General features: G+C 36.3%; 4 protein-coding genes and 1 pseudogene across 4 annotated transcripts; 2 read left to right on the top strand and 3 right to left on the bottom strand.

Moving 5' to 3' along the window:
* Positions 1-780: 780 nt before the first annotated feature.
* LOC104900325 (uncharacterized) lies at positions 781-1,628 on the top strand. The gene is made up of 2 exons (XM_048642232.1): positions 781-889; positions 1,030-1,628. Exons 1-2 carry the CDS (start codon positions 781-783, stop codon positions 1,626-1,628), a joined length of 708 nt encoding a protein of 235 aa, XP_048498189.1.
* A 6,121-nt stretch (positions 1,629-7,749) lies between these two features.
* LOC125496405 (serine/threonine-protein phosphatase 7 long form homolog) lies at positions 7,750-28,352 on the bottom strand. The gene is made up of 6 exons (XM_048641856.2): positions 27,953-28,352; positions 27,321-27,856; positions 26,823-27,200; positions 26,371-26,746; positions 26,003-26,086; positions 7,750-7,865 (listed from the first exon to the last, which is right to left on the bottom strand). The coding sequence occupies exons 1-6, from the start codon at positions 28,059-28,061 to the stop codon at positions 7,750-7,752; spliced, it is 1,599 nt and encodes a 532-aa protein (XP_048497813.2). The 5' UTR covers positions 28,062-28,352.
* Positions 28,353-37,901: 9,549 nt separating this feature from the next.
* On the top strand, positions 37,902-40,889 carry LOC104907573 (uncharacterized). The gene has a single exon (XM_010696515.3). The coding sequence runs from the start codon at positions 37,902-37,904 to the stop codon at positions 40,767-40,769; it is 2,868 nt and encodes a 955-aa protein (XP_010694817.2). The 3' UTR covers positions 40,770-40,889.
* Positions 38,521-38,620, bottom strand: LOC125497148 (small nucleolar RNA R71; annotated as a pseudogene).
* A 27,352-nt stretch (positions 40,890-68,241) lies between the features above and the next one.
* On the bottom strand, positions 68,242-68,817 carry LOC125496699 (uncharacterized). Its single transcript, XM_048642228.1, has one exon. It carries the CDS (start codon positions 68,815-68,817, stop codon positions 68,242-68,244), a length of 576 nt encoding a protein of 191 aa, XP_048498185.1.
* Positions 68,818-72,089: the final 3,272 nt, after the last annotated feature.

Genomic DNA, 72,089 nt, shown 5'->3' with positions numbered 1-72,089 from the left:
GTAAGTTTTGCTTACAATTGATACCATATGTTGAAGCATTGGTTGATAACTTCATTCATGCTCAAAGAGATACTACTACATCGTAATAAACTAGCGACTAGTATTGACAGCTTCTAAGAATTTTTTCTCAACCCAAGTCGTGACTCCCAAACTCCCTCTAATCCTAGATTTCCTTGCTTCCCCTGCGGCGGCGCCATATGCAGCTCTGTCTTCCGGCATGCGTCGCCGCGGGGTCAACCTGCCTTTCACTCCTTCCATAGTTTTTTGATAGTTTCACCTCTTTCTCTCACTTCCCTAGTTTTCTCTTTATATGATATCCAATAACCCTCTCTTTGTTCGCTCTCTTGGATTATGGGTTGTTCTTGCGTACCTACTTCATCTAGAAATAAGTCCTCTGTACGGCAGTGGCGGTTCTCGATTTCAACCTCGAGTTTGCAAACGTCTAGTCGAATTGTGAAGCTTAGTGCTGGATCTGGAATTGTGTTTATTCTGACTCAAGTCAAACCAGATTTCATTGGCGTCCAAGTGAGTTTGTCGTCTGAAATTTGAATATGAGAATTCAAATCAAAGGTAAAGCTTTTCAATTTAAGTTGAGTAATGGTTTTCTAAAAGTTAGTGAATTCTATAACAATCGAAATCTGTGGATCAATTTTCCAGTTAAGTTGATTGAATGGATTTCCAGTGTTCTTAAAGATTGTTCAAAGTTGATTGAAATTAATGTAGAATCCTCTCTACCATGGCGATTGTGAATGGTTAGGGTTTCTGCCATCCTTGAACGCCATGGCTAGGAAAAAGAAAGCTAGTGCTTCTGCATCCAGAGAAATGACTTCATCATCGATAAACACTCATGAACCAGTGATTAATAATGATATCACACCACAACATGTGGGTCAGATATCTACGAAAGAGCATTCTACCATTAATACTCTAGTTTAAGAAGCGGCACCTTTGGAAATAATGGAGAGAATGAAACTCACAAATCTTCTGATAATCCTTGGAATACCTTGTTTACGGATAATAGATTTGCAGCTAAAGGTACATCTTTGAAATTTATAGCACCTACTGTTAAGAACGGAGGTTCTATTGCTAGTCTTGATAAAAATGAAACTGACAAACTTTCTGAAATATGGGCTACTTCTTTGGTGATATATATTGTTGGTGTTACTCCTTCAATAGGTGCTCTAACTCGATTCATTGAAAAAGAATGGAACACTGTTGCTAAACCAACAATATATTTACATGACGATGGTTTTTTTGTTGTTAAATTTGGTAGTGTTGATGATAGAAATGAAATCTTATATGTTGGTCCTCATAGCTATAACAACAGACCCATTATAGTTAAGCCATGGACAGCTAACTTCAACTTCAATGAGGAAGTTCTAAAAGTGATTCCTTTATGGATAAAACTACCTAACTTACCTTTGAATTGCTGGAGTGCTGATTCTCTCAGTAGAATTGGTAGTTTGCTGGGTGTTCCTCTATATGCAAATGAATGTACATCTAAACAATTAAGAATTTCATTTGCTAGAATTCTTGTTGAAATAGATGTCACAAAAGATATTCAGTATCAAGTGCACTTTGAGGATGCAAATGGTGTTGTTATTAAGCAACAGGTGAAGTATGACTGACTTCCTCCTTTCTGTAAAATCTGCCAAAAGGTTGGGCATGACTGTGGCAATAGGAAGCAACCAGTGCCACATAAATCTAAAGTGGTTCAGAAATGGGTTCCTAAAGTGACAAAACAGGTTACACCAACAGAGATTGCAACATAAGTTATCCATAATGTTCCTGAGGTTGTCCCAGAAGCTGCAGCTACTATGCAAGTTCCCTCTAATCCTTATAGTGCTGTCAATACTCCTTTACAGCCTATTGTGCATCAATGAAAAATGATTACTAGGAAGAGAGGGAGCAAGAGAATCATTGTTCCTTGTGAAGAAGAGAATGTAGAATTTAGTCTTGAAGAGGCTGATGAAGAAAATGTTGATCTAGAGATGGATGCTGGGATCAAGGATCCAGGTGGGTCTAATCCATATTTATCATGATTTATACTTGCACTTGGAATGTCAGGGGTCTTAATGATCCTTGTAAAATAAAGGAAGTCAAGTCTTTTATTAATAGTAATAACTTTACTATGGTTGTGTTGACTGAAACAAGAGTAAAGGTGAATAATAAAGATAAGGTGCAAAGGAAATTTGGGAGAGGTTGGACTTGGTATGATCATTATTCTCATCATCCTAGGGTAAGGATATGGCTTGCTTGGAATGCAATCATGGTTCATGTGGATGTTTTGTCTTCTTCTGACCAATTTATTCATAGTGTTGTTACAGACAAACATACTCAGCAGCAATATAATTTCACTGCAGTATATGGGCTTCACACTGTTGATACAAGAAGACCATTATGGACTGCTCTGCATCATCTTAGTAGTGTGGTTAATAAGGAATGGTTAATTATGGGTGACTTCAACTCTCTGCTTGAAAGCTCAGACAGAATTAATGGTGCTCCTATTACCAATATTGAAACTCAAGACTTTAGAGAGCTGCTTGATCAGACTGATTTAATTGAGGTTAGAGGTATGGGAGAGTTTTTTACCTGGTCTAACAAGAGACAAGGTAATGATCGCATTTATAGCAAGATTGATAGATGTCTATGCAATGCTAAATGGTTTGATCAACATACTACTGCTACAGTTAAGATCAAGAACCAATCTATCTCTGATCACAACCCTTTGATGAGTTACTTGAATCACACTGCTCAAGGGGGGAGGCAGACCATTTCATTTCTTTAATCATTTGATTACTCATCCTGACTTCCAGGAGAAGGTGACTGCTGCATGGAAACAAAGGGGTTTGCCTAAAAATTTATATGATATATGGAGCAACCTGAAAAATGTGAAGATGGTTCTTAAACAGTTGCAAATTAATGAGTTCTCTCACATCACTAACCATATTAAGAATGCAAGAGAGGAGCTGGACCTAATTCAAACTCAAATTTAGTTTGATAGATTCAATATAGAGCTTCATAATCAAGAGCAGCAAACCATATCTTCTCTTAGGAAGTGGCTTACAATAGAAGAGAATGTGATGAGGTAGAAATCTAGACTTCAATGGTTAAAACTTGGAGATTCAAACACCAAGTTGTTTTATGCGGCTATGAAAGAAAGACAAGCCATGAACTGCATTGATGTTATATATAATGCTGATGGCAGGAAGCTCACAAAACCTGATGACATCCAAGAGGAGTTTAAGGTTTTCTACAGTAAGCTGATGGGAAGTTGTGCTGATCATCTATTAGGGGTTGACCTTTCAATTATTAGAAAGGGGCCTACTCTGAGTACATAAGCTAGAAGAGCTCTTATCACTCCCATTACTTTAAGGGAGATTGATTATGCCATGTCAAGTATTAATGGAGACAAAGCTCCTGGATTAGATGGATTCAATGCAACATTTTTCAAACACATGTGGCCTGTCATCAAATCAGATATTTATGTTGCTATCCAGGACTTCTTCCAAACAGGTAATCTCAGTTCTCAGATCAATATTGCCTCCATAACCTTGATTCCCAAAGTTGCTAATCCTACTTATGCTAGTGATTTTAGACCTATAGCTTGTTGCACTATAGTGTATAAAATCACAGCTAAGATTCTTACTCACAGAATGCAAGAAGTAATTGGGGAAGTTATTGATACTTCACAAGCTGGTTTTATTCCTAAAAGACACATAACTGACAACATATTATTAGCTACTGATCTTATTAAGGGGTATACCAGAAAAAACATTTCTCCTAGATGCACTATTAAAATAGACCTCAAAAAAGCCTATGATTCAATAGAATGACCTTTCCTTCAAACTGTTCTATCTGAATTAGGGTTCCCTGAAGTCTTTATATCATGGATTATGGCTTATGTGACTATAGTTTCTTACTCCTTGTTGATTAATGGGAAACCTTGTAAACCTTTTTTTGCTAAGAAAGGTCTTAGGCAAGGAGATCCTATATCTCCATTCTTATTTGCAATTGGAATGGAGTATCTCTCCAGATGCCTTGGTAATCTTCATGTGAATCCTAGCTTCAAATATCACCCTAGGTGTGCTAGATGTCAAATCACTCACATGATGTTTGCAGATGATCTTCTAATGTTCTATAAAGCTGATTTTACATCTGTTAAGCTGCTAATGGATGCCTTTCAATCCTTCTCTAAAGCCTCTGATTTGGAAGCTAACCTTCATAGAAGTAATCTTTACCTGGGAGGGGTTACTTCTCATATTAGCAATGACATTCACTTGACTACACAGATTCCCTTTGGAAAATTTCCATTCAGATACCTTGGTGTCCCTCTCTCGAAAAAAAACTATCTTATAATACTTGCAAGCCTCTTGTAGAGAAGATTATGGCTAGAATCAAGAGTTGGAATGCAAAACTTCTCTCATATGCAGGTAGAGCTCAATTGGTTAAAACTGTGCTTCTTAGTATGCAAGTTTTTTGGTGTCAGATTTTTACTCTGCCCAAGAAAATTATTGAGGAAATTCAAGGGCTTTGCAGAGCTTATCTATGGACCGATAATAATTTATCTTCTAGAAAAGCTCTTGTTATTTTTGTTTTCCTAAATCTGGAGGAGGACTGAATTTCATTAACCTAGAATACTGGAATAAAGCTGCAATTTCCAAGCATTTCTGGGCCATTGCAATGAAACAGGACAAACTTTGGATAAAATGGGTGCATTCCTATTATATCAAACAGGCCAACATCTGGACAATGTCTATACCACAGTCTATGGCATGGGCTTTGAAGAAGATTCTGAGTACCAAAGATATATTTGAGCAGGGGAATAGACTCCAAGAGTTCATTATGGGCGAGAAATTCTCTATCAGGAAGTGTTATAATCATTTGAATGGTGATGTAAATCCTGTAAGTTGGAAAAGGCTTATTTGTAATAACAAAGCTTCACCCAAGAGCATATTTATCACCTGGCTTGCTATTCTCAACAGGCTAGCAACTAAGGTTAGATTAATCTCTTGACAAATGCTCAATGATCCCAGCTGTCCTATTTGTCAACAGGAGAATGAAGATGTAACACACTTATTTTTCAAGTGTAATTATTCTGCAATAATCTGGCAAAAGTGTCTGCAGATTCTGAAATGTCCGCGGCCTATAGTTTCCTTCATGAGTGAAGTTAACATTGCAGCTGAGCAATGTAGAAGAAGACATAAGAAAAGTCAAGTCTATGGCATGATCTTCACTGAAGCTATTTATCAGCTATGAATGCAAAGGAATCAGAAGGTGTTTGAGAACAAATTGCTTAGTCCAGATCAAGTTGTTGATATTATCATTTTTAATGTTGCTTGTATATGTTCTGAGGATCTAAGAACTCTATTGTTTAGATATCTTAGGCTCTTTAACTTGCTATTTAGCACATTTGTTAGTGCAGTTAATTATGGCTATTTTGGTGTTATATTAGGAGAGCACATGAAGAGTCTATTTTTTCAACCCTTCCTAGAAGGTGGGTTAAAATAGATGCTGATGCTTATTTCCCTAATGTTAGTAGTTTGGGTGTTTGTATTGGTGTTTGTATTATTTTTTTTGGTCATCAATAATAATTTTGAATTTCCAAAAAAAAAGTTGATTGAATTTGAGCATTCTAGGCGATTTGGTTGTCTCTAATGAAAAATTTAATCTGGTTGTAATCGATGGGAGTGGTTTTTGAAGTTAAGTGTGAAGGTTGAAGAATTTCGATATTCAGTTTTTGTCCTTACATTAAGTAGTGTCAATCCTTGGAGGAGCTTTGTTCATACTTCTTTACATGTTGCTCAAGAGAAATCGAAGGTTGTTGCGTTTGATGGTGATTGTCATAATGTTTGTTTGGACTCTTTTTCTATTCATCAGCAAGGCAATTCGCCTCTTTATCATGATAGTGAGCTCAAGTTAGAAGTTGATGCTTTGCTTCACTTAGAAAATTTGCAGAGTGTCTAGTCTTCCTAGTTTAGAGAGCAAGGACCATCTTGTTGAGGAGCCTATTATGTTGAATAGTGACCTTCTCAAAACCGTTGGTGTTGTCAAGGAGAGGATGTCGGCAAACCCAGAGGGGTTATTAGGAACTGTTGGTTTGAGTGACAATGCAAGTGTTCTTTCATTTGCAAATGAGATGTGTATCAATGGAAGTTCAGCTTGTGTTGATGGAGATGAGGATTCTACTTGTGCTAAAGGAATCGGCTCAAAATCAGATTCAGATGGGTTTGGTAGTGAGGGTTCAGTTTTGTCGCCTAATTCAATTATGAGCAATGTTGAGCCAAGTTATGATTTTTGAAGGCTAGCAACGAAAAATCAATGTCAATTGCTTAATCATCTTGGTTTCAATCGTAACATGGAAAAGAAAAATGGGTTTCAAGTTTCAAAGAGACGTTGTAGTAAAGGTTATCCCAATGGTTAATATTGTGTCATTACTTCAAAATTGCCACAAGGAGTTCATGAGTTCCATTGTTGTTTGTTTGAAGTTGTCTGAGAATGCTGTTTTTTCAGTCAGTGAGCTTGGTGTTGCTTGGTTCTTTGATATAATTGTTGTGTTTGTTTCTAGTTCATTCTAGCGGTGTTCTGTTGAGGGGTTTTTGTTGTGTTCTGGAGAGGTTTGGTTTTTGCGTCTTTTGTATGTGTTTTTCTATTCAAGGTGATGTATGCCTTTAACTTTTTCAAGAGTTTTAATGAAATGAGCTAAATTATATATAAAAAAAAGGTCTAATTGACTAGTAAAGTTTAAGAAGTTTAAACAAGCTCATATAGATACGTTCAGATTACTTCATTTAGCAAAAATAAATTTTCACCCACTCACAAAATAAGATCTCTAATAAGTTTGGGTAAGGTGTTATAAAGACTAATAAAGTCTAATGAAGTCAGATAAGCAAAAATAACTTGAAAAGATAGGGTCATATATGTTTACTGATATTAATTATTTTTTCGTATTTTCAATACCCTAATATTCTTAGCTTTTTTTTAAGGTAAGGAGAAGGCGCTCTAATCGGACCGAAACCTCGCTCAGGTCAATCCGGCCCGGGTTTGCAGGCAAGTCCCCTTGGATGTAGGGGGGATATGGTAAGGGAAAATCCCCACCTCAAACGTGCCTCTAGTGGGGTTTAATCCCCAAACTCAAGGTTGTGAGACACAAACCAAACCACTAGACCAAGTAATACTTGGTCACTAAGATTTTTAGCTGAGTTGTTGTTTTTACTCCTTTTTTAATTTAAACACTTTCTATACAGTCCTCCTTTTTTAATTCTCTCTTTGTCTGAATTAATAGTATGTCTTCTCTCATATTGCAACTAATATAATACATAGGAAGTAATCCCTCCATTTCTAAACTATATTTACATTTCTCTTTTCATAATAAGCAATGTTTTATGGCAAAAGTTAGTGGGAGAAATGAAAAAGATTAGCAGGTTAAGAGGAGAGAAACAATTATCAATTAAGCATGTAAGTAATAAAAAAGAAGCTATTTAGTATGCCTTAGACCATCATATCCCAAAATAGAAAAAAGAAGGAAAAAATTATAAAATGTATCAAAAACAAAATTAAGTTAAAAAATTAACATCAATAATCTAATTATCCAACTATTCATTACCTTCTTATATAAATCCCAACTAATGTGTAACTCATAATAATCCCAACATTATGAGTTAATTCCTTTCTTAAAACACTTCTTAGTGACTTACAACCTTTATTATCAGTTAAGTTATGTGTTTCTAAAAAGAAACATATTTACGCCTACTTCTTTCTTTGACCATTGGAACCACCACCACCATCAATTCTCTGCCCATACTCCATACTACCACCAAATCTCCTACGAATTAACTTGACTGCAACAACTCCTATGCGCTTAACTGTCGCCAACACACCGATCAACATTAGTCGTACTCTTGCACTCCGCTACACATGTTTTTTCTAACCGACCCCTCATTGTTTTGGCTTTGAGACCATAAAATGATCACAAGTAGCCTTACCTTGAAAAAGGAAGTGAAGTGGAGTCGAAGTCACCAGTTAATTCAGACTTTACAGTTTAGATGCTCAAACAATACAAAGTTAGAAACCAAGATTGTAAGTCAAGAAGACCAGGGAAAGAGAAATAAGGAGAAAGAATGTGGGAAGTAGAAAAGAAAAAAAAATCCACCCCGACCCTTTTCACTCAAATATCTAAAAATCATACGAGAACAAAACCCAACACCACATCTCTTCTTAGTAATGATTTTCCCATTTTTCACTTCTGTTACTTTCAACTTATCTCCTCAAATTCTCAATTTTTTTTTACTTTATAGGGTTTTTTTTTCTTCAATTTCTTAAATTGAGAGAAATAAAATTGAATTAAAAAACAAAGACATATTTGAGATTTATCCAACTACATCATCAACATTAATAGCAACTTCATGAATCTCTAAATGTAATGGTGGCTCTCATGGATGAAATTGAAGGAAAGGATTTAATGATGTGGTTGACAACTGGGTGTCCCATCATATGGAAGGTGTTACTCTAGGAGAACACTACAAGAGGGAGATTGTAGTGGGACTTCTTATAAAAAATCTTCGACTATAATTGTAGACTTAAGAATTTTAATTTAAAAGCAATAGGAAGTTGAAGTGTCCAAGAGAGATTTAGCAGGAAACTCCTTATCTCAATTCAAGGAGAAAAACCTAGATCCAATAGGGATTTTCAATGCTTTCACTATAATACAGGAACACCTAGTTACACAATCTATCATAGACTCCTCAGATCAAGTTCCACTAGGAACTTAATTAACTACCCTACAATAATAACTCTATCACTATGCTACTCTCTCTCTCTCTCTCTCTCTCTCTCTCTCTCTCTCTCTCTTTGACTACACGACTTACTCAAAGTCTTACAAGAGTTCCAACAACTCTTTTCCCGAAATACAACTCTGATGAAAGAAGAACTCTAATATTTATTCCCTCCGTCCCATTATATAGTTCCCGTTTTATTTTAGGCACAGGAATCAAGGAAATAATTATTCTTATGTACTTGCATTGAGAGGAGTTGTCTTTTTTGGAATTATTGTCATAAAAAAATGAAAAAGAATTAGAACATTAAATGAGTGTGCATGTGAAAAGAGGAGAGAGAGGGAGGGAGAAAGAGAGTAAAAAATGCTTTTTGTTATACCCAACCAATGAGAGCTGAGTAACATTAAATGAGGGTGTCAAAAGCCCATATGAAAAGGTGAAGAGAGAGAGTACAAAGTGATGTAAAAAAATGAAAATAAGAGAAATGAGAACATTTTTGGACACCCAAAATGGAATAGAGGAACTATAAAATGGGACGGATGGAGTATAACTTTAAGTAAAGTACTAGTAACTTGAAACTCACTATGAAACTTATGGATTTTCTCAACATTTTAGCTCAAGAACGTTTTTTTTTTTTTTGGAAAATATCAGTTGTTATGTCTCAAAGTGGAATACTCCTCTCTATTTATAAAGGAGGTGAAATATCACAAATGAGCATTGTTCCAAGCCTTTCTCCACTAACTGACTTCGTGCCTTAATTTTAGGCAATAAGTTAGTTAGTCGAGTTTTGTTTGGGGAACACTCACCCACAATCCCTACTAAAGTCACTAAAAAATCTGTTAGATATTTTTAAGGGAACGTGTGATATTCTTGCTTAGCACATAACTAATTTTTCTATATAAAATATTTCTCTTTTTATTTGTTAAAACTAGATTTTTATTTCCATAAGTTTGTACGAGTTCCTTTTTTTCTTAATTATATTAACACTTATAAACGCTTATATGATTCTTAAATTTAACTATTAGGGTGCGTTTGGTTGGGGGCTTCAAGAAAGGGTAAGGGAATCAAAGCTCTTGATTCCATTTGTTGATGATTGTTTGGCCATTTTAATCATTCTCTTTATCCCCTTCTCCCAAAGTCCTCTACATTAATTGCCCACCCCCCTAGAGTTTCACTTACCCTTTCTCTTCTATACTTCATGATCACCTTAACCAATCATTGACCACCACACTACCACATGAACCCACCATCCTAGCAGCCAGAATCACCACATCACCACCTTAACTCACCACCCTCATCATTGGAACCACCACATCACCACCTAAACCACCACACTGCCACCTGTACCAACTAGAAAGCATTCCCCCCAACAATCTAACCGCCGAAATCTCCTCACCACCCACAACCACCACAAATTTCCACCTAAACCTGTAATGGAAAAGAACCACCCAACCTAAAAAAAACCCACTACCCTGTTATTAGCCACACCCACCCCCCTTGAAAACCATCTAACCCACTCGAAAAAACCTCATCCACCCCCACAACTGCCACGAAAGAGGGGAGGTAGGGAGAATGCCAGCATCGAACATGACAACAACCACTACACACCCAACTACAAAAACAACTCCATAATTGATTATGGCTTTAGATGGTCAGATTCGGCCATAAAAACTTCATTTCTAAAGTTTTTATGGTCAAATTTTGACCTTTAAAACCTCAAATATGGTCTTTAATGGTGGTCAAGAAAGAAGGGAGGACTGTGATGGGTGACAGTGAGATGGCGACGAGGTGGGGAGTGCTGCATGGTGTTGATTGGCGACGTAAGAGGAAGGCGTTGATCGGTGGGAAAGATGGCAACGATGAGGGGTGGGGGTGGTGGTGGTGGTATTTGGGAGAAAAAGAGGGGGTGGGGGGATGTGAGGAAAGTAGTGGGCGGAGGGAGATGAGTTTCAAACCAAACGACATTCTTTAACAAAGGGTTTTCTTTTCCTTTCTCCTTGTTTCTCTTTCTTAAACCCTTTTTCTTTTCCCTTCACGAATCAAATGCCCCCTTAATTTAGTCTCATGTCTTCACCTCTTGAAACTTCATCTATGATGCTTCTTACCAAGTTCCTGCTCAGGAACTATAGCTTTTCTTCAAGGAACTTTGACATAAATATACGATTGCTGATTCTTGAACATTCCTTGTATTCCATTTTGACTTTACTTCATATGTTAGACTATAATCAAGGCCCTTTGCTGCAAACTCCAGCTCAGGAACTCAGCTTCTCTCGACTCTTTTCCAACTCAAGAACTTATAGCAAACATACTAAAATGAACCCATTAGAGTATTTGTTATGTTGTCATCATCAAAATACCAAGGGGCAACAGAAGGGACTAGATTTCGATAATAGAAAAGGCAATGGAAAAACATGGTGGACTAGTGTAGTGTTTGGTGGCTGGGAAAGGAGGAGGCGGGTATAGCTAAGTTTGGGGAGGAAAGAGAGTAAAAAATAATGGAAAAAGGGGGAGCCAATAAGCAAATGACATATTGTCATTATTGCTTGTTTAACATGTTAATAATATTGTAACACTATTATGGGAATGGGTTATTAGTTAGTATTATTTTGAATTGAACGTTAATTGGAATTAATGTAAAAGGTTATAATAGTAGAAATTACTGTTGTTACTTTTCTTTTTTGTAAAACAGAAGTACTTCTCGTTTTTTTGACAATTTGGAGTAAAAAAACCTTGGTTTTCTCCGAATATGTCTGTCAACGTATAACTTTTATCATTAATATCTTACTTCCTTATAAGTAGAGCTGGCAATTAATCATGGGTAAGTGAAATATCAACCACCTAATCCAAATATACAGGTAAAAACCCACAATGAGATGGGTGAACACAGGTGGCGGGTGGAATGGGTGGCTGGGTCAAAGATTGATGAGATTATTATTGGTATTAAATCTTAATATGTATTTAGAATTGACAATTGCTATTTAATCGCTTTACTATTGATCAAAGGTTAAATTTTTCATATATATATTTTTAAAAATTGTAAAGTATACAAACTATTTTTTCTGGCATTATTCATTTCCCACTTCCCTTTTTGCAGTTGATGGATGGGGTGAATATGGATACAACTTTTGATGGGTGATGGATGGTGTGGATGAGGATTTGGTTCGTGGGTGATGGGGAGGTTAAGGTCCACCCAACCCATCTCCTACCCATTACCAACCCTACTTATAAATAAAAATTGTAATAAGTTGATATTATGAAAGTATATGTCGAAATGAATCTAAGAAGATCCCACATAACTTTTTTTATGTTAAACTCACAAGACATTGTCAAATGGGAGTTGGTTAAAATATGAAATTTAAATTAGTTTAAGTATTTTAAAAAGGAGGAAATATTATCTAAAATAAAATAAGGAAACGAGAGATGCTAAGGCAATTTTTTTTATAGGAATAAGGCAATTTTAAAAACTTGCTAACTACTGTTGTGTATAGAGTGCTCTGAAATTTTGGAGGGAAAAAAAATTCGTCCCTTGGTTGTATATTTAGTTCTGGTTATATATTTAGTTCTTGTTGTAACTGAAATTGAATAAAATATGTTCTGAAATTTTGGAGCGAAAAAGACTTCCAAGTTCCAGCAAAATTTCTGCTAGCTTTCAATGTGTGGGCCAACTCTCCTTTTTGATGCCTTATATTCCAACTTTTTCCCAAGTAACTAGTCCCCTGATTTTTCCCTTATTATTGGCTCTACACAGTGGGCCACCACCAATTTTTTTATCTTTGCAAAAAAGCAAATGTAACAACATGTTGCTACATTTTGACCATTGGCACTATCCATTTAGTAACTTTGACTATGGCTATGTTTAGTTCACCTGAAATTTTCTGATCTGAACTTATCTGATTTGATTTTAACTTATTTTTTCTGATCTGATCTGATCTGATCTGAACTGATTTATAAGATCTTATCTTTTATAAAATATATTATTACTATTATATTATTACTTTGTAATTCATTATTATACAATACATTATAAGATCTTATTTATAGTATTACTATTATTATCATTTTATTTCTATCACAACTTTTACACAACTTTTATTATTAATAATAATAATAATAATAATTATTATTATTATCATTATTATAATAACAACAATAATAATTATAATAATAATAATTATTATTACTAATAATAATTATATAACCCAAGTCATTAATTTATAAGAGCACTTATAAAATGTTTCACACTTTTCCTTAAAAAAAATGTTTCATACTTGAGAAGTCGGCATACTCAACTCTTTTTTTTCATATAAAATAAAATAAGATATACATGGATGGTAATAGTATTGTAACTAGGATTTTCCCTTTCCCCCCTAGTTATTGTTCGGAACAACTACTTTCGGATTGTAATATGTTTAACATTATTAGGTAATGAATGAAATGCCATGTTTACCAAAAAAAAAAAAAAACAACTATGACTGCACAAGAAAGAAATGGATAGCGTGTAACTTCAAATAGCTAGAGAGATTTTGGAATTCGGTAGGAAGAGGTATATCGGATCTAAATTTATAATTTGTATCTCGCACTTATCTTATTTTGAAATGTAATCCAAATTTAGTAGTTTCGTTGTCATGAATTTGAGCTATCATATTATATACATTTCTTATTTTTGCGCCAATCTTATGTTTTTAACCCGTGGCTTTTAATTTTCTATTATTTAATAACAACAAAATAACTTAAAATAATGATAACAATGACATTTATAATGATAACACCGAGATTAATAATAATTACTAATATTAATAATTAATAAGTACAACAACAATAATAATAATCCTTTTGAACGAATGTACTAGTAAATAATAGTATTGATAGTAATAATGAATTTTTAAATATAAGCATGATCTGATCTGAACTTATCTGATCTGATCTGAACTTATTTTTTTTTATCCGATCTGATCTGATTAGATCTGAAATAAGCAAAAATAAGGTGAACTGAACATATCCTATCTTTTAGTTGATATACATAAGAAAAACCATAGTCATGTTGGATCTAATCTGATTCATCCCAATTTCTATTTTCTACATATATAATTTTTATATTTTTTTCATATATATAACTCCAGATATTGATATTTGAAATTACATCTCGTAAAATATGAAAAAGTAAATGTAGCAATATTTTTGGAATAGAGAGAGTATTTTATAAAGGAAGAAAATTGGTCAAAGTATATGGGGTCCGCTCTAGGGTTTCTTCCATCAATCAAAATCCAAAAAGGTTGTCACTCTAAAGTCTCAACAAAACAAAAGCACTTGAAAAGAAGCACCAAAATAGAGGTCACATGTTGGTCGGAAGAGTGAAAAATATCAACATTACTGAATACTGAATAGTGCTGTCTAATCGAGACAGCCAAGAGAGTGATGACTCCTTTCGTTTCCAATGTGAAGCCAAAGCCAACATGGCCAACCATAGGGCCATTAGCCATGGGCCGTACCATAAATGGCTCACTACGAGGCTTTCATCAATCTAGTCCTACCTAAATCCTGTATATCGACAAATTTTCACTTATATGATCTTTGACTTTTTCTTTGATGTCATGCAGGAATAGAATTTCAGTTGAAAAATACAGTATATCTTAGCTTGTCTAGGGTTACCAATTTACCATAGGCTACATGGGAAAGGTGGTGAACTATAACCACATGTTGGTGCAGCAGGACATGAACATCTTGTTCAATATTAACACATGAACAATTAAATAGGAGTATGTATGAATTGCCAACTGAATTAGCAATTTTCAAATTATTATAACAGTGTAACTCTTGCATTATTTCATTTTTGACCATAATATTTAAGTAGTATATAAAATCAAATTATGGTATATAAGATGTATACAAATTTAAACTCAATGTATATTTTTAACATATCATTCTTTTACTATTAGTATCATCTAATAATTAGAGAAATTAATGATAAAAGTTGTGCATTGACCATTAATAATGTTGCAATTAATATCGAATGGAGAAAATAGTAATTATGTATCAACACGTCATACTTCATATAATATGGATACCGTCTTTTACAGGATGGATCGCACAAAGACATGGATTAAGGTTAGCCTTAATTTTGTCCAACATGTTCGATAGAAAAGTTATAAAGAACTAGAAGGGATGCCTTACTCACCTTCCTAACGTCAATCAAGTTCTTTAATGACTAATGACCATTAAAAAGCCTTTGCTTTTATTTTTACTAATTAACTTTTATTACAACAAACTTGACTTTACTTTTTAGAAGTACATTTGAATATTGGCTTTTTTATAAGCTTTAATTCAGAAGGATAAAGAAGTCAAAAATATGTATAACATCACAAGATATACTAGTCTTTGTATTTAAATAAGTGACAAGTTTCTTCCCTAATGTGAGAGTTTTTTGGAAGAAAGTGTGTCACTTATTTAGATATGAAGAAAGTAATTCAAATGATTAGCTCACTATCATTTAACATGTGTTCCCTTTAACTAATTTTAACATATTTCAGAATATAAAAATCTTGGTGAAATTCAAATAAGTGTGATTCACAAACGACATAAGTTTAAATAAGTTCAGAATATTTCTTAAGTCAAATTCAACCAAATAAAGTATGTTTTTAATTGTAAAAGGGGTGAGAGACAATTTTATAAAAAAAAATCTTGTTTTGCCGACAATATTTTTGTTATAAGTGCAAAAGTTTTATCCGTGTTACCAAGACAGACGTTCAATTGAATAGTTAATAAGCAAAATTAAACGATAATTAAGTGGGAGCTCATCAATGATAGATTTCACCTTTTAAAAAATTGGGTGTTCGATTTTCATTACTTCTAACTTCAAAATTGACTATATTGTAGTTATTAATTTTCATTTGGGTTAATGCTTGGTAACCCATTTTGATTGGGGTCTTTTGATAGTGAAAATGGATCCTCTAATATCATTCCATTTCTTATGAGATGTGCCTTATGGAGGGAAGAATTCAAAATCACAACGTTCTTATACTTCAACTGGATCAATTTACTTATTTCACACAATTCTTCTGAAATTTAGCCCATCAAATCCCTAAATAAAAGAAATAACCAAGTACTTTTTTTATAAAAAAATATTCAATATAAATTGCACCAGTAAATACCTTGTACCCTCTTTCTTCCTTAAAAGACTTTTCAGATGTTCCTTCTAAAGTCAAATCTATAAACTTATCCTCATATTTATATCATTCAATTTCTTATAGGAGGTGCCTTCTAAGATTTGAAAGAATCCAATAAGAGCATTTCAGTAATCTAAGTTGGGACTAATTTAGAGTCAAGTTGGTAACGAATTTTTACTTTAGTACTAAGTAATAGAGTCAATTTGGTACAAATCTACTTAATACGAACTTATTATTGGAGTAGCCAAAGGACTCCGGCAATTAAATGCCAAAAATAGTCACATTCTCGTTGGTGGCAGCAAAATATTGCATTTCAAGGTAGTCCAATGATACATGTGTGATTGTGATGGAGCCTTAACTGATCAGAAATTCACTTGATATTGGGAACTAGAATTCGATATCATGTGCTTCAAACAAGGATTGAAAAATAAAATGAACATTGTTATGAATTACGACAAGGTGTATGAAAGAATGAGCATATTGCGTTGTTGATTAGAAGCACCAACAACCACGAGGATTTACCATTTTCATGGCACTCTTTCTGCTCTATGAGGATTTACCTTTTGTCACACTTAGGGCCTGTTCTCCCCAGCTTATTTTCAGTTCAGTTCAGTTCAGTTCAGCTCTTCACATATCACTATTCATTTCAGTTCAGTTCAGTTCAATTCAATTCAGTTCAGTTTAGTTCAGTTCAATTCATTTCAATTCAGTTCAATTCAATTCAATTCAGTTCAGTTCAGCTGTTTTATGCCGACGAGAACATGCCCTTATTAAATGTCCCATCATTTTTAAAAATAAATAGAATTCCAAATTAACAAAAATACATTTATAAAGTTTAGGATAAAAAGAGATAGAGTTTCATTTATAATGAAAAACTTTAGAATAGTAAATCAATTATGATACTATGATTGTTGTAGCATTGGAAAGTATTTTTAAAATACTTTAGAACAAGATCAATTTATAGTATCTTTGAACTCTATATTAAAGTAATGTATATATAGAAATATTTACTATAGTATCATATATATTTAAGTAGTATACGAAGTCGCACATTTGACATCCTTATTAGACGCCATTTGTTACATTCATTAAGTGTCATGACATTATTTTTAAAGATAAATAAAGTTCTTAATTAATTAAAAAACATATATAGAGTTCAGAAAAAGAAGAACTAGAGTCTAGCTTGGTTTACAACAAATTTTTTTTATTGTAAATCGATTATAACTTTAAATATATATTTCAAAAAATTATAGTTTTTGTACCATCACAAAAGTAATTAAACTTTAGAACAAGGTTTAGTTACTCCCTGAGTACCTTATTGATGTTCCTAATTTGACTTTACACATTTGTCAATATGCATATCTAACTTTAAACATCTGTAGTTACATATTTTTAAAAATTGTAAAAATTTATTATTATCAAAGTACTAATTGGGACAAATCAAACACGACTCCTCATGACTGTATTTTTTCTTATATATCGAAACAAAATTTAGAAGATTTTGTGCTATTCCAAATAGTGCAAAGACTCCAACTAAGTACATCAACGAGGAAAAAAGAGAGTATAATATTTTTAAACTATATATTATAGTAGTGTATAAGAAAAAAATATTTTGATACACGAGGTCGTAACATTTGACTATCTTATTAGATGTCACTTGTTGCGTTTATTAAGTGTCATGTCATTACTCTTAAAGACAAATAAAGTTTCAAATTAATAATAAATACATATATAGAGTTTCGAATAAGAAAAAATGACTTAAGTTTTAAATGAAAAATAGAGTATGAAATTTTCACATTAATTATCACGTAATTATGCCATGTCATTATTTTTAAAAATAAAGTATGTATAAATAAAAATACATATCTATAGTTTTAAATTGTGAAAATTTAGGGTTTGATTTTGAATAAAAAAAACTGAAAAGATACAATAAAAATTAGAATAATACAAACTTTTTGCCCGTTCTCTCGCAGTAATACAAACTTTCGATTATTTTTAAATAATACAAACTTTTGCCCTAATTTAGCAGGTCACTAGACAGGTGTCATTATCTTATTGGTTGATTTTTTAATTTCTTATTTCAATTAGATAGAGAAAAGAGCCAACATTTTCCTTTTTTTTCTTTCTTGTGTTGGTCCCCTCCACTCTTTTTCTCCCTCCCTACCCCCACCACACCCTCCAACCAGTTCGTCTACATAACAATCACATGGACTGTTGTTGAAGTAACGGAGCTTGCGTGGTCTGCCGCCGAACTCGCACTACAACAACCACAAATCCGAACAATCCGCCGCCGATGTATGTTCATAAAAACTTTAATTTTTGTTGCTGGGTTTGTTTGATTTGTGATTGTGATTGATGATTTTGGGAAGAAATTCATTGGGTTTGATGTGGGTTGTGATTTAATTTCAGTATCGTGATTTAATTTCACATGTGATTGGTGATTTGGTATGATTGCCCTCATGATGTATGTTGTTAACTTTGATTAGTCTTTATGGGTTTGTTTGATTTGTGAATGCAATTAGTGATTTTAGAGAAACAATTGAGTTTTATGTGGGTTGTGATTTAATTTAAGTCTTGTAATTTTTATAGGGAAACGAATATTTAGGGATACGAAGACTGATTCCGTGTGATGACAAACAATTTCTTAGTCCCTCCCCCAAATTCTTCTAATTATTCTTAGGGTTGAATTTAAGGAGAGAGAAGGAGCTCGAGTGAAGAAGAGAGTGGAAAAAGGAGAGAGAATTTGTTCCGGGTGGTGTTTCAGGGGTAATTTCAGGGCTGGTGGGATCAGGGGTGGTTCAGGTGTGGTTTAGGGTGGATCAGGGGTGGTTACATGTGGTGTTTCAGAGCTGGTGGGATCAGGGGTGGTTCAGGTGCCTTCGGTGTTACAAGTGGGGTTACGGGTGGTGTTTGAGGTGGCTGGGGGTGGCTTTGGGATTCCGGGTTGCTTGCTATGGTGGTCGTGGGGGTGGGGGTGGTTTCTTGGTGGGAGGGGCTGGTGGTTAGGGGTGGCTCAGCTGGTAGTGGGGGGAGAGGAGAGAGAAAAAGATTTAACTTGTTTTACATGTTAAAGGTCACATTGACCTATGAGAGGAATTTTGGGCAAAAGTTTGTATTATTTGAAAATAATCAAAAGTTTGTATTATTGTGAGAGAACGGGAATAAAGTATATATTATTCTAGTTAAAAAATCCTAAAAATTAAGAATAAATTGTGCTACATAATTCGAAAAAATACAATTTTCATACCATTGGAAAGTGCTTATAACCTATAAAAATAATATGTAGGGAAAATTCTCATACCCTTGAAATTTGACGTAATTTCCAAATTACCCTCACATTTAGGAATTCCTCAGATACTCCTGAGGTTTGTGTTTGAGTCTAAAATACCCTTACTAATGACGGCTGGTTAACATTGTTAATTTTTTCCTCTCACTATGCACCTCGCCGTTGCACCTCCAAAGCACCGTTGGTACCCTGCTGCAGCTCGCTCCCTGCTTGAAGTCTTCTTGTTTCTCTCCGGCAATGCTTGCTTCCTCCTTCTTCTTTCTCTCTCCCCCTGCTTGCCTAGTTGTTATCCAGCTCGCACTGGAGCTCCACCAACTCGCGTCGCCCGTCGTCAGCCGCCTCAGCCTCGCTGCCCAGCTCGGAGGACAGCCACCCAATTCTCCCCACCCTTTACCGCCTATCTGCACAATCTTCTGTCGTTTGGATTTAACGAATTTGCCCCGCCATCTTGGCTTTGAACTGATTTTTGTGCAACAATTGTTTGTAGATTAAGGGGATCAATTAAGTTTTATAAAATCCAAAAATTGTGGGAAGGATTTTTGAATTAATTTAACAAATTAAATATGACATTATCTTGTCAATTTAACGAACTACTCGAAAATTCAAGAAAAATAATAATGGAGGATGGTGGGAGGAGAGAGAGAAAAATTTGAGGTTTAGTATGTCGCAAATGGAGGATGGTGGGAGGAGAGAGAAAGCTTGGAGGTTCATCAATGGAGGATGGTGGGAGGTTAGGGTTCCGTCCATAGTAAGGGTATTTTAGACCCAAACACAAGCCTCAGGGGTATCTAAGGAATTCTCCATATGTGAGGGGTAATTTGGAAATTATGTCAAACCTCAGGAGTACCTGACGAATTTTCCCTAATATATTTTTAGTTTTCAATCTTTAGGTTGAATAATATAACAATAGAAAAGTTATAAGAAGAGTATAAATTTCATATAATACGAAGTATCATATAAATTATTATAAGTTACATAATGAATTATTTACACAACCCATAAATATTATAATATGCATTATAACAAGAGTAAAACCATTAGAAAGGTGAACCATAGTATGAATAAGAGTATATTACTTCCGTTATACGACTGTAATAGTAAGACATAATTTAACTACCAAATATATTAGGGTAACATGCTTTATCCTCAAATATTTGAATTAAATAATAAAAAAAATCAGTTGGCTGGTCAATCTTAGAGATCTTATCGGCCAATCTTAATTAGGACCAACCACTTTTAGGATCAATTCTTTCTATATCCTAATCCGTGAAAGATACGGCTTTGTCCCCGCCGTTAGAGCGGGGGATATTTCACAGTACCGTGAATTCGACACAGAAAAAGGGCTACTTCTTTGGTTTTGAGTAAAGGTCTTCATACCCAATATCTCAATAACACCTTTGTCTAAAGCTTCGAATGAGACTTCATACCCGAAACGCAAGAGCTCGTTTAGTAGAAAGCAAGTAGAGTGCTGAGCGATTTTGTTTGGGTTGCTTTATTTCTGCCCCCGCCCCCCCTCTCGAGACTACAAGGTCAGCCACCAATCGGTCTAGGATTCCTCTTTTTTTTTGCTATCTACGAACGTCAAAATATGTGATGTGGTGGCGGGCTAAGCCAGTAAAAGAAAGAAGATTGGCTTCAGATTAAGAGAATAATAAAATAGAATTGTAATGGTTAAGATGATAGAAAATAAGCAGAGTTTAGATTTATTGAATTACCTCATAATTTATAATCCCAACTAAAACAACTTTGTTATTTCAATGTCAATCTGTAATATTTTGTTCATGAAAACGTCTCAAATAGATCAGAAAAAGGAAAGGTTAGATAACACAACAAAATGGAAGAAATATCTAATTTAATATTAACATATGAAAATAATTTTACCACATAATAATTAACCCGTGCATCACCACGTAGGAGTGTCATGTCATTATTTTGAGAATAGTATGCTACTCAAGATTATGAGAGCATAAATCCCACAACATAGGATTGCCATGTTAACTTTTTATATAATAGAGTTCTACCTAGATTTAAATGCATATAAAAAGTTTTTGATAAGGGAAAATTATAGTTTGGTTTTGAATAAACAACCTAATTATTATATTATGTAAATTGAATATAACTTTTGCTACATAACTTGGATTATTATTACTTTGCACCATTAGAGAATGCTTGAAATATGCTTCGAAAAAGATCCATTTACAATATGGTTTTACAACTTCTCAAAAATATATTCATTAACATGAACAGTAATGTATTTTTTAGTATAGTTCTACAACTTCTCAAAAATATATTTAATAATAGCTACTCCGTTTCCTAAAGATCTTCCTTGTTACTGTTCCTACAGATACCAAGGAGGATCCATTTGTGTGGGGTGTAAAGTGGGTAAAGTAGGAGAGAGAAATTAAAGGGGTTAAGATAAATAAACAAATAAAAGGGGTCAAAGTAGGAGAGAGAAAGGGAGTAGAATTGAATTAATAATGTAATGGTGGGCCATTATGATAGGGACATGAGAGGGTAAAAAGGAGAAAAAAATTCCAAATAAGGAATAAAGTAAAAGAGGGAAGATCTTTTGGAAACGCACTTAAACGGAAAGAGAGGAGATCTTTAGGAAACAGAGGGAGTATATGAATAGTGTACTATATATATGTGATTATATCAATTTGAACATTAAGTGTAATTTATAGGATTAGACAAATTATTTTTCAAAATCTTAGCCTTACTAAGCTTAACCAAAACAAATAAGTATTACAACATAAAGAAAACTTTGTTTTACAACAAACATAAAGTTCTATAGCGAAAATTAGAGTTTGATTTTAGAAAACAACCTTATTATTTTAGAAAATAACCTTAGGATATTACATAGAGTGCCGCCTAAGCATGCTACATTAATTTTTTTTAGAAATAGAGTTTTAAGTGGTGGTTTGGTATACAATAAATTATGTAGGCAATAGAAATTCACATGATTTTTTAAATTGCGTAGTTGTTTGGTTGACTGGTAATGGGGAAAATGGAGGCAATGAATTTTTTGAAAATTGACATTCTCACAAAATATGGGAATTTATTCACCCAGCCCCCCTTACACCAGTGGAAGAAAACAACAAGGGTTGCGGTGAAAAATGCCCTAAAGGCTACGTTTTTGGCACTCAGGCCTTGTCGTAGCAGTCCTTCAGCAAAAATGAAGGGTTGCATCTTAGGCTCAAAACCGCAGCTCTTCCAATTTTACAAAGGGCTTCGGTTAATGGTCAAAACCACATCTCTTAATAATCCAATTTTTAATTATTTTGCATTTTTTGAGTACTAAATATACATGATAGAACAATTACTTTTATTATTATTAATCCAAAAATTTGAAACTAATAAATCTCACATTATTATTGTTACTAAACAACAGAAAAGAATAGAAAATTAAAGAACAAGAAAAGAACAAAATTTCGAACATTTTAATTGTTACTCCAAACAACATCATACAACAAGAGGAGATGATTAAAAATGACAAAAACTAATAAATCTCGAACCAACAACTAATAAATCGCGAACCAAAATGACAAAAACTAATAAATCTCGAACCAAAATGAACCAAAAACCAACTACAATCACGAACCAACAATGGCGATAAGTCTAATAAATCTCGAACCCTAGATTTGGATGCAGTGAAGACGACAACAAGAGGCGATAAGTTGTTGTGCTGGTGTTGTGCCCGACGAGAGGCGAGTGGTGTAGTGGCGTGTGTGACTGTTTGTGCCCAAATGCCGACAAAATTTGTGAGAGGAGATACGAGAGACGAAGGAGGAGAAGGGCTGTGAAGATTTATGGTGATGGTGTGAAGATTTGTGGTGGTGGTGTGAAGATTTGTGAGTGGAAACCTCCGAGAATGAGAGAGGAGATCTGACAGCTACCCCAAACGAATGAGATAGAGGGAGAGGCGGTTAGAGTGAGGAGAGAGAAAGATGAGAGAAAATCAACGCTCAAATGAAGATTTATTTGTGCTAGGTTTTCATTTGGGCGCTCAATATGAGCCCATCAGCCCCCGCATGATAATTAATTATACAGGGTTGCGGGTTGGCCCAAAACCGCCCTTTAGTACGTATAGGGCTGCGGTTTTTGGCTGACCGTAACCCTTCATTAAAAGGGTTGCGCTTTTTTCACTGACCGCAATCCTTCGTATTATTAAGGGCTTCGTTTTTCAAAAATGCAGCCCTTGCTTTTTTTCACAGGTCATTCAAAATTCTCACATCAATTCATGGTAATTACGAATTTCTTGATGTTAGCCAAATACATTAGCCAATTTCCTAAGAATTACAAAAGGGAAATGACTTCCTAGGAAACGGAACTCCCCATACGAATTAAATTCATATGTATATCAAAAGACCACTAGATATATATAAGGAAAAATTGACAATAATGGTCTGAACTTTGGGCGATAATTTTCATAAGGTTTGAACTATTGATTAACTTGTGTAGGTCCCAACTTTAGGGAGTTCTAACTTTTAGCAGGCCTAGGTGACTTAAAACTGACAATTGTTTTTAAAATCTGTCCTAATTCCTACTTTCTTCTCTCAATTAACCTTTCTGGTGTGATCCAAGCTTTATAAATTATGACCTATTGAACCAGTTTCAAGTCACTAAGGCCTGTTAAAAGTTAAGACCCCATAAAATTGGGACTTACCCAGATTAATCAATAGTTCATACCTTTTAAAAATTATCATCCAAAGTTGAGACCTCTATTGTCAATTTTTCCTATACATAAATACATATAAGGAGATTGGATAAATAAAGATTAGAGTTTGGTTTTGAATCAACAACCTAAATTAGTATATTATGTAAATTAAACATAAAATTTTTGCTATATAAATCGGAATATTACAATTTTTATATTATTGGATAGTGCTTAGAATATGATTTAAAATAAGATCAATTTATAATATATATATATAGTTCTACAACTTATAATAAAATATATATATTTAAATGAATAATAGATAGAACAAGCAAAAGTTTGTGTTCGTGTCATGTTCATGATCATGTCATATATAAACGGGTTGAAAGCCTCATGACACTAATCCAACCCATTTAATAAACATGCCGTGTTGACCCCTTTAATTAAATATGTTGAGATATCTGAACACAAAATCACTTTTTTTGGTGTCATGTTTGTGTCTTGTTAAGCTACTTTTTGGCCGGTAATATTAAACCAGTGTTTAATTAATATCCTACATTTTTGTAGCAATTGTGCTAAACAGGTTCAAGTGTGTCATCTTTGTATTGAAAACCTCAACACTAACCTATCCCATAACCCATTTAGTAAGACGTGTCATGTCATGTCATATTGACCCTTGGAAACCCTCAACACTAACCCAATTTTTTTTGGTATCCCTTCTTGTCGTGTTGTCATGTCTTCAATTTTTGGCAGCTCTAATAATAAATTTATAATTTATCTATATTTTAGTTACATATAAAAATAATTAGAAGAATATCTTCCTATATGTGATTATAGCCTTTGAGTAGTATAATATAACAAAATATGTCTTCGAAAATCATATGTTAAAGAATAATTTATATATAGATAAACTGAGTTATATAAAGATAAAAATTATATATCTATTATTCAGTATAGTGAAAACTTAAATTTTGATTTTGTCTAAAGAACCTGAAAATATTATAATAAATTAGGCATAACTTTGCTGCATAATTGAAAAAATATATAACTTTTACACCACTGCAACTTGCTTACAACTATAAAATTAAAAGAATTTAGATGAATGTTTTATTTTCAACCCATGCATGAGATTATATTATAATAAAGAAATTATAAGAAGAGTATGAATTTAATATAGTAAGAAGTATTACATGAAATATGGTAAGAACAAGAGCTTAGAAATTATTAAGAGAAAAATAGATTTTAGTTTTTGGTAAATTATCTAAAAATCAATAATACAATTGAGTATTATAACTTTTGCTACATACTAAATAATCAAATAGAGCTTGAGATATGCATTAAAATAATAATTTGTTATAAATATAATTGTATTGCTATAGTAAATTCATGATTAGTTGTCTCTCAATATATAATCTTATTTATATCACACAACTAATGACATGAATATAATTATACCATATATAAAGATAATCCTGCATCATACGGGTTTCAAAGACTAGTTAAAACTTCATCCATAATTTTTTTAGTTTGCTCACTTGTAATATTGACATAATTTACGTCGGAGATAATCTTCAAAATTCTTTTAAGTATATAAGAAGAATATAGTCATTTGAGGTCTTGTTTGATTCATCTATGAGTACTTTATTAATATTCAATCTTCGTAATACTAATATGTAATGAAAGATATTTAAGGTCAAAAAGTGTATTGGCAAACGCGCATAGTCAATACAGGCAAACCAAAAAAAAAATTGACAATTATTTTTGGTGCCTAAAATTGATAAGATAGAGAAATTAGAATTTTTTCCTTCAATAATGCCAAAAAGGGGATTAATTCCCAAAATGTGCCACAAAAAATTTTATTTCCCTGCGTACCGTCCACGTAGGACGGCACGCGAAAAAAAGTTTTTTTTTTGTTTTAACGGAGGTAAACCGCTACTCGAGTAGCGGTTTACTTCAAACAAAACCGCTACTCCGAGTAGCGGTTCATTCACATAAACCGCTACTCAGAGTAGCGGTTTTAGAATGAAACCGCTACTCGAGTAGCGGTTTTTCCCTCGGGTAAACCGCTACTCCAGATAGCGGTTCATTCATTAAAACCGCTACTCGAGTAGCGGTTTTGTACCCTTACACAAAACTGCATTTTCCACATAACTGGCCAACTGCCAGAAAGCCAAAAAAATTCCAGCAATCCCAAACAACATCCAACCTGCAATTCCAGCAATTCCAAACAATTATCCAACCTCCAATTTCAACATTATCCAACCTGCAATTCCAGCAATTCCAAACAATTATCCAACCTCCAATTTCAACATTATCCAACCTGAATTCCAGCACCAAATTCCATTCAAAACACCAAATATAAGCCACACATTGATCACTCATCACCAAGTTCATACACATTCAAATGTATGTAAAAAAATTTTAGTTACAAGTTAGAGTGAGAAAATAATGTTAACTAACTACATAAACAATAAATGAAACTTCTAAAACCCTCTCTTCTTCTTTTGTGAAGGTGTAGATGAGCTAGGTGTGGCTCATGAGTCTCTGCAATGGCATCAAGAGAAGGGGGAGTAGTGTCAGAACGTCGTCGATAGGCCCTCTGAGTGACTGGAGGTGAAAGCAAAGCTGTCGTGGTAGATATATGGGCAGCAGACGTAGAAGATGTAGAAGTCGATGTATATCCAGCAGAAGTAGGCACGCCCTGTACGATGTGGCCATGTCCAGCTCGGCCAACAGCATCAACACACAGTCCCCTCATAGTCTGCAATGTCTGCGCATACAAGTCACGCACCATATCTGGAGGCAATGACTCAGAAGCCTCTAGTACAGTACCGCACCTATGAGCAATATCAGATAAAGTATGTGCCTGAATAGAAAGAAAAAATACATATTATATAGTTGTATAAATAAATAAAAGTGCAACTAAAAATCAGTGAACTTACCAGTACTATATCTGCAGACGCAGGCTGATAATGTGTAGAAGGTGGTCGCCTCGATGGATTCGTCAGGCGTAACCTCGTGATGCGACGAAACCATATCATATACTCGTCAAAGGCATGAGTACGACCACTAAAAGGAGTGCCCTGAACTATGTGTCCCTCGCGCTCATCCCAATGTGCAATGTAAGGTCGATGTCTGAGCGGATAGTTCTTGTTCTTCGACCTCCGATCTATGGCATGAAGGGTTGTGCTCGTATCAGAAGGTGCGGGAATCGTCTGCTCGAATCCAAACTGGCGCATAACTCGACCAGGGAAACGGAACTCTACAATGTCGAAACAGATACAGGTATGCAAGGGTCGCACTACCCGAACTATATGTCCCTGATACGTCGAGATCAGCTAAAAGTGGGAGATAAAGAATCTGGACTGCATCTCCACTCTTGTCGGCAAAAAGAATGGACCCCATCAATGCAAGAATGTAAGCCCGGGCAAATCGCTTACAGTCACCTCATCAGCATCATTCGGCAACAAGAAAAAATGTTGCCGAAGCCATGTCAATCTCAAAGACGAACCCTGGAGAACTTTGGGCTCGTTCTCCGGTGTGTTGGGCCAAATCCCTAACAACTCGAAAACTAATGCAGCCCAGTTACCCTCGCCTCGACCAGTAACAGGTGCCCCGTGCACTCTAAGTCCAAGGATAACAGCGACATCCTCCAAAGTAATCGTCGCCTCCCCAACAGTCAAATGAAATGTATGGGTCTCCTGCCTCCATCGCTCCACTAATGCCGTCAGAAGTGGTCTATCAATCTCCAAACCTCCCCCTACCAAACGATGTATGCCGAGAAAACCAGCACGCTCGACATACCGAAGAACCCTCTCGTGAATCTCCCAGTCAAGATAGAGACTGTGATGATGCAACCGACACGATAGTACCGTGTCCGCTACTCCCCTCCAGACATCCTCACTCCGATGCTGGTCCTGGAGGGTGAGAACGCTGCGATCAGTGGGGCCGGGAAAGATGGACTGCGCCATCAGACCTAATAAGAAAAAAAAAATATATACCGGTTAGTAACACAATGAGACTATGAAAATAATATAAATTTTTGAAATTTAACAAATATGAAAACATTTACCCAGATGTTCCTTCACCGTTCTTATTAGGACATCTTTGCTTATTGTGTCCTGAAACCTTACAAATGCTACATCTATATTTGCCAGACCTATCAGCTGCATCCATTTCATTTTGTATTCGAGTGGACCGTGGACGTCCAGCTCCACGTTTTAGCCTCTCATCAGCTATAATTCTCGGACCATCATATGGAGAACAATTATGCATATCAGGCACAGGCTTGAAAAAGGACATATAAGTAGATCGATACGAGCTAGTCAGAAATGAAGCGTCCACAAAACCACTATATGACAAGCTCCGGTGACGACATACCGCAAGGACATGAGAACACGGCAACTTATATATTATGACTTTCTCACATGTACATGTCTTCTGCATTAAGTTAACCGTGTGTTTCTTTCCACCTTTCCCTGCAATACGGTCTCCACAACCAGTAGTGACCTCAAATAGCCCTCGTTCATAATCAAACACAATCACCTCATGAGCACCTGCCTTCTCCATGTTCTTTTCAATGAGGTTCGCCTTCGGGCTATAATCATGGCCTTCCTCAAGTCTTTTTCTACCTAATTCTCTCCTTGTAGCAAAATAAGAATTGACACGATAAAATGTCATTCTTACCAAAGCAGTGATCGGTAGACATCTTGCCCTTTTAGGACACCATTAAACACTTCAGACATGTTGGTGGTTTGCACACCATATCTACACCCACCATCATGATGTAGAGACCATAGATGAAGGGGAATGTCCAACAGATATCTAGCTGCCTCGACATTAATGGAGCCAATTCGATCCATATAGTACAAAAACTTCCTTTTCTGCCTAGCATATGCAGCTTTTCCGAATAGTTCTTGATGGCAGCATTCTTATACTTCGAATTCAAGTTCGAAGCAAGATGACGCACACAAAAGCGGTGATGTGCATATGGTTCCTCCCATCCACTACCAGGCTCATTCATAGCTGCAAGGATACCCCTATGACGATCAGAGATGACACACAGATCCTTTCTATCTGTGACGGAACGTCTAATGCAAGCTAAAAACCAAGACCAGTCCTCCGTGCTTTCTTCCTCCACAACAGCAAAGGCAAGTGGGAATAGCTGGAAATTAGCATCTGTTCCCATAGCAATCAATAATTTGCCTTTGTATTTCCCGTACAAGTGAGTACCATCTATAGTGATAAGAGGCCGACAATGACGGAATCCGGAAATGGAGGGTTTAAAGGCCCAGAAGACCCTCCTAAAGATGTGCGTAGTAGGATCTTGTGTTGGGATCGTACTCCAGTAAACGACAGTGCCTCGATTGGACTCTTTCAAGGCTTGCAAGTACCTCGGTAACTCTTGATACGACTTCTTCCCAATCACCAAAAATATTGCTGATTGCCTTTTGTTTTGCTAACCAAGCTCTCTTATATGTTATTGAAAATTGATATTGGTTCTTCACAAAAGTAAGGATGGACTGAACTTTGAATGAAGGATCAGTCCTAATGAAATCCTCGATAAGATCAGCAACGAAATCTGATGAAATGAGAGGATGGTCTCCACATGTTATGTCTCCTAAACAATTGCTTGCATGTGGACCAACATATCGTACAATTTTGAATGAGAACGACTTAGTCATGATTGCACGCAACCTCCATGGACAGTGACACACTTCCTTTCTGCACATTCAATGACATACTTTGTGGGCTCTGACTCTAACACCCGAAACATCTGGTTTCTAGAGATCGACCATGCTTTCACAAAATTCTTTAATTGCTGCAATGAGGCGAACTCTTGTCCTATCTCAAATTCAGAAGCCACAGTTAATGAACCAGTGACATTCCAAGTCATCCATGAATCTATTAACCTTTGATCAACTTCGTCAACTCTAAGCCAATCTTGTGAAGGAACACCAGCCTTTATTGCCTTGTCAGCTAATTCTCTTGCATCATCATCCTCATCCCTATCAGAATCCACATGCTCCTCCTCGTTTCCCAAAAAATCAACATCATTTTGATGTAGAGTGTCAAGATGGAATGTGGATGGTATGTGGGGAGACGAAGCAGGAGAAATAAACTCATTCATGTGCTGATTTACATAATGTGGGTCTGACAACATGCTAGTAAATGATTCAAATTGCATATTAGGAGCTGATGTCGGTACCTCCATGCTATCCCTAAAGTCCATTGAAGGTACATAACCCACATTACTTTGCACATTTATCTCTTTGGGAACTTGTTCAATGTACACCTCCATTGCCATGGCTGACGTTTGTGTCACTGAAAGCCACATAGCACTCAGTGACTCGTCATCCTCTAGTGCAATTGGCACATATTTTCCCGGCATCGGATATCTCATAAACAATTTCAGTTCCACATACATACGATCACATCCAACAACGTCATATACCCTATTCAGAATCTCTTGAAACATCATACCGGAATTGATGAACAAAAACTTTTTCCTTCCACCTCTATACACAATATCAACATCATTTTGAGATAATTCACCATTCCAATAAAGGTATAGAGGATATTTAGGTTGTTCCATATTCTACATACAAAAAACATAATGTTAATTAAGTTATTCTTATTCTACATATTCAAACAATATGAACACTATTTTTCACCTATACTAGTAGTATTTACAACATAAACACAACAATTCATGCAAAATCAACCATCACAAAATGCTCAAATCTTTTAACCAACCAACAACTAAATTATACTAATCAAACAACTAAACAATATGCTAATAACTTTTGAATTATACTAATCACCTTCCAATTATACTAACCTTCCAATTATACAAAATCAACCATCACAATATCCTAAATTTTTAATCATCAACAACAATTATACTAATCAAACTAAACAATTTCCATCTAACAAATATGGCATGCTAACAAATTAAATTAAAAAAAAAACAAAAAAAACTCACAAAGATGGCTGTGGTCGGAAGAGAGAGAGGAGAAGTACGGATCGCGTGAGGTGCGCTGTCGTCGGAAGAGAGAGAGGAAGAACTGACGGACTGTCGCCGGATAGCGACCGGTCGCCGCGGGAGGATGTGCGGCACTGTCGTCGGAAAGAGAGAGAGGGGAGAAGTGAGTGTGAGAGAAAAAAAAATTTCGAACGTTGTAATTGGGAATTGGGGATTTAGGTCGATTTTGGGGATTTTTATAAACCGCTACTCGGAGTAGCGGTTTTCTTTAATGAACCGCTACTCCGAGTAGCGGTTTACAACGGGTCCAAAATCTTGTAAACCGCTACTCAGAGTAGCGGTTTATTAAAGAAAACCGCTACTCCAAGTAGCGGTTGATTTTAAATATAACCGCTACTCTGAGTAGCGGTTTTTATGCATTAACCGCTACTCTGAGTAGCGGTTTTACTGCAGTTTTAAAAAAAAAAATAAATTTCGCGTGCCGTCCTACGTGGACGGTACGCAGGGAAATAAAATATTTTGTGACACATTTTGGGAATTAATCCCCTTTTTGGCATTATTCAAGGAAAAAATTCAGAGAAATTATAGGTTTTTTTTCCTCATTTTCTCCTCGAGGTTATCAATTATCCAAAAGTTTCTTTGATCGTGATATGTTTCTTTTACTGACATCGTTTATATTTTTGGCAATATATTCTTTCCTCCTCACTCCTAGCACATGGGATTCCTTTGTTTATCTCTCTATCTCTCTATTTCTCTATCTTTCTCCTCATCTTGATCCTTATGCAAAAGAAGATGATGTAAGTAATAAGACATGGAGAAAGTATTAGTTATCTTATAGAAGTATTCAAGTTTTGTACAAACAACTCCTTTGACTTCAAAATATCTTGAAGAGTTGTGGTCTTTATTTTTTATAGAGGTAAGTAGGAAGGTCGGGGCACCCTTTTCTAAAGCAAGACGCCTAACGAATCTAAGATGAGTAATTATGGTCGTTATTTGAATAAATGCGAATGAAAATGGTGGAAAAGATTAAAACCAATAATGGTATGTAATATACTTCCTTGTTAGTTGATCTATACAAATCTTTGAACTATTTGTAATTCGCTCAGGTTTTTTTTGGATATAATTCATGTGATTATTAATCTCACCCATTGTCTTCCACTTTGAAACTTCTTCCCAAATAGAGCATTAGATTATGCATTTCGTAAATAAATACCAATACCAAAATAAAAAGGAAACACAAACAAATACAAAAACTTGAAGTAAATTTACTTTCGAGCATAAAATATACTCCGATCCATGTGTTCCTCAAAGATATTATCTTCATCTTCGAGTAAAAATCAGCTGAAAAAAATGCGGCTTTCGTTCTTTTCAATGATTTTTTTAAAAAAAATTAATATAGGCTCATGAAATTTGGAAAGTCGATCCAGATCCAATGATCAATTAACATTTTGCATCATTTTTAGGTCAATACAATTACAACATGCATCGTAAACGATATTCTCTAGTTAAAAAGGATATCATGTTTGAAAATGTTTCCAATTTAAATTACCAGGCTCATGATTTTTTTGAAAGTCGTTCTAGATTGGTTGATTGGAAATTACCTAGCCTAATTATATATTAATATATATAACATTTTATGGTTTTTTTTGTTAAAAAATTTACTATAATTGTTCATTGAGATCAATATCTTAATTTCTTGCAAAATAAAGAGGAAATGACAATATGTGGAATTTTGATAATTTATAATATTGAAAACTAACAAAAATTGTAAATATGTACTATCTCTACCTACAAAATAAGGGCATGTTCTTTTAGGCATAAAACAACTGAGCTGAACTGAACTGAATTGAATTAGATTGAATGTAATAAATATATAATTAATATTAATTTAAACAATAATAATATAAATATTAAATAATCATTATAATGATAAGTAATAATAATGAATAATTAATAATGAATAATAATAACAATATTTTTGGATATTTTTAAATGATAATTATAAATAAATAATATTAATAATCATAAATTATTAATAATAATCATAATTAATGATAATAATGATAATTAATAATAATTATTTTATATTATTTGTATTAATATATTAATTCTTGATGATGATAATTAATACTTTATGATGATGATCATATAATAACAATAATATCTAAGAAGTAAATTAATATTACTATTTTAATAATTAGATTTTAATAATATAATAATATTTAGTAATAAAAGAAATGATGTCGGATCGCGTAAAATTGCATCAAAATTGCGCAAAATTGAACTGAAAATAAGTTGGAGAGAGCAGGCCCTAAAGCCAAATTGTAACTTATGACATTTCAAAACAGAAGTTACAATTTATGTGAGTGACAGACTGACAGTAGCCAAAGTATGGAAAAATAGAATTGTTAGAATTTACCTAAGTATTCATATTCCTATAGTGAGTCAAGGAAAAATCTAAACTTGCTTATAAACAATTTTATTAGTATTTTTACTTATCAAGATATTGTACTTTCTACATCTATCCAAAGGAGCACTTAAATTAATAAAAAGAAACTCCAGCTATTTTTCGAGCTACTTTAATCAAGGAAAAGTACTATAAAATTAGATCAATTAGGTTTGAGAGTGAAATGTGATACTTATATTTAGAGATGAGTAGGAGCGGTAGTGAAGCAAGTATAGTAAATTCAAAAAGGAAGAGTCAAACTCAGAATAAAAATCATGAAAGGTGAGATGGGTATTGCTCCCAGCTCTCGTAGCATGATGGGTTGTTGGGTGTCACAATTGATTATAACAATGTTGCCTCTCTCCTTGTTCCCTACTGTTCCTCTTTATTTTATTTTTTTGTTTTTCCTATGTGTGGAGGTTAGTCTAACTCTAACTATAGTATTTTGGATGATGCTTATCTTTTCAAACAAAAAGATACTTGTGTACTGCCCCCATCAATGCCTACCATGCGCTCCTAAAAATGGCCCAATTATTTCTGATATCTTTCCCTAGCCATGAAGAGATAAAAGGTGAACTGTCCTTGTAGCTTCTTGCTTTTTGGATTGTAAATTGATTTGCAATGTACTAGGAGTAAATTTTTTGAGAGAAATATCCTTTGTAAAAGCAGTTTTACAGTAATAGGAATATATTGTCCTCTATATTTGAGAGAGGAATGCATGTGGCACTGTGGTAGTTTACAAACTTACACTTGTGAGTGAAAATGAGAGTTTGAAATTAAATTTTGAATTTGGTATTGATAAATGATTTTTAAAACTACTATTATTAGTTTATTACTATCTTAGGTTTTCTTTAGTGAAAATACAATTTCTAAACAATAGACACCAATTTAATTTCTTATAAAATTAGGAGAATCTTTCTTATAAAAAGTGATTAACCAACTCAATAATACATAACGAATGTCAGTACTTCGTTTACAATCACTTGAATTAAATCCACTTCTACTTCAAAACTACAAAAGATCAGTAGACCCCCTTGTAGAAGGTTGCATCAGACATCGATGTGAAAGACGAGAGTTTTCAGAAGTGTATCATTGTTTTGTCATGTTAGAATTGTATTTATTTCATTTTGATATATATGTACTTGTTAATTTTGACTTCTATTTAATAGATGTATGATTTTGAATCAATAATTTATTTTAATTTCGAAGAAAGAGTGATTAACTATAATGTATAACCAAAGAATATGTATGAGTCAATCCCAAATGCAAGTTTTCCCTACTTCCCTTAGAATAAAAAACATCCCAAGTAGATGCAAGTGTTCTTAACCGTGCCAATTAAGGCCTGTATGGCAAAACTAACAATTTTAATAACTGTTAGCTGTTACAGTAACTGTTGAGGGTAACTACTTGTCTATTAGTAGTTGTTTAATGATAAGTGTTTGACAAGAGTAGCTGATGAAATTGTAAAACCCAATAAATGACATATATTCAAATCTAAAATGAACTACAATAATTTCATTATTTAGTTCAATAGTTAAATTCAATATTTAGTTTTCAAAGACTTCACACATAAAAAGAAGTATATGACTTTTTAACTACTCAAAGAAATGTATAAATTTAAGATAGTATTCAACCCTAAAAAATTTATGTTACCTATTGTGACTAAAAGGCATGTGGCATTTGGAGTATAATATATTGTGAGATATTAGTTATATCTTCTCTGAAAATAAATATTTAAGGGCCTGTTCTCTTCGGCATAAAATAGCTGAACTGAACTGAAATGAATAGTGATATGTGAGATTAAAAGTATTGTCCAGAGCTGAATTGAACTGAACTGAATTGAACTAAACTGAATTGAATTGAACTAAACTGAATTGAATTGAACTGAACTACACTGAACTGAAAATAAGCTGGGGAGAACATACCCTAAATCATATCCTAGTTATTGTAAAGGAAAAACAATAAATCGCCATAAAATAAAGCAATTAATAAACAGAAAAGGAATTTTTTTTAAAAAAAAGTTAATAGTTCTACCTTATGCTATTATATAGTGTTTATTAAATAGACCAATACCTATAAATCTCAAAACTTATAGTAACGTTCTGCACCCACTAACCACAATCTACTCCAATTGATATCTTACCAAACACTCATAAGTTTCGTAAATATTATTTTGACATTGTCCAATTGCTACCCGCTATTTATAATGCTAGTGCCAAACGCGGACTTAATAAAAAACGATTGGCTTATTACACACAATTTTCCGGCTCACTTCTTGTGCGCACACCCATGTGGTTAGCTTCTTTATATAAAGACTATTTCATCGCTACTTTCCTAACACATGAAAGATTACTGAAAATGCAAAATATACTTTGTAACATATTATTTCTCGGAAAACTTAAGGACCATGAAACAAAATTTGACCGGTTCTGCCAAAATAATAATTCCTCAGGTGTTTATTTGTTTACCCGTTTATTTTGTACAGAATTTCAGGAGAAATAGTGTTGTGGGACATTGAATGAAAGTGAAAAGATAATTAATTTATATTAAAGTTGAATGTGTGTCATATAAAGTTAGGGGGCGCATTCCAAAAGTAGAATAAATAGGTAAACTAATAAGAGACATTTCAAAAAAGAATACAGGTAAACTAATAAAGACCGAAGACCAGCCCCTTTACTTCCCTCTCCTACCCTCGAAATCACCCCGAAAACCACCTCCTTTATTTCCCTCTCCTACCCTCGAAACCACCAAGCTCTAAACCCCTACCCTCGAGAACAACCAAACTCCCTTATGATAAGTGGACTTTAGGCTCACTTATTTGCATTTAGTTTAGGTCATTTAGATTCATTTTAGGCCATATAGTTTCCTTTTTCTTCCCATTTTCCATTATTTTTCATATTCTCATGTTTAGCATTTAGTTTTAGTTCATTTGCGTACTATTCGGTTGCATATAGGTCATTTCATTTGCATGTGCATTCTACCCCCCTCCCCCCATCAAATATGTTCTTAGAGTATTTTGAAGCAAAGATATGCAAGGAAGAAGCTCCAAGCAGAGAAGCGGGCGCTCCTGAGGAAGAGGAGCGGGCGCTCCAGATAGAGGCAAATGGCAGTAACATGGAGCGGCCCAGGAGCGACCAAGGAGCTGGCGCTCCAAGGCTGGAGCGGGCGCTCCATGTTAGTAGGAGCGGGCGCTCCGTCGTCGAATGAAGATTGGCAGAAACTTGGAGCGGCCTTGGAGCGGTGCTGGAGCGGGCGCTCCAAGACTGGAGCGGGCGCTCCAAGACTGGAGCGGGCGCTCCAAGACTGGAGCGGGCGCTCCAAGACTGGAGCGGGCGCTCCAAGACTGGAGCGGGCGCTCCAAGACTGGAGCGGGCGCTCCATATTGGTAGGAGCGGGCGCTCCAACGCCCAGATTCCCCGTTCTTTTTATTTCATCTTTTACAACTTTGCCCTTATTTCTACGGGGTATAAAACCAATTTTGTAATAATTCTAAGGGAGCTTTTAATTTCTGAATTAATTAGTCCTAATTAGAGAGAGAGTTCTTAGCTTAATCTAGTGAGAGAAAGTAAAGTTCTAGAGAGAGAAAGTAGATTTCCATGGTTTTGTAGCTTGGATTATGACAAAAATTATGGTTTTTATGCAAGATCTTCCTTTGTACTTCATGGTTTAAGTAATATCTCTTCTTCTCTCTACTTTTTATACTTTCATCTTTTATTTATTTGAGTTTTGTCTAAAATTAGTTTAACCCATGTTTAGATTTTAGTTTTTCTTATCTTAATCTTGTTTTAGATAGTGTGTTAATTTCTTAGTTGTTCATGTTTGATTCTCTTTCCCCTTTTACTAGTGTTATTATGATGACTATGATGATTAGTGAGTAGTTAATTAGTTGGGGGTTGGGGGTGAAAACCCAACTATGATTGATTTTGATGTTTGAATAAGAAGTTAGGGGTTCTTTGGGTTTCTTAATCGATCAATAGCATAACTATTATCTACTTGCATTCTAGGATTAGGATGTTTGTTGATTGATGCTTTAGTCAAGTTGAGAGAGGAGACTAGAGTTGATGTTTATGTTATTTTCTCATTTAATTGCTCATGAGAGTGAGAATTGAGTGAGGGTTTGTTGCTTGATCCTTCCCCCTATATTTCGCATTTCTTACTTCCTAAATCATGATTGGATGGTGTTTATCCCCTTCTCCCAATGTTTTTATCAATCAATTTCTTGCCTAATCATTTAGCATTTTCTTAAGACCTTAGTTAATTACTTAATCTAGTTCTTAGTTTAACAAAATAAACCTTTTGCTAAATCTGCGTCTTAGCTTGCAACAATTAGCAACATTAGTGTTCTTCTTGTTATTCCCCGTGGATTCGACCCTTACTTATTACTTTGCTCAGTTTAGTGATCTAGTTAGGTTTGTTCGATTAGGAGGTTAGTGACGACCTAGTTTTTCCTATATCAAAATGGCGCCGTTGCCGGGGACTAGCGTCTAGCATTAAAACGTTGTAAAGTTGTGTGAGTCTAAGTCTTTTACTATTTTTATTTCATCTTGTTGCTTGTTGTCTTGTTATTGCTAACTCTTTGCTTAGCTTTGTATGCCAAGTGGACGTGCCTTTCCTTTGACTCCATATAATCCAGAGTTGGAGAGGACAGTCAAGGCCATACGACGAGGGCTTAGAGCCGCACAACGAACCCAACAAGCATCATCTTCCATTCCGGTCAATATTGAGGACTTTATACACGAAGAAGAAGTTACCACTCCAAGATCTTCTCAAGGAAGTTCTCCTCACTTTTCTAGATCATCAAGTCCTACCAATAGTGATCGCTCAATGGCGGAACCTCCTAGAGACTTGAGAAGCTATGGTGTTCCGGGTCCTTTTGAGTCAAGAAGCGCCATAACTCAACCCACTACCCAAGCCAATGACTTTGAGCTTCACCTCGCTTTGATTGGCTTGACAGAAAGGAATCAATTTATTGGAGCAAAGGATGAGGATCCACAAGCTCATTTGCAAACATTCACGGACTATTGTTCTACGGTCAAACACAATGGTGTCTCTCAAGACTACATTCGCCTAAGTCTCTTCAAATTCTCTTTAGCCGGCAAAGCAAAGCAATGGTTGAAGAAACTTGAAAATGACTCTTTGGTTACATGGGCTCAAGTCACTCAAGCTTTCATTGGCAAATACTTTCCTCTGGATAAGACCGCCGATATGCGCTCTCAAATTATGACATTCAAGCAAGAGAGTGATGAAACATTACAAGAAGCTTGGGAGAGGTTCAAAGAGTTATTGAGGATATGCCCTCATCATGGTTTGAATGAAGGTCTTACACTCCATTGTTTCTACCATGGTCTCACAAAAGCCTCTAAGACAAGTCTTGATGCGGGTGCCGGTGGTCCAATCATGAAGAAGCCTCTAGCGGGTATATCCGATATTATTGATGATGTAGTGCAAAATGATTCGGATTGGGGACATGATCGCAATGAACGAAGAGGTGGGAGGTACGATGTGGAGCCCATCAATATGCTCTCTACCAAGCTTGATGCATTGGTCACCCAATTACAAAGGTCAAATATGCTTTCCTCTTCCTCTTCTACATCTCATCCCCCTCCCAAATCTCCTAATGCACCCATGCATGCTCATAATGTCTCACATGTCAATTCCATGCCGATGGATATTATGTTTTGTGATTTGCGTGGTTCATATGAACATCATGCTAATCAATGTTATTTGATTGAAGCCTCATCTCCTACTTCCCCTCAAATGGAACAAATGAATGCCTTTCAAAACTATTCCAATCCTAGAAGGGACCCATACTCTAATACTTTTAACCCGGGTTGGAAAGATCATCCTAACTTTAGTTATCGGGGAAACCAAGGACAAGGACCTAGCAACCACTACTACCAAAATCAAGGCCAAGCCCCCTCCCACATGCATAACCAAAGACTTCCGGGTAACTACCAAAGTAATAGACCTCCCTTCAATCCACCTCCCGGTTTCCAACCTAAGCAACCCCCTCCTCAAAAGTCTAACATGGAGTTGATGATGGAAACTTTTATAGCCCAAAAAAGTGAAGCAATGAAACAAGTAGCTCAATTGTCACAAAAAGTGGATTCCCTTAGCACTCACAACAAGATGCTAGAGACCCAAATTGCCCAATTAGCTACTTCTTCTCCTAGAAATTCCGGATCTTTGCTTAGCCAAGGAGTGCCACCTAAAGACCAATGTCATGCCATAGTTACTAGGAGTGGAAAACAATTTAGGGAGGTGGTGGATACAAGAGTTGAGAAAGAGCATGAAGTTGAAAGTGAAAATGAAAAAGCCATTGATATTGAGGATGATACAAGCCCTAAGGCTAGTGAAAAGGGCAAGAGCTTAGAAGAGAACCTTAGGATTGTTGAGGAAGCCAAGAGTACACCTCCACCCTACACACCTAAGCTTCCCTTTCCTTCTAGGTTTGCCGGTGCAAAGCTTGATGATCAATTTGCCAAGTTCCTTGATGTCTTGAAGAAGCTCTACATTAACATCCCTTTCACCGAAGCCATTAAGCAAATGCCTACCCATGCCATGTTTTTGAAAGATGTTTTGAGCAAAAAGAGGGCCTTAGATTGTGTGGAAACCATTAATCTCACGAAGAATTGTAGTGCAATCATCCAAAATAAGTTACCCACCAAGCTTAAGGACCCCGGAAGCTTCTCCATCCCTTGTGCCATAGGAGACATGGTTATTGACAAGGCTTTGTGTGATTTAGGTGCTAGTGTGAGTCTTATGCCCTACTCGGTTTGCAAGAGATTGAACCTAGGAGACCTTAAACCTACTCACATCTCCCTTCAATTGGCCGATAGATCAGTAAAAATGACTGTTGGAAAGCTTGAAGATGTCCCTCTTAGGGTTGGGAAGTTCTACATTCCCGTTGACTTTGTTGTCTTAGAAATGGATGAAGACCCTAATGTGCCAATAATCTTTGGTAGACCATTTCTAGCTACGGCGGGGGCTATTATTGATGTGAAAAATGGCAAACTAACTTTTGGGGTAGGTGATGAACATGTAGCTTTTAGCTTCACTCAAATTATGAAATGCCCTTCTTATTTGGATGATTGCATGCGAATTGATATACTTGAACATGTTATCCATGAAAGTAGGAACATGCATTTGCATAATACTCATGATCCTCTTGAGTTTGCTTTGTTGAATGTCAAAGACTATGATGAAGAAAATGTGTTACATATGATTCAAGCTTTAGATGTGATGGAACATAAGAGTTTGAATACTCAAGGTGAAGACTTGGAGAATGAACCCACCAAGGAGGTACATAAACTTGATCTTAAACCCCTTCCCCCGTCTCTCAAATATGTGTTCTTAGATGAATCTAGTCCGATTATTGTTAATGCTAACCTCAATGATGATCAACTCTCAAAACTCCTCACGGTTTTAAGAGCTCACAAAAAAATCCATTGGGTATAGCATTGATGATCTAAAAGGGATAAGTCCGGACTTTTGCATGCATCACATTGCCCTTGAGGAGGGTCACAAGCCTTCTATTGAGGCTCAACGAAGGTTGAATCCCAATATGAAGGAAGTGGTGAAGAAAGAGGTCATGAAACTACTTGATGCGGGGATCATTTACCCCATTTCGGATAGTAAATGGGTTTCCCCGGTTCAAGTAGTTCCTAAGAAAGGTGGAATAACGGTTGTTAAAAATGATTCAAATGAGTTGATTCCAACCCGAGTTGTAACCGGGTGGCGTATGTGCATTGACTATAGGAGACTAAATACCGCCACCTGGAAAGACCACTTTCCTTTTCCCTTCATAGATCAAATGTTGGAACGTTTAGCCAAGCACAAATTCTTTTGCTACCTTGATGGATATTCCGGATTCTTTCAAATCCCAATCCATCCGGAAGACCAAGAGAAAACTACTTTCACATGCCCCTTTGGTACCTTCGCATATCGAAGGATGCCTTTTGGGTTATGTAATGCTCCGGCTACGTTTCAACGATGTATGATGGCCATATTTTCTGAATTTCTTGAGAACATAATGGGAGTCTTCATGGATGACTTTAGTGTTTATGGTCAAGACTATGATTCATGTTTGGCTCACCTTGCACAAGTTTTAAAAAGATGTGAAGAAGTTAATTTGGTGTTGAATTGGGAAAAGTGCCATTTCATGGTACAAGAAGGTGTTGTTTTGGGTCATGTTATTTCTCAAAGGGGTATTCAAGTTGACAAGGCGAAGGTTGAGGTTATTGAGCAACTTCCCCCTCCCACAAATGTCAAAGGGGTGCGGAGTTTTCTTGGTCATGCGGGGTTTTACCGCCGTTTTATCAAGGATTTCTCCAAGATTGCCAAACCTCTTACCCATCTCCTTGTCAAGGATACCCCATTCTTGTTTACTAATGATTGTCTTGAAGCTTTTTGCAAGATTAAACAAGCACTTGTCTCGGCTCCGATTATTCAACCTCCGAATTGGGATTTGCCATTTGAGATCATGTGTGATGTGAGCGACTATGCCATAGGAGCGGTTTTGGGACAAAGGAATGACAAAGCCCTTCATGCCATCTATTACACTAGCAAGACTCTTGATGGGGCACAAGTGAACTATGCCACTATCGAGAAAGAGCTTCTTGCCATAGTGTATGCCCTGGAAAAGTTTCGGCCCTACCTCCTTGGCTCAAAAGTAGTGGTGTACACCGACCATTCGGCTCTCAAGTATCTTTTAGCCAAGAAGAAAGCCAAGCCTTGCCTTATCCGTTGGATACTACTTTTGCAAGAATTTGATTTGGAAATCCGGGATAAGAAAGGGGCCGAAAACTTAGTGGCCGATCATTTGTCAAGACTTCGCGTTGAAAAGGGAGTGGGAAATATTTTTGACTGACCACTTATTTTTCATTGAGAGTAAGAAGCTTCCTTGGTATGCGGATCTTGTAAACTATCTTGCTTGTAGAGTTTTTTCCCCGAATTCTACAACTCAACAAAAAAGGAAATTGAAGCATGATGCTAAGAGGTACATATGGGATGAGCCCATCTTGTACAAAAGAGGGGTGGATGGCCTCCTTGGAAGATGTGTGCCGGATGAGGAGGTGTCTAGTGTCCTTTAAATGTGTCATTCCTCACCATGTGGAGGTCACATGAGCGCTAACAAAACGATGGCTAAGATCCTACAAAGTGGATTCTTTTGGCCCACTCTATTCAAAGATGCTTGGGTCCATGTTAAGACTTGTGATAGGTGTCAACGCACCGGAAATATTTCACGGAGAGAGGAAATGCCTCAAAACCCCATACTTGAGTTAGAAGTCTTTGATGTTTGGGCCATAGACTTTATGGGGACATTTCCTTCTTCATATGGCAACAAATACATCTTGGTGGCGGTTGATTATGTGTCCAAATGGATTGAAGCTATAGCATCCCCAACCAATGATGCCAAAGTGGTGATGAAGTTGTTTAAAAAGACTATTCTCCCCCGATTTGGAGTTCCTAGGGCCATAATTAGTGATGGCGGTTCCCACTTTGCGCAAAAGTCCTTTCGTGCGCTTTTGGCCAAGTATGGGGTGCACCACAAGGTGGGTTTGTCATACCATCCCCAAACTAGTGGTCAAGCGGAAATTTCTAACCGTGAATTGAAGCTCATTCTTGAGAAAACCGTTGAGAGGCATAGGAAAGATTGGTCTATTAAGTTGGACGATGCCTTGTGGGCCTATAGGACGGCTTTCAAAACTCCTATAGGTACCACTCCCTACAAATTGGTGTATGGCAAATTTTGCCACTTACTGGTTGAGATGGAGCATAGGGCGCTATGGGCAATCAAGACTCTCAATTTTGATTTGGCTAGTGCGGGTGAAAAACGCCTATTGGAATTGCATGAGTTAGAAGAGTTAAGGATGAATGCTTATGATTGCGCTAGTGTCTACAAGGCAAGAACCAAGGAGTGACATGACAAACATATCAACAAGAAGGAATTTCGTGAAGGTGACAAGGTATTACTCTACAATTCAAGGTTGAAGATTTTTCCGGGCAAACTCAAGTCTAGATGGAGTGGCCCTTTTGAGGTGAAAAAGGTTTTTCCACATGGTGCGGTTGAGGTTTGTGGCAAGGACTTGGAGTCCTTCAAAGTGAATGGACAACGCCGCAAGATCTACTATGAGGGTGACACACTTGGAAAAGTCCTATCCCTCGAACTCAAGGAGTTCACCTCTCCTCCATCCACTTGATTGTGAGGTAAAGTCAAGCTAATGACTCAAACTTAAGCGCTTACGGGAGGCAACCCGACTTCTTTCCCTTTTTCATTTCTCTATTTTTTCTTTCTTTTTCAAGCATTTTTCATATATTTTCTTTTTATGCACTAACCTTTTTGTGTTTTTTTTTCTCTTACCACATAAAAAAAAAAATAATATAAAAAAAAAGAAAAAAAAAGAGAGAGGAGTGAATAAGAGGTTTGTCATGAGGAAAATTGCAAGAGGAGTGAAAAATATGGAAAAATTGGCTAAGTGTTGAAGAAGGGAAGATGGAGCGAGCCACAAGAGAGCAAAAGGGGCGCTCCGCAAGAGGAGCGGGCGCTCCATCCTTCCGCACAAAAACAAATGGAAGACAGAAAGTTGGAGCGAGGGGGGAGCGTTCAAGGAGCGGGCGCTCCGCCCCACAAATTTTTTTTTGAAGAAAAACAGAACGAAGGAGCGGTCCTGGAGCGTTTCAGGAGCGCCCCGCTCCAGGCTTGGAGCGGGCGCTCCTTATCAAAATCACGTTTTTTTTTTAGCACTTTCTCTTTCCATCCGGCCCCCCCTTTCCCTCTCACTCACATTCCCTCTCTCTCTCACTCACATTCCCCTTCTCTCTCATTCACATTTCATTCAAACCCTCTTTCTCTCTCTAACCTCCATTAAAACTCCAACTTCAAACCTTCATATCTCCTTTATCTCTCAATATTTTCACTCACCTCCTTCACAAAACCTTCATATTTTCTCCTCCTCTACACAAAGAACCCACTTTCGTCCAAAAGCCCCAAATTCGAAACTTCTTCATCACTTAAAAGTTGAAGTTTGGGGGGATTTCTTGAAGAAAAAAGGGAAAGGAGCACGATTGAAGCTTGAAGTCGCCTACATTGCTCGCAATTGGGAATTTCTTCACCCCTCTTAAAGAGGGAGGTAAAACCTTAACCCTAACTTTCATTTTTCTTCTAGATTTGGCTAAGTAAATTGAATATATGATGATTGTGGTGTTTCTTGTGGATTTAGCTGGTAGATTTAGATAGATTTTGATTTTTTTCTGATTTTTGGAATTTTTGGTATTTTTGTGTGATTTTTTTTCGTTCTTTTCCTTTTAGTTACTTACTTCTTTTATCTTTCTAGTTCCTTTTGTTTTCATATTTTTTATCTTTTTTTTTTATATAGTCTCTTTTCAATTTTTCTTAATTTTTACTTTGATTTTTTTTCTTGCCTTAGTCGGTGCCCTTATTTTTGTGTTTATTTGTTGGGTCGAGCTCGTGTCTTTTGAATTTTAAAACTATCACTTGGTTGAGCTATTCTCCTTAAACTCCAAGTATGTTTCGTTCGCGTAAAAAAAGTAAAAAAGATCATGGCTCGACCTCCCAAAAGAACACAAAGGGAACCCTTCCGGCTCTTAAGTTTGCCAACCCCGAACATAAACGTTGGTATGACGAACTTAAGACCGAAAGATCAAGGCTTCCAAGTTTTCCATGGTGACACCCTTGAGAGTCTAGGGATAAGAGTTGATGTAAGGCGTGCCTTATTTGCTTTAGGCATGGAACGCTTTTACACATTTAGCGCCTTGACGTATGAGCGCCTCACCTTGGAATTCTTAGCCTCTCTCGAGAGACGTGAGGTTGAGGGACATGAGGGGGAGTATGAAATCTCCTTCCAATTGTTCAATCAACCCCAATGCATCTCTTTGGCGAGGCTTAATGAAATTTTCCAATGTGATGCCTCAAACGCCATTCGCAATCCCGAGACTTGGCAAAACCCCACCTTCTATCAAAGGGACGTATTTTGGCGCGACATTGTCGGATACGCCCCTTTTGATCCAAAGACGGGATATTCCTCTCATATGCATTCCCCCATTCTTAGATATATTCACCCGCCTCCTTGTTACCTCTATTTACTCAAAAAAAGAACCAAGTAAGGTAGTATCGGAGGAGTTGAGTGCTAACTACACTGCTTCCCATCTCCCTGACGAAAATGGGGGCAAGCTGAATTTCGGATTTCTATTTCTCCAACAGTGTCTTGCTATACGCCGTGGGGAATTATTCAAATCCGATATTCATTGTGGGGGGATTGTTACTATCATTGCCTCCGCTCTTAGGTTTGGGGAGCAACTCTCTTTGTTGACTCCAGTTGATGACAACCCCTTCCTTGATTTGCACTATATTAGAGCCGTCGGGTGGATCGACTTTACCCCCGATCCCGAGCGGTTTGTTTGGAAGGTAAGGGGTCGTCATCACTGTTACCTCCCAAACCCAGCGGTGACCACCTTTGATCGCGAGGGGGAGGATGGTCAGATTCTTCTCATCCCTTTTGATCCCCCCGTCGCGGACGCCCAGGCCGCACACGCCAACTTAGCTCCTCCTCCCCATCAAGAGGAGCCGAGTTCCAGCCGGCATGCCTCAGTGTCATCCTGCTCTTTTGACTATGAGGGGGCCTACCACAGTCTTGCTCTCAACCAGGATCGTATGATGAATATGATCCAAGGCATGAGAGAAGACTTAAATGGTATGATGGTACAAACTGATGCTATGTACCATCACCATGTGCAGAGTGGAAATGTTGACCCTTATGTCAACTTTCCAAATCGGCCTCCTCAACATGGGCCAATACCGAGATGGAATGAACGCCAACCCATGTACCCGTATTGGCCCCAACGCGACCCACCCTATGATTGGCGAGCACCCGGGGGTTCCAACCCCATGGGTGATCCCGCTATCCCCACCCCTACGACGCTTGGCCACCGGGCTACACGGGCGGTTGGGAGCCTCATGGCCCCCCTCCGGAAGCCGGTCCATCTCACATGGACGAGGACTAGTTCCTTTTGCCCCGCTCCCCCTTTACTTCTTTTGAATGATTGCACCGAGGAGGTGCCTTGATTGTTTGGGGGGTGTTTATATTTGATTATGCTCGCGGGATGTGCTTTTTAAGGGTTTGGGGTGTCTTTTTGGGTGCGCGTCTTAGAGAGGATGCATTGCTAGGTCGGGCTTAGAGGCATGATAGGAGAGTGTGCTTCAATGTTTATTGCCTTGAGGAATTTGATGAGAACGACCATGGTTGACTGTTTTTCTTGTATATTACATGTATATAACTTTTTCCTATTTCTACTCTTTTTGTTGCTTTGTATATATCTTTTTGCTTTACGTTTCTTTTTATTTTCTTCTCATTTTCTTTAGGTCTTAGACTTGCATGTAGTATATGTTGAACCCTAGTTTTGATGATGACAAAGAAGCAAAGATACAAACTAAGTAGTGAACTAATGAGTTTTTTAAGTGTATGGTGTTTAAGGTATCAATGAAAGGAACTGGGAGAATACAAAAGTCAAGGAAGAAGTCAAGAGAGGATTTCAAAGGCTAAGTAAAGAAGTTTCTAAGTTGATACTGGAGCAAGCATTGGATCAAGAAGAATAGAAGCTAGGCGTTTTATTTCTAGTTCCAATGTAAAGGAACAAAGTAAGAATGGTAAGGAACAGTGGCAGCTTTATTTGAGAATGAGATTTTGTTCCTTTGTAAGGAACAAACTAAGTGGCACTAACGAATATGTTAAAGGAATTAGTTAATAAAAGAAACTAGACTTAGGCGTGCAAAGTATAACGTTAAAAGTAAATTGAGTAAGTCATGCCTAAATTATAGGAAATTAGTTTTATCTAATTTCAAATGATAAAATCAGTTTTAAAAAGAAAATCGTTTGAGAAAAGATTTTTTTTCGAAAAAAAAGAAAATAAATATCCGGTTTTAGAAAGATTTTTTTAAAAGATATATTTTCTTAAAGATTAAAAATTCAGTTTTAAAGATAAAAAAGTTTTTATAAAACTGATTTTCGGATAAAGCTCAAGGAACTCCTATTATTAGGAGTAATGGCTAAATATTCCACGTTCATTTTAGATCATGGGATCATGGGACATGATGTGAAACGTGTTCCTTAGGGGAAGGAACATCATGGGTTAATGGACTTAAACATGTAATCTAGTTTAATCCCACGTTCTTTATGAGTATTCACTATAAATATAGAAGTCTAGATAAGTTCCAAATTGTGTCTGACTAAGTAATTAAGTGAGTTTAACTATTAAGTGTCAGTGCCTTCATTCTCTCATAATAGCCATTTGTTCTTTGCTTCTTACTCTAATTCCACTAAGCTTATTTCGATCAATTGTATTTTGGTTTTTGGGGTAAGGGAACTTTGAGTGAAGTTCTGTAAGAAAAGGCTTTGAGTGAAGCTTGTATGGTGGAGAAAACTTCGAGTGAAGTTGAGAGGAACTGCTGTTAAGGGAACAGTGGTCAGGAACTTGAGTTTAGGAACTCAAGGTGTGGCTCGAGTTAGAATTAGGTTGTACAAAGTTGTTTGGCCTAATTAGTGAAATGTTGAGTTTAAAATCCCTAGTGGTCGAGGTTGTTTCTTCTTGTTGGGCCCAAGAAGTTTTTCCTCGTAAAAATCCCTTGTGTTCCTTTAGCTTGTTTATTCGTTTAAGTTTTAATTTCCGCAAAAAGTTACGTTTATTTCTACACCTACAATTCACCCCCCTCTTGTAGTGTTCCTAGGGAAATAACAATTGGTATCAGAGCTAGAACTCACGTAAGATAGGAAACCCTATTGAGAAAAAGATCCAAGGAACAATGAATACCACCGAGAAACTTGAAGAAGGTTATTCCACTCAAAGGCCTCCTATGTTCAATGGGAAGTACTACAACTATTGGAAGAACCGCATGGAGATATTCATCAAGCTGAAAACTATCAGGTATGGAGAGTCATTGAAGTTGGTGATTTCGAAGTCACAACTACAAATGACAAAAATGAGGTAACTCTTAAACCCCTCTCTGATTATGACAAATCTGATTTTGAAAAAATGGAAGTAAATGCCATGGCTATTAAACTATTGCATTGTGGACTTGGACCCCATGAACATAATAGGATCATGGGATGCAAATCCGCAAAGCAAATATGGGATTTACTAGAAGTAACCCACGAAGGAACTAATGAAGTTAAAAGATCGAAAATTGATTTACTTATGAATCAATATGAACTGTTCTGCATGAAATCAAGAAAGCATCCGAGACATGTTTACTCGTTTTACTAACATTATAATGAGTTGGCTTCTCTTGGAAAGTTTATTTCATCTGAGGAACAGGTTCGAAAGGTTCTTAGGAGTCTTCCTAAGGACAGATGGATGGCTAAAGTCACTGCTCTTCAAGAAACAAAAGACTTCACTAAGTTCAACTTAGAACAGCTGGCAGGGTCACTTATGACTCATGAGCTTCACCTTGATACTGAATATGGTGAAAGCTCCAAATCAAAATCAATTGCTCTCAAAGCAGATGATGAAGATGATTCGGACTCAGAAGAGAAGAAGCAGCCCTCATGGTTCGAAAATTTCGAAAGATGTACAGGAACATGAAGAATGGAAACTTCAAAGGTAAAACTAAGAAATTTTCTAACAAAGCTGCTTGTCATAAATGTGGAAGTACAGATCACTTCATCAAGGAATGTCCTCTTTGGGAAAATGACAAAACCAAAGAAAGGAACAAGGAACGCTTTGCTGAAAGGAACAAAGAATCAAAAGCACCTTTCTCTAAGGCAAATGTGCGCAAAGCTATGATAGCTGCTTGGGGAGATTCAGAGACGGAAGAAGAAGAGGAACAACCAACTGAAGAAACAGCAAACCTTTGCCTCATGGCAAACACTGACGAAAAAGAAGATGAAGAAAAATTGAGGTAAGTCAACATGGACTTGAGTCAGAACTAGATGGTAAAACTAGGCTGAAATATATGATCTTCTTTATGATGCAATTCTTGAATGTAGAGATGAACGTGAAAAACGTGAAAAACGTGAACAAACGGAACAAGCCTTAAAAGTTTGCAAGGAACACATAGAATGGCTTAAGAAAATGAGAACAGATGTTGAAACAAGATTCTTTGATTTATTTGATAAAAACTTAAAATCAAAGAATTTATGAAAGTTTGAAAAATGAAAATTATCTAATTAATTTAGAGATTTCACACTTGAAGGAATTTGTCCCTGTTCTGAGTTCCTTTGATATAAGATCAACCCCTTTGAAAGGATACAGATCTGAGATTGAAAAATGAATAAAGAAAAAAATATTTTAAAGGAACAGATCTGTAATCTTAAAAAGGAACTGGTTGTCGCAAGGAACAGAGGCAAAATCATGAAAGTTCCTAAGTGGATTGAGAAACCACAGACCAAGAGGAAGGAAGGTCTTGGTTTTGAAAACTACAAGAAAAGGAACAAGACAAAAGAAATATGTTGATCTACCTATTGAATTTTGTATGTATTGTGGCAAGGTAGGTCATTACATAAATCAATGTCAATTAAAATCTGAATGATTGGGAAAAAGTGACAATAAGTAAAAAAAAATGGGTTGTCAAAACAAATCCTAGTCAAGAACAGGAACCCACGAAAGATGGGGTTCCTACAACTAACAACTAGTTGATTTTTGCAGGTTGGAGTGAGGGGGAACAACACATGGTATCTCGATAGTGGTTGTTCCAAGCACATGACAGGAGACAAAACGAAGTTTCTCTCACTCACAACCTATGAAGGGAGTGTAACATTTGGTGATAATAAGAAAGGTAACATAGTTCTATGGGTAAGGTCGGTAAGTCACCTACACTCCATTGAAAATGTATTTTTAGTTGAAGGTCTAAAACATAATCTATTAAGCATTTCTCAATTCTGTGACAAAGGAAATACTGTGAAATTTGATAAAGAAAAATGCTGATCATCAACATTAAAACTAAGAAGGTTATCTTGGAAGGAACAAGGAAAGGGAACACATACATTGTGGATCTAGACCTTGTTCCTCAAATCAATTTAACTTGTCTTAGTGTTATTGAAGATGATTCACTTCTTGGCACAAGCGTCTAGGACATGCTAGCTTTTCATTACTTGAGAAACTTAGATCAAAAGACTTGTTTTAGGATTACCATCCATAAAATTTCATATTGATCAAGTTTGTGATGCATGTGCACGAGGAAACAAGTAAGATCCTCTTTCAAATCTAAAACGATTGTAAGTACCACTAAACCATTAGATTAATTCATATGGACTTATGTGGACCCATGAGAATTCAAAGCAGAAGTGGAAAGAGGTATGTACTTGTGATTGTAGATGACTACTCTAGGTACACTTGGGTTATTTTTCCTCATAGTAAAGATGAAACTTATGATGAGTTCCTTGTCTTTGCTAAAAGAGTTCAAAACTAAGTGGACATAAAATAATGCACATTAGATCAGATCATGGCAAGGAATTCGAAAATTATAAATTTGATGACTAAGCAGAGATAATGGCCTAGATCATAATTTTTTGCCCCTAGAACACCACAACAAAATGGTGTTGTAGAAAGGAAAAATAGAACTTTGGAGGAAATGTCTAGAACCATGTTAATTGCTAGTGAACTTCCAAGGAACTTTTGGGCTGAAGCTGTTAATACTGCTTGTCACATAATTAATCGTGCCATGATGAGACCTATCATTAATAAAACTCCTTATGAACTTTATTTGGAAAGAAACCAAATATCACCTATTTTAGAACATTTGGTGCAAATGTTATGTGCATAATAATGGAAAAGATAATCTTGGAAAATTTGATGCAAGGAGTGATGAAGCAACATTTTTAGGATACTCCTCACATAGTAAAGCTTATAGAGTATACAACAAAAAGAACTATGTGTGTTGAAGAAAGCATTCATGTAATCTTTGATGAATCTGACAAAATAATCCAAGCATACAGGTTGATGACTATGAGATAGGGTTAGCACAACCAAGTACAAGGAACACAGATTCACAAGAAGAAGAAGAAGTGAAAGAGGAAAGGAACGAGGAATTTGAAAATAATGACATCAATGAGGTTCCTGTTCCTCAAGGAGGAGAAGATGCTCCTGTTCCTCAAATGAAGGAACTGAGTCCACCGAGGCTAACAGAGGAACAACTGAGCAGATTTCCTCATCTACTCAAGGAACTCATGAGGAACAACATGTTATAAGAGAGTTTCAACCAAAACCTTGGAGATTACAAAAGTCACATCCTGTGGAACTCATAATCAGCGACATATCCAAAGGTACGCAAACTAGATCTCAGTTAAGGAACTTTTGTGCATTTCATGCGTTCCTATCAATGATGGAACCAAGAAATCATGAAGAAGCCTTAACTGACTCTGATTGGATTACTGCAATGCAAGCTGAATTAAATGAGTTTGAAAGAAACAAGGTATGGCATCTAGTTCCTCATCTAAACAACAAAAGTAATTGGCTTAAAATGGGTGTTTAGAAACAAACTAGATGAATTTGGAACCATTGTAAGAAACAAAGCTAGACTTGTAGTAAAAGGTTATAATCAACAAGAAGGAATGGATTATGAAGAAACCTTTGCTCCTGTAGCTAGATTAGAAGCCATTAGAATTTTAATTGCATTTGCTGCTTACATGGGATTTAAATATATCAAATGGATGTTAAGTGTGCATTTTTAAATGGCTATCTAAACGAAGATGTATATGTTGAACAACCCCCTGGTTTGAAAATAATAATCTCCCAAATCATGTCTACAAGCTTGATAAAGCTCTTTATGGGTTAAAACAAGCACCTAGATCATGGTATGAGAGATTATCAAAGTTCCTTTTAGAAAACAATTTAAAAAGAGGAAAGGTTGATAAAACCTTGTTCCTAAAATCTAAAGGAACTGACATTTTTGCTTGTTCAAATATATGTTGATGACATCATATTCGGAGCTACTAATGAAACATTGTGCAAAGAATTCTCAAGTCTCATAGAGCATGAATTTGAAATGAGTATGATGGGTGAGTTAAATTTCTTTCTTGGATACAAATCAAACAAACTGAAAAGGAATAATTGTTCACCAACAAAAATACATAAAGGAACTATTAAAGAAATATGGCCTCGAAAATTCAAAGATAAATCACACTCCTATGGGAACTTCAACTAGATTAGATGAAGACTCCATAGGAACAAGTGTTGATCAAACAAAATATAGAGAATGATTGGTTCACTTTTGTATCTAACTGCTAGTCGTCCAGACATAGCTTTCAGTGTTGGTTTGTGTGCTAGATTTCAAGCAAATCCAAAGGAGTCTCACCTCACTGCTGTGAAGAGAATTCTTAGATATCTTAAAGGAACAGATGATCTTGGACTCTACTATCCAAGAAGTGATACATTCGAACTAAAAGGATATGCAGATGCAGATTATGCTGGAGATCTTGTAAATAGGAAAAGCACCTCAGGTATGGCACAATTCCTTGGTCATAGTTTAGTTTCTTGGAGTACCAAGAAACAAAACACAGTTGCTTTATCCACTGCTGAAGCAGAATATGAGCTGCTGCATGTTGCTCTCAAATGCTTTGGATAAAACAACAACTTAGTGACTATGGAATAAACTTTGAATGTGTTCCTATTTATTGTGACAATACAAGTGCTATAGTATATCTAAAGATCCAGTGCATCATTCTAGAGTAAAGCATATACATATAAGACATCACTTTTTAAGAGAAAATGTTGAAAAAGGTTTGATTAAACTTGAGTTTTGTCAAACTGATTATCAGATTGCTGATATACTAACTAAGCCTTTGCAAAGAGATAGATATGAAAAATTAAGGCTTGAGTTAGGGTTAATAAAATTAAGTGATTGTTCCTATGTCATTCCCCCATGTTTGAATCAATTTGAGTGACTTTGTGTGCTAAAAATAATTGTGTTTAATTGCCTAAGACCATTGCAAATTGGAATGTTGCAAAACATAAACATGAATTCAAAGAAATTAAACAACTCACAAATGTCACATAATACTCCCCTTACTGTTCCTAAGGTAAGAAACATGCATGATATGAAGGACATTGATATGTAGCATTAGTTGTTCCTATAGCACAAGTTCCTTAGCATTTATTTTCTTTCAAAAATTAAAATCATAAAAATCCGAAAAAATACCAAAAAAAAGGGAACAGTTTAATTAAATCTTGGTTCTTATTTTTACTTTTCGTTTCTTTCTTTATTTATTTTTATTTGCTTATTTTTTCCCGCGTGTCATAATTACTATTACATGCAAAACCCTCCTTCAATTCATCTATAGAAACCGTGTTCCTTCAACTCTTCATCTTCACCATGCCGAAACCTCATCACACCTTTGATACCCATAAAAACCTCAAACCTCTCAAAATCATGGCAAAAACTTCAAGAAACTTCCTTTTCCACATCAAAAAAACACACTTCAAAAATGGAAATTCTTCATCTCCAACCAAAACCCTTGAAACCGACTAATTCAAAAAACCCCATAGAGGAACACAATTAGAATCTCCCAGAAGGAGTATGCGTAGAAGAAAGTTAATTGGGGAAGATGATGAAGAAGAAACCCCGGAACAATCTCAGGGGGAAGAAGAAGAAATCACACCTGTTCCTTCCAAAGGAATTGTTTCTTCATCTTCCCAGAGAAACAGGTCGAACGAAGTGAATCTAGGTATGTTTTGGGTTTTTGCGTCGATTTAGAATGGGCAAATAAAGTTAAATTTCTAGAATTAACCTCCATTCTAAAGGAACAAGACATGGAATTCTTGTTTGAATTCGCCTTTAATAATGCTCTTGTTCCTCTAGCTATGGATGATTCTTGTGCAAATTTGTTAATACTAATGGAATTGCACAACTGAGGTTAGAGGAAAGAAAATAAGGTTTAATCAAGCACTTTAGGAAAGTATGGGAAGTTCCTTGCAAAGGAACTGATTTGTACTTTAAACGGAAAGGAACTGTTTCTTTTCCGAATTTTCCTCAAGACAAAATTTAGAATATTTTGGAGGAACGCTGGCCAAAACAACAAACTAACTCTACTCTCTCCCCTTCACAAAGTACTATTAATTGGTTTGGAGAGCACTCATTCCTCGAACTGAAAAGAGGAATGAAGTGGGTCTCTAGGATATGTGTTACATGTTTTGCTTGGACCACCACATTCAAATCAATTTCCCTTCTCTCTTCATTCAACATCTAACTCACTGTATTGAGAACATTGTGTATTGGTTACGGTGCCTTGATAACTTCTTACTTCATCACTTTGAAGTAAGACTTACTGGTTGGACCACATAGGGTAAACAAGGGAACATTTGAATGAAAGACCTAAATGGACTTGGTTGTCTGTCCAAGAAGGTGTTCTCATCAAGGGAATGTTCCAGTTCCTCAAAAAAGAAAATGCCTAAGTTGATAGAAGAAGATAATGATGTTATCTTGGAGAACCTGTTCCTAAACCGGAGGAACCAAAACCTAAGAGGCGCAAACACATTGCACCTAAGCCTAAATTCTGTTCCTCAGAGAGTGAGGAAGAGCACTCGTAAAAATTGCTCCAGTTTCTGTTCCTTCCAACGAGGACTCTCCTTTAGTCCTTTCGGATAATGAGGAACAGGAACCCTCACTCTCAAGGAACCATCTACCTCCATCTCCTAAACTCTCTGTTCCTTTCACAAATGCCTCCATTCTTCCCTTCATCCTTCTCTGTTCCTTCCAGTTTTGAGCAGTTGAAGGATGAAATAAAAGGCCCAAATCCTTTTGCTTCCACCTCCACAACTCTTCCACCCACACCACCATTCTTCCTCCATTTATCACCCTTCACCTTCTGTTTCATTCCGGAACAGATGAACCTTCCATCTCCCCTCCAGTTCCTTCACAAAATCCCCATCTGCCTCAGTTCCAAGGGTAAGGAACAGGAAACTCCGGATGATCTAACTGGGAAATTGTGTTTGCTTCCTGCTCAACATATGATAAATTTTATAATCATCTTCATTGGACTTTGGATGCTAAAACTGATACAATGTAAGTCTTATGAAGACTTGAGTGATACGTGTTGCGCAACAAAAGAAGATGGACTCTATGGCCGTGCCTTGGAGGAGCTGAAGGAACAGTTGGATCAACTCATGGGGTGGTGATGAAAAATTGAGGAAGTGTGTGTGAAGAAGAAGTTGTAGAGGAACACCATTCCCCTTCCTCGTTCTTATTTTTTTTGTGTTGTTCTGTTTCTTTCTTTAAGGAACACAACTTTTGTTTCTCCTTTTTTTTCTTTCTTTGTTTTGTTATGGAACAAGTGCTATATAATCAATGACTTTTGTCTATGTTTCTAGTTTCTAAATGATTTGCATAATTTCTTCCTTGGAATGGCTAGTATTATGTGATTGATGTTTGAGCAAGTTTACTCTTTGATTTTCTAACTTAACCACCAATGGTGCTTGTATATTGGTCTTAAGGTGTTAAATCAATTCATCAATACATGCAGAGTCTTTCTTTTTGAAGATGACAAAGGGGGAAAATGATTTAAGGAACAAACTGTACATAACTTAAAAATAATGAAATGAAAAAAATTAAAAATGGATAAGGTAAATGAAAAATTAAAAAAAGATTAAGGTAAATGAAAAAAAAAACTCAGTTACTCACATAATTGTGTTTTATTTTTCATTTTCTTCTTTATTTTTTTATTATCATTCACTTATATTATTTGTTATTTTCCTTAGTTTGTACCTTTGTTGTCATCATCAAAAAGGGGGAAATTGTTGAACCCTAGTTTTGATAATGACAAAGAAACAAAGGAACAAACTAAGTAGTGAACTAATGAGTTATTTAAGTGTATGGTGTTAAAGGTATCAATAAGGAACTGGGAGAATACGAAGTCAATGAAGAAGTCAAGAGAGGATTTCAAAGGCTAAGTAAAGAAGTTTCTATGTTGATACTGGAGCAAGCATTGGATCAAGAAGAATAGAAGCTAGGCGTTTTATTTTCTAGTTCCAATGTAAAGGAACAAAGAAAGAATGGTAAGGAACTGTGGCAGTTATTTGAGAATGAGAGTTTGTTCCTTTGTAAGGAACAAACTAAGTGGCACTTAAAGAATATGTTAAAGGAACTTAGTTAATAAAAGGAACTAGACTTAGGCGTGCAAAGTATAAGGTTAAAAGTAATTGAGTAAGTCATGCCTAATTATAGGAAATTAGTTTTATCTAATTTCAAATGATAAAATCAGTTTTAAAAAGAAAATCTTTGTTTAAAAGATTTTTTTTTCGGAAAATAAGAAAATAAATATCCGGTTTTAGAAAAATTTTTAAAAGATATTATTTTCTTAAAGATTAAAAATTCAGTTTTAAAGATAAAAAGATTTTATAAAACTGATTTTCGGATATAAGCTCAAGGAACTCCTATTACTTAGGAGTAATGGCTAAATATCCACGTTCTTTTAGTTCATGGGATCATGGGACATGATGTGAAACGTGTTCCTTAGGGGAAGGAACATCATGGGTTAATGGACTTAAACATGTAATCTAGTTTAATCCCACGTTCTTCATGATTCACTATAAATATGAAGTCTAGATAAGTTCCAAATTGTGTCTGACTAAGTAATTAAGTGAGTTTAACTAATTAAGTGTCAGTGCCTTCATTCTCTCATAATAGCCATTTGTTCTTTGCCTTCTTACTCTAATTCCACTAAGCTTATTTCGATCAATTGTATTTTGGTTTTTGGGGTAAGGGAACTTTGAGTGAAGTTCTGTAAGAGAAAGGCTTTGAGTGAAGCTTGTATGGGTGAGAAAACTTCGAGTGAAGTTGAGAGGAACTGCTGTTAAGGGAACAGTGGCTCAGGAACTTGAGTTTAGGAACTCAAGGTGTGGCTCGAGTTAGAATTAGGTTGTAACAAGTTGTTTGGCCTAATTAGTGAAAGAGTTGAGTTTAAAATCCCTAGTGGTCGAGTTGTTTCTTCTTGTTGGGCCCAAGAAGTTTTTCCTCGTAAAAATCCATCTTGTTCCTCTAGCTTGTTTATTCGTTTAAGTTTTAATTTCCGCAAAAAGTTACGTTTATTTCTACACCTACAATTCACCCCCCCTCTTGTAGTGTTCCTAGGGAAATAACAGTATAGTTGCATGGCATGATAGTTTTACATGTAGCTTATAATTTGCATATGAAAAAAAAGAAAATAAAAAGAAAACATCAAAAAGATTTTTGCATCACCTAATTAAGGAATAACTCTATGATATGAATTTAGAGGTAAGAGATTGGGAACTTGGCTTTTGAGGAGAGGTGAATTAGCTTGAGTGTCTTATGTGCTCGTTAGGAGTATTAGGGGTGCTTTAAGCTTGGATGCCTAGGTCTTGGTACTAATAGACCCCTTAATCGTTCGAGACTCGCCTTAGCGTGAATTAATGTCACTATTTCCCTATAAAAAGTCTTTACTTTCTCCTTTGACCTTGGATACGCCTTTTAGCTACCTTAAAAACCCCTCTAGCTCAATCAAATGGAAGGCTAGTAGCCTTTTTTTTTTAAAAAAAAAAAAAAGAGAGAAGGAGAAAAGAAAAAGAGCCCTTTGGCCAATTGGATCAATAAGTGGTTCATAAGAGCCCACAAGGCTAGTAGCCTATATCATGCTTTGGCCCCTAAAGATGCTCCAATGCCTTGGGTATGAGCTACCTTACCCTCTTATCGCGTCTCATATCGAGTGCTCGGTACCGTGGCTCAGAAACATGACTATCGAGTGAGAGGTAGACCGCGTGAGGAGGTAGTGTAGGGCCCTTGCAACAAAAAAAAAAATCATGTGAATAAATAGGCTAGCTTGGGGGATCTTGTGAGCTTGTGGGGCGCGATTGGTACAAGGTTGAGCGAGTTTTTCCATTTTGTAGGAAAAGGTTTCACTTAAAATCAATGAAGGCTTGTGTGATAGTTGAGGGTCATCTAAGACAATCATTTTCTTTGCACACTAGCTTAGACCACCCTTTGACCCCTAACTTGTGGATAAGGAAGGACGGCTATAAGCTTCGAAAATTGGTCGAGATTTCCCTTTGCCTTGGCACCTCTTATAAGACGAGGGCCTTAATTTTGTGATGCCCTTTATAGTTTTCATTCATGCATTGGTTTTCTTGAGATTGTTGATTGCTTGAGGACAAGCAATTGGCAAGCGTGGGGGAATTTGATAAGTGGACTTTAGGCTCACTTATTTGCATTTAGTTTAGGTCATTTAGATTCATTTTAGGCCATATAGCTTCCTTTTTCTTCCCATTTTCCATTATTTCCCATATTCTCATGTTTAGCATTTAGTTTTAGTTCATTTGCATACTATTAGGTTGCATATAGGTCATTTCATTTGCATGTGCATTCTACCCCCTCCCCCATCTAATATGTTCTTGGAGTGTTTTGAAGCAAAGATAAGCAAGAGAAAGCTCCAAGCGAGAAGCGGGCGCTCCTGAGGAAGAGGAGCGGGCGCTCCAGATAGAGGCAAATGGCAGTAACATGGAGCGGCCCAGGAGCGACCAAGGAGCTGGCGCTCCAAGACTGGAGCGGGCGCTCCATGTAGTAGGAGCGGGCGCTCCGTCGTCGAATGAAGATTGGCAGAAACTTGGAGCGGCCCTGGAGCGGTGCTGGAACGGGCGCTCCAAGACTGGAGCGGGCGCTCCATATTGGCAGGAGCGGGCGCTCCAACGCCCAGATTCCCCGTTCTTTTTGTTTCGTCTTTTACAACTTTGCCCTTATTTCTACGGGGTATAAAACCAATTTTGTAATAATTCTAAGGGAGCTTTTAATTTCTGAATTAATTAGTCCTAATTAGAGAGAGAGTTCTTAGCTTAATCTAGTGAGAGAAAGTAAAGTTCTAGAGAGAGAAAGTAGATTTCCATGGTTTTGTAGCTTGAATTATGACAAAAATTATGGTTTTTATGCAAGATCTTCCTTTGTTCTTCATGGTTTAAGTAATATCTCTTCTTCTCTCTACTTTTTATACTTTATCTTTTTATTTATTTAAGTTTTGTCTAAAATTAGTTTAACCATGTTTAGATTTTATTTTTCTTATCTTAATCTTGTTTTAGATAGTGTGTTGATTTCTTAGTTGTTCATGTTTGATTCTCTTCCCCTTTTACAGTGTTATTATGATTACATATGATTAGTGAGTGTTATTAGTTGGGGTTGGGTGTGAAAACCAACCATGATTGATTTTGATGTTTGAATAAGAAGTTAGGGGTTCTTTGGGTTTCTTAATCGATCAATAGCATAACTATTATCTACTTGCATTCTAGGATTAGGATGTTTGTTGATTGACGCTTTAGTCAAGTTGAGAGAGGAGACTAGAGTTGATGTTTTATGTATTTTCTCATTTAATTGCTCATGAGAGTGAGAATTGAGTGAGGGTTTGTTGCTGGATCTTCCCCTATATTTCGCATTTCTTATTCCTAATCATGATTGGATGGTGTTTATCCCTTCTCCAATGTTTTTATCAATCAATTCTTGCCTAACCTTTAGCATTTTCTTAAGACCTTATTAATTACTTAATCTAGTTCTTAGTTTAACAAAACAAACCTTTTGCTAATCTGCGTCTTAGCTTGCAACAATTAGCAACATTAGTGTTCTTCTTGCTATTCCCTGTGGATTCGACCCTTACTTATCACTTTGCTCCGTTTAGTGATCTAGTTAGGTTTGTTTGATTAGGAGGCTAGTGACGACCTAGTTTTTCCTATATCACCTTACCCCCACCCCCGAAAATAGAGAAGAGGCAAAACGAAGAAATCCCAAGTTATGCGGCAAGATTCCCACTGATAACTGCGTTAGAAATGCACTTTATGAGCTCCTTGTAGCTTGGTTTGATCCTCTTTCATCCCTCTTGTTTCCTTTTATTCCATATATCCTTCTATATTTCTTTCAATTTGCAATATTTTCGGTCAATTTTGATTGGATTTCTAGTACATTTACTTTCACTATGTTTTTCCGTGCTTTGGTTGCATGTATGACCTTTTCCGAGGTCGAGAGTTGGAAGATACGTCATAAGGAAGGAGTTGGAGAAGCCGAGTAGGGGCAGATGTGAGCTCACACCACCCTCTAGGTGCGCGTACAGGTTGGTGCACCCGCACGCCGAAGTGGTGCGCCCGCACGCCGAAGTTGTGTTCCCGCACCATCGAAAACTTTTGTAGCCCAAATGTCAGAAGGAATGGTGCTCTCGCACCTCCACGACGATGCCCCGCACCATTAGAGGCTTGATGTCACTTTTGTGGCAGAAGGAATGGTGCACTCGCACCATCCGAACTTGCAAAGAAAAGCATATGACGCTTGCCTTAAAACATTAGATTTTTTATTATTTACAAGTTATGCTTCATTCTATGTTTTTTGAGAGACATTATTAGGGTTTATACTAGAGATATAAACACCTTAGTTTTGTTAAACATTTGAGATTCTAGATAAAAGTTTGTGATTTCTACACATTAAAGGTACTTTTTATTCAATTAATTTTAAAGTTTTTAGTTTCTATTCTCTCTTTTCATTTTTATTCTTTGTTCTTCCTATCATTAGATCTTATATATTGTAGTTTCTTAATTGCTTATATTTATTAGAATTATTATCCTTTAATCATGTTTAGCCCTAGATTAGCTATAGATTTCATGTTTTATTGCTTAGAATCCATGATTAGTGAGTAGTCTCCTATCTACGATTAAGGTGAAAGTATTGATTAGGGTTTAAATTTATTGTTAATGTGTTTGTGATAATCTAAGATGATTATGCATTGATCTTGGTGTTTTAAAGCCTTAGGATAGATATTGATCACATTTATGATTTAGTATTTTCATTTCAGATGTTCTTAATCGGATTTTGAACTCTTTTATCATTCCCATGAATCAACTTAATTTCTAGGCCAAGATATTGGGTAGAAATTAAGGGGATCCTTCATTAGGGGTTTTTCGAATTCATTGAATCTCTTAATCAAGTGACTAAAGACCATACAGAGAGGATTTAGTTGATTAATTAAGCGATTATTCTTGAGGACCATTTGAGAGAAAACTCAAGTATTTTAGAGAAAAACTAAACCTTGCATAATCTTCGCCTTTGATTAACGATTACATTTATGAACCTTGTTCCGCTTTACCCATACTAGTAACCTTACTCGAGTGTCTTCCTATTTGATATTTCATCTCGTGATATTTCCTAGTTCTTTGGTAATAGTTAGTTTTTAGATGTTACTAAATAATTTTTAAACCCCCCCCCCCCAAAGCCCTCGATTAGGTAATCTAGACTTGATTGATTTTGATTAATCCCATTTTCCTTGTGGATCGACCCTTGACTTGCATTTACTACGTTCTTAGTAATTGCTTCTTAGGTTTTATAAATTTTGTTTGAAAAGCGATTTTTGGTGCTTAACGACACACTAAAAACCCGTGTTATCAAAATGGCGCTATTGCCGGAAAAATGTGCTATTGATTGAAGTTTTTCCATGTTTTGTGTTGCTTAGTTGATTTCTATTTTTTCTTTATTGTGGTCGTTATTTGCTAATCCTCTAGTTAGCTTTGTTTTGTTACATGAGATGAAGAGCTCACGGTTCACCCACTTTGCCTCTAGATCCAGAAATTGACCATACTTTGCAAAAGCTTCGGAAGATTTGGAGAAATGGTCTTTGGGTTCTGAACCATCTTCACCAGTCTCAAGTACAACATGTGAAATTGAATCAGATATGGGTGAAGCAAATCTACAACTTTTTAGGGATGTCGGAAATCCGGGTTCCTATGTTCTTCAAGGTGGTATTCGACTCCCCACCAATACTACTAATTTCAGCATTCATCCTCAGTACACTCGGATGGTGAAAGTAGAACAATTTTATGGAGGGTCAGATGAAGATCCTCTTGACCATCTTCACAAGTTTCTTGAGATTTGTGCCATGATAACCACGAATGACGTCTCTCCTGACTATAGATGCATCTGTTCCGGTCTTCTCTTACCAGAAAAGCAAAATCATGGCTCAAGAGTTTATCTGCTAATGCCCTCAATACTTGGGAGGAAGTCATATTGGCTTTTCTAAAGAAATACTTTCCAGAGTGGAAGACAATAGACATAAGGAGGAAGATCTCCTCATTTGAGTAAGAGAACTATAAGACTCTTGCGGAAGCTTGGGAGCGGTTCGAGGAGCTGATCCGTTCATGCTTTCACCCTGAGCTCAACAAAAATCTACTCATGCGATTCTTCTATGATGGCCTTGATCCTATATCACGTGCTAACCTTGATGCTAGAGTAGGAGGTCAGCTTTCTAAGATCCCGCAAGATCAACTTGAGTCCACAATTGAAGAAGTGATTAAAAATTATTCATAGGGTGGGAGAAGAAGAGATGCTCAACCTAAGAAGAGTGGTAAGTTTGAAGTGGATCCCATGGATCAAATTCAAGCTAAAATGGATCAACTTGGCAAGAAGCTTTCCAAGATCAAATTCGCATCATTTAATCCTAGTAAATTCTTTTTCTTGTGATTTTTGTGGTGGTACTAACCATGACACTCCATAGAGGTGCGCCCGCACCAAACAGACCAAATATTTCTTCTTTTGGCAGAAGTTTTGATGCGCTCGCACCGTTCAAAAAAAAATTCGAAAATTTCCAATGGTTCCCCTGCACCACTGTGCCTGCAGTAAGTGAAGAAGGTCATAAGGTTTGGTGCAACAACAACGTTTTTTAAAAAAAATTCAAAAACTTTTAACGGTGCGCCCGCACCAATTTACCCACATACTTGAGATCGGGAGTTTGGTGCACCCGCACCTTCTATGAGGTGCGACCACACCAGACCCCGACAACACTAAAAAGGACAAATCGTTTTTTTTCGGCATTCACAAACTCTTTCTCTCATATTTTTGAGTTCTCTCTCCTCGCTCACTCACTTTCTCTCACTTCATCTTCTCTAGATTCGACGACCACCACACTTTTCTAGCGACTTCCGGCCACCTCCTCACCGGAATCTTCATCTTCTTCATCTCTACAACATGCAAGCTCATTAATCTGGAGATTTGGGTTTCTAGGGTTTTAAAATTGCGGATTTTCATCTCCAAGTCGTTAATATATTTCTACACTCTGGTTTTTCATTTATAACTTTGTTATTTGGAGTACAAGTTTATTTTATTATTTATTGGATGCTTGTTTTTCTTCTAGCTTTGGATTGTTTATGACTTTTTTTCCCAAATTTTTGATTGGTGTTGTGATGAACTAGTGTAATTCACTAATAGAATAAATGCTATTTGTTGCGGTTAAAAAGTGGCATATTGCTGCAGTTTTGGGCGCGCAGCAATTAAGGGCGCAGCAATAGGTAATTATTATATTGCTGTGATTTTAAACCGCAGCAATATTTGAACATATTGTTGTGGTGTTGGCTTGAAACCGCAACAGTTTTTTTTTTATTAAAAATGTACAATCTATTGCTGCGGTTTTTTCCCAAAACCGCAGCAATATGTCCTTGCCAGGTAAAAAAAAAATTATTTTTTTTGGAATTTTACAATTAAATTTGAAAGATTAAAACCATGCCACTATTTCATCCACTATCCAACACATTCGCAAACAAACCGGAAATAAAATGACATGAATCTTATTAATATTTAAAAATAAAACTATTACAACTTAGACTAATTATAAAAATTATAATAAAAACAAAAAATAAAAAACTGATCTTAAAAAACGAAAAAAAAAACTACAAACAGATGTTCCATAATAACTCTTAACGAGATTGCACTCAAGCAGCAGCTAATCACAAACGAAACCCATTGAGTTACAATAAAAAAGGAAAAAAATGAAAAAAAAATCCTAAAAAGAAAAATCACAAACAGATCTAAAATGAATGAAAAAAAAACGAGAAAAAAAAAATCATGGCTCGAACGAACCAAATGGATTTCGAAAGAAAAAAAAAAATCGTATCTCGATTGTGGCTCGCGTCTCAACCGAGAACCAAATCTGAAAAATCGAAACCCATTGCCGGTTGAGGACGATTCAAAAACCACTCATTTCACTTGTTCGTCCCGTCTCGTCCCTTGTTCGTCACTCATCTCATTTCTCTAATGTTAACTCATGTCACTTCTCAACGATGCGAGTAGAACGACGGCCGAGTTTGAGAACGACAAATGAACGCGAGTAGAAATCCCTAAACAACTCGACCGCAAATAGAACAAAGTGAAACGATGGTTTCTAGAACGAACGTCGCATGAACGACGAAGGACTGGAACGACGCAGATGTGGTTTCGCTGGAACGGAACAACGACGGGAGGCGTGAAACTAATGTGGTGGGTGGTTAAATCTGAGAGGAGAAAGAGAGATGCGTGAGAGGAGAGAGAGAGGAGGGAGTGATGCGTGAGAGGAGAGGAGGGAGATGCGTGAGTTTGAGAAGAGAGAGAGAGGAGAGAGGGAGGCGTGAGAGGAGAGTGAGAGATGTGAGCGGTTCTTTAGGGTTTAGTGAGAGAGGTGCCATCTTAAATACCATTAAATAATATGGGGAGCCTAATATTGCTGCGGTTTCCACGTAGGACCGCAATAATATATTAAAAAAATTATTTTTAATATATTGCTGCGATCCTACGTGGAAACCGCAGCAATATTAGCTGTTCAAGGCCTCACTTTATTTTAAAAAGTATCCGTTAGACAATATTCCTGCGGTTTTGGGCGGGAACCGCAGTAATATTGTCAATTTCTATTTTTTTTTGCGTGTTATATTGCTGCGTATAGGTAAAACCGCAGCAATATCACCGTAGCAAATAGCATTTATTCTACTAGTGATTTATGTTCTTGGTGGAAATCTTATAATCTATGGGATTTTTATGAACTACACTGCACTACTTGAAGTGATTTGTTGAGAAATTATTGTTGAGCAAGTTGTTTGGATTCTTGATTGTGGGCCTTGAATAATTGTGCGAGTTTGGTTGAGATTTTGGAGTTGTTACAAGTTCTTAATTGTTAGCAACTTTGTTGCTATCGATTGTGAGATTTGTTTGATGGTAGATTTTCTTTTTAGGTCTATTTTGTGTGTTTATTAGTGTGGTGATTTACTTGTCCAAGGTATTGAATTGTTGCATCGAAAAGGGCGCGCCCTTTGTTCTTCCCCGTTTAAAAAGAAATCTTTTTCGAATTGTTTTTAAAACACCACCATAGGAAGAAAAAGTGGCGAGGGATCATCCTCCCGGCCCAAGAGAGCTAAAATAGGGTCCGCCTTGCAGGCACCCTCTTCTAGATCTAATCCCCCACCCATCTACCCTCTCGAATTCCCAAATGCATCGCACTGTCATATTTTTACACGGCTTTCAGGCCGAATACTTCGTCCCACGAAGTTTTACACCTCTAGTACTTGCAACCACCTTAATATCGACCCGATAGTAAGGCAGATGACAGTTAATCTAGGGTTGCCGGACTTCCTTAACGTCCGTAAGCCTACTTATGATCAACTGACTCTTGAGTTCTTGAGTACGTTAAACATAAGTCGGGAGTCGAAATCCGGTGCTCAGACTATCCAAGCTTGTCTTTTTTATCAAGTTAGAAAACTGTATTTTGACGAGGTCTGTGACGCATTTGGGATGGACTCTAGTGCCCCTTGTGATGCCCCCTTAGGAACAATTTGACAGGGGTACAATGAGTAGGAGTGGTGGGCAAAAATTACTGATGGCACCACACCATTTCGGACAAATTTGTCCAAAGAATCTGAGATAATCCATCTTGCTCTCCGCTACTTTCATAGGATGTTGGTTTATACTTCCAAATTTTGTGACTTACTGTCACGTTTTTTTTCTTTCAAGTGAAAAGTTTTGAATTTTTTTTCATCTTTTGTTTTCCTTCTTTGGTTGTTCTCCTTGTTATTATTAATCTTGTAAATTTTGGTTAATTATTTTTCGGGATATTATATTAAGTGACTAACTTTAGGCATATTATTTGTTGTAGACGGAAACTTCGTAGAAGGCGACTTTTACTTGAAATTGTTATATTTGGGACGCGTTCGAGGTAATTCACAATGTCCATCAACAACTAGAATTCCGTTAGGAATTGTATGTGCTATGTGTAATACATGTGGTTATGTGATTCTATGTTTATGTTAAATGTATATTATATGACAAGAATCATATTAGTACTTGTTATGACTAAAGTTATTATTATTAATTATTTTGGTACTACTATCCATGCGTATAATATATACATATCTAGTAGTATTTTGTTATTACTTTTGGATTATAAGGTACATATGTAACCATCATGCTAAAAATTATACTAATGTTGATAATGCAACTTAATGGATACAACTAGTGAGTTGATGATGTTACGAACGATATTATAAGTTGATATTGTGACTCTATGAGGCTCTAATGGTGGATGTATTGGTTACTATGAATTATGGACGTTGATTATTTTAATTCTATAAAGTGGTTAAGTTGTGAAAATATTTATTTAACTGAAGATGTTCCTGTTAATGTTAATGTGATGTTTGATGTGTCATAACTATTAAAATATATTAATCACATAAAGTGGAAATATTATTAAGGGAAATAGCTTGTGGACTTGGATCCTCCAAAGTGATGAACAATACTTGATTTTTATTCTGTTACAACTCTTTTGTGTTCCTCCTAATACAATTGGTGTGCATTGCGGATACCCATTAGATTAGTGAGGGGTGTGCACACTAGGGACGTTCTGCAAAACGATATTGGCCATTACTCTTAATTTATCTAGGTGATGACCCATGTTGAAGTAGGTGGTTACTGGGATGAGTCTCGGCCTACTGACGTTCAATTCCCCTCTAATAATTAAATTTGTTGTTGTATGACTCATATAGGCTTGAAATAATTGAAATGGTTATATATATATACTAGTTTTAACGCACGGGTGTATTTATCGCTTTATAACATAATTAAATTAAGTCATATAATGAAGACGAAACGAATTTTAAAATTTCATGAATTCTACACGTAATTGTGGTAATGAGCACACAGTACAAATTAAAAAAAAAGCGTTTAACTCAAACTATATGTTTGCAAACACTTCCTTGTAAACTACATTTGTTGTACTTGTACGCACACCGTGTTCTTTATCAAAGGGGAGGATCTTGAGACCTTTTTTGCTCGTAACTCTGGACACGACAATATAAAATTAATCATGGCTGAAAACAGGTATCGGGAGATACAGACCTACATGGGACAATGATTGTCCTTGACTTTTATTTATAGTCATAGCAAAACAAACCATTAAAGGAAATCGACGTCTCTGAAATCTGATAGGAAATTTAGTCGAGTCAGACGGGGTGAGTGTCTTTCTTGGGATAAATACCTTTTCTCCGACATTACTTCCAGAAATAACAGTTGCTTCAATAACACGATTGCCTAAATGTTTAACGACTAACCTCGTGCCATTACATAACCAAGATGTTTGATCAATATTCCTTAGCAGCATAACTGGCGCACCAATCTTTAATCGTATGCTATGATTCGGGAGACCAGAGCATCTTATCGTATTGAGGAATTCAGTGGAGTATATTTCATGTACTCCGAAGTTACCCTCTTCTTTGCTTATAGCGTCCGAACTCAAATACACTTTCTCTTCTCCGTGAATGGTAGATAGAACATGATCATTGACTATCTCCACTATCTCATTCGTAGGCCCAAAATTGCTCTTTCATGGAAATATTTAGCTTCCCAAATATGGTCATGTAGGTTTGGATAAGTGCTATCAACAATTGCTGAAATTGGATCGACGCCTGGATCTATAAGAATATCTTTTGCAACCTCAATTACGGCTTCGCCATCATTAGGACCTCCGGCCTTACCGTCTCCTACGCTTAGTATCCACTCTGAAAATTCTCGCAGTTCATCAGCAGAAGATGTAGAAGAACCTGATTGAAGTCTCATATTGCGAGTAAGTGTTAGGACCTTACACGAATCCCACAAGTAAGACGAATTAACGATAGCAAACACGATATCTTGCCTCGTTCCCTTTGGTACAATTGGTAATATCTGTCATGAATCACCACCAAAAACAATAACTTTACCCCCAAACGGTCGATGCATGTTTCTCCTATCAACTAACCTCATTATGTCCCTCAAACTTCTATCAAGTGCTTCAAAACAATACTTATGCATCATGGGCGCTTCATCCCATATAATAAGTTTTGTCTTGATAAGAAGATCAGCTAAATACGACCCAGGACGAATTCCGACACATATAGAATTCTCAGTTACATTCAAAGGGATACCAAATCTCGAACGCGCCGTTCTTCCCCGTGGAAGGAGGAGAGAATCAATTCCACTCGAAGCTACAGGCAATACAATTTCGCGCATCTTCCTTACTGCAGCACATAATGTCTTCCAGACATATGTTTTTTCGGTCCCTCCGTAGCCATAGATGAAAAACACACCTCCTTCTTGACTCGACACAACATCCATTACTCTCCGATAAATGATGGATTGCTCATCAGTTAGACCCTTATACAATTTATCGTGTTCCAACGTCATTTCCTCTATGTCGTAAGAAAGCTCATCGGCAATAAGCTTTTTTTGTCCTTCAAACATGATTAGTTCATCCGAAAACGACATCTCACTAAATCTACGCAAGCTTCTGCCATTACTTTGGAGCATGGTTTCAATCTCCGCCAACTGCAAACGCTTCAATTTGATCGTCTGTTAACTGTAGTTCTGCGAAAAAATAAATTTAAATTACACAACAGTAGCTTATACTAAATATGCACATTTCTTAAGAATATATATAGTAACTATTATCAGGATGTGTTGGTAGTTGTGTACCTTTATTTTTTTGAATATCATGTTGCTTGTACAAAATGTCATCAGATAGTAACCTCCAAGTCTTATGCCAAACATCCTCCGGCTTCGACATACTCCTAGATAACAGTAACATGGAGAACATATGTCTTAGGTAGTGCCTTGATTCTCTAAAACTCGCTTCCATGATTGCGTCAACATATTCCTTACCATCATAAAGTAATCCCCTTACATAGCAAGCTTCCTTGAAGGTAGGAGACACTATACCATCAAAGCTTTTTGATGTCTTCATAGCACGTCGCTCCTTTAACAAAGTTTAGCAACGTTCTAAGATAGAACTTCTCACCAGATCCTGGCGATATGTGGTAGATTTGACCTATTGCAAAGCCTTTATTTCTTGGTGTCCACTCCCTCAACGCCTGTTTCCAAACAAATCTTGTAGGAAACTCCACATAACTAATCGCCCTGGCTTCTTCATATTTCTCATTACATTTCATCCAAGATAGGAATTTCGTATTGTCGATATGGGGTCTGTCTAGTACGGATTCTACATCAGCATGGTCATTAAATAAAACAATTTTCTCTCCTGGTAGATGGAAACTTAGCCTCTCCACAGCAGGAGTTCGATAATGGATGTTGTTTCCAAAAATCCTCCAAATTGCCTCGCAAGCCGAAATGTATCGGCCATCATATTACATCTTTATCTCGTCGATTTCTTTTCCTTCACCTTCTTTTTGTTTATCTTGGTATGCCGTAGCAGTAACCCTATCATACCCCTTGTTTATATATTTAAACATGTACTTAATTGATCTTGACTGGTTACACCACTCAACATTGATATGTGCTCGATATTTACGTAGCAATTTAGCATTATATGGAACAACATACCTATTGTAAAGATGAACTCCACCCTTATCAACTGTAGATCCATTATCTCTTTGCCTGTAAACTGGATATCCTTCATCATCCACTTTAGTCGAATCAATAAACCTCAATGGGAAATGCTTACTGCATTGTTTGTCAACCATACACGGTGCATTTGTGTTTGCTGCGCCACATGGACCGTGCATCATGAACTCAGTGACGACTTGATATAGTTCTGGATCTTCGCCTTCATCAGGCAACTCGGTAGAAATAATCTTATCAATATCTGAAGCTACAGGTACTTGTATTGTTGATGCATGAACAACAAAATATGCGCATGCGGCAAACCACGCTTTTGGAATTCTACTATATATACCACTGAAAATTGGAAATACAACAAAGTAGGGTTTAATAGTCATATTACAAAGACAAACATAACTATACCAACAGAAAGGTAGTTCGGAAACTATAATAATAATAATATAAGTAAGGAAGATGTGTTACATACCAGCCCTAACACTGCCAAATATTTTAATTTTCAATCTTTCAAATCTCTTACCAGTTGGTTTAGTTTCATCTTAAAAAATTGGCAGACGATGCCCGACCTATCTTCTGGCCTGAGTCCCCTTTTCTTTACAAATCTAGTGATCTCTGGCCACTTAGGATTACACGTAAATGTTATGAATAAATTCGGATAACCCTACCATCTACAAATAGCCATCGCATCATGATAGTTTTCTCTCATATAGCTATGTCCTCCGGTGAATGAAGTTGACAATACTATACAACTTCCAGTTGAAGCTCCTTCTGTTTCTCCTCTTTCGACAACTCCTATTAAATTCTTCACATTCGCGGCTCTAAGGCTCTGTTGGTTATGTCTAAGAAAAGACAACCTTTAAGCTTCAATCATAGTGTAGGGATCTACTAAAAATTGTTGTAACAACTTGCGAGTTAAGAGTATGGTGGCCGCTTCTAAAGTTCGATCTTGTATCCTATATGCAAAGAACTCACGCATAGTGAGTTTAAATCTTTTTCTCGTCGAACCGTCGGTCGAAGTCTTATCTCTATGCATAATATCTGTTCTAAAATCCATCTTCTCCATATGGAAATAACAGCTGATATTGCATTGCCAGATAAGAAGGATGAAGCTCAGAAATTTGCTATAATTTTCCACTCTTTGTTTCTATAATATATCTCTTTTATCAGCACTATCAATATCTCCAACAATAAGTGCAACAACTTCTGATGTCGTTGGCAAACTGTAAGTTCTTCCATCGATCTCTTGATTTCCAATAAGCTTAATTTCAAATTATCACACGTGTCTGATGCAAACCTATCCCTAACCATTCTAAAAGTTTTAGCTAAAAGGTTATTTTGATCTATCATATCTTATAGTTGTGCGACTAAGCGATCCTCGAACTTGTCAGATTTATTGGTACTGTGAAAACATTTATAAGAGAAATTGTTAATATGAAAAACAAAAATATTCAACTATAACAAATAAGCACAATTAGCTATGCAAAACAAACAGTAATGATGTACCTTGCAGCAGTTTTTCTATTCCTAACTTCATCCTCCGTATCGTATATGTAAAGTTGAAAAAACTTAGGTCGTGCACCATTAGGAGGCAACAAACTACCTATCAAGTGATGGTTTTGTCCTCCAATTTTGTAATTATACGGACCTCGCACTCGAGTTGTAGGTGCAATAATTGTTCCACCCATGGATGTAAATGAATACATCATATTATATCCTCGTATGTTTTCAAGAGAGTGATTGCTTCTGTTATGTTTCTTCTTTAATAGGTCGTCAATAAGTTTTAGTGGATCTTTTAGTGGAGGTAGTTGAACCTTCCCTTGCATGCAACATAATGAGAAAGTCGGCTTATTTGTCTTGTTTTGTTTATTTACCCTTTCTTCAAACCACATTTCAGCCCCACAAAACTCACATACATATGTAGGGTCTCCTATATCGGAATAGCTATCTATTTAAAAAGAAACAAATGAATTAGTAAATTTTCAGCACATTATACAGCTTCAAGGTGCACATTTTAATTTCAAATTTGATAACACGTGCATATACATGCTTCAAGGTGCACATTTTCCTTTGTTTATATTATTTTTGTGACGAACATGGATGCAAATCTATAATAAATATGCAATAAATTTTGTATATACTCCCTCCGTCTTTTTTTATTTGCTACAAGCACTTTTTCACAAAGACCA

The sequence above is a fragment of the Beta vulgaris genome, chromosome 4, assembly GCF_026745355.1.
Source record: "Beta vulgaris subsp. vulgaris cultivar EL10 chromosome 4, EL10.2, whole genome shotgun sequence".
Classification (NCBI taxonomy): domain Eukaryota; kingdom Viridiplantae; phylum Streptophyta; class Magnoliopsida; order Caryophyllales; family Amaranthaceae; genus Beta; species Beta vulgaris.
This window is presented reverse-complemented; position numbering and strand designations above follow the sequence as displayed.

Bases quoted from the DNA above. Each gene is read 5' to 3' on its own strand.
- LOC104900325 (XM_048642232.1), top strand. From the start codon at position 781: ATGGCTAGGAAAAAGAAAGCTAGTGCTTCTGCATCCAGAGAAATGACT. The intron at 890-1,029 runs GTCAGATATCTA...ATAGATTTGCAG, and splicing joins TATCACACCACAACATGTGG to CTAAAGGTACATCTTTGAAA.
- LOC125496405 (XM_048641856.2), bottom strand. From the start codon at position 28,061: ATGAAATGGATGCAGCTGATAGGTCTGGCAAATATAGATGTAGCATTT. The intron at 27,857-27,952 runs GTAAATGTTTTC...TTTTCTTATTAG, and splicing joins AACGGTGAAGGAACATCTGG to GTCTGATGGCGCAGTCCATC. The intron at 26,087-26,370 runs GTTTTAGAAGTT...CTGGAATTGCAG, and splicing joins TCACAAAAGAAGAAGAGAGG to GTTGGATGTTGTTTGGGATT.
- LOC104907573 (XM_010696515.3), top strand. From the start codon at position 37,902: ATGCCAAGTGGACGTGCCTTTCCTTTGACTCCATATAATCCAGAGTTG.
- LOC125496699 (XM_048642228.1), bottom strand. From the start codon at position 68,817: ATGTCGTTTTCGGATGAACTAATCATGTTTGAAGGACAAAAAAAGCTT.